Source organism: Echinops telfairi, unplaced genomic scaffold, assembly GCF_000313985.2.
Source record: "Echinops telfairi isolate 266 unplaced genomic scaffold, ASM31398v2 ScPeMD7_6;HRSCAF=24_0, whole genome shotgun sequence".
Classification (NCBI taxonomy): Eukaryota; Metazoa; Chordata; class Mammalia; order Afrosoricida; family Tenrecidae; genus Echinops; species Echinops telfairi.
Window position 1 is genome coordinate 9,913,193 of NW_022103902.1, and position 50,855 is coordinate 9,964,047.

At 43.5% G+C, this 50,855-nt stretch overlaps 2 protein-coding genes and 1 non-coding gene across 3 annotated transcripts in view; 2 read left to right on the plus strand and 1 right to left on the minus strand.

The window, feature by feature from the left end:
* Positions 1-18,932: 18,932 nt before the first annotated feature.
* On the plus strand, positions 18,933-19,037 carry LOC115868071. Its single transcript, XR_004045396.1, has one exon. It is a non-coding gene; the product is annotated as a U6 spliceosomal RNA (small nuclear RNA).
* A 7,061-nt stretch (positions 19,038-26,098) lies between these two features.
* Positions 26,099-35,213, plus strand: DPPA2 (developmental pluripotency associated 2). Its single transcript, XM_004706467.1, has 7 exons — positions 26,099-26,167; positions 29,004-29,151; positions 29,714-29,871; positions 29,952-30,005; positions 30,918-31,173; positions 34,079-34,274; positions 35,165-35,213. The coding sequence occupies exons 1-7, from the start codon at positions 26,099-26,101 to the stop codon at positions 35,211-35,213; spliced, it is 930 nt and encodes a 309-aa protein (XP_004706524.1).
* Positions 35,214-42,089: 6,876 nt separating this feature from the next.
* The window catches only part of DPPA4 (developmental pluripotency associated 4), a 13,960-nt gene continuing 5,194 nt past the window's right edge, over positions 42,090-50,855 (minus strand). Inside the window, exons 5-7 of the mRNA XM_045286218.1 lie at positions 50,378-50,693; positions 49,188-49,383; positions 42,090-42,405 (exon numbers count right to left, since the gene is read on the minus strand). Coding sequence (XP_045142153.1) covers positions 42,369-42,405; positions 49,188-49,383; positions 50,378-50,693 — 549 coding nt within the window. The 3' untranslated portion in view covers positions 42,090-42,368. The remainder of the gene's footprint in view (positions 42,406-49,187; positions 49,384-50,377; positions 50,694-50,855) is intronic.

Genomic DNA, 50,855 nt, shown 5'->3' on the forward strand with positions numbered 1-50,855 from the left:
CAGTGAGAGAGTAAGACAGTGAGAGAGTGAGGCAGTGAGTGAGAGAGTGAGAATGAGACAGTGAGAGAGTGAGAATGAGACAGTGAGAGAGTGAGGTAGTGAGTGAGAGAGTGAGAATGAGGCAGTGAGAGAGTGAGAATGAGGCAGTGAGAGAGTGAGAATGAGACAGTGAGAGAGTGAGGTAGTGAGTGAGAGAGTGAGAATGAGACAGTGAGAGAGTGAGAATGAGACAGTGAGAGAGTGAGGCAGTGAGAGAGTGAGAATGAGACAGTGAGAGAGTGAGAGGGTGAGAATGAGACAGTGAGAGAATGAGACAGTGAGAGAGTGAGAGAGTGAGAATGAGACAGTGAGAGGGTGAGAATGAGACAGTGAGAGAGTGAGGCAGTGAGTGAGTGAGTCAGTGAGTGAGTCCCCCCTTCAATTCTTTCATCTGAGAATGTTTGTCTCTTTAGGTTTTCTGATTCTGAAAAACAAAACAAAACAATCTTGCTGCCGTCCAGTCGATGCTGACTTATAACAACCCTACAGGACATGGTAGAAGTGCCCGTTAGTTTCCATGTATGTAGCTCTTCATGGGAGTAGAAAGTCTCATCTTTCTCCACAGTGAGTGACTGGTGGTTTTGAACTGCTGACCTTGCAGTTGGCCGCCCAACTTGTAACCACTACACCACCAACTACTATACCACTCGGGCTTCTCTTTCTAACTCCAGGTCTCTGCATATTTCATTATGCTACTTTACTTTGTCTTCTCAAACTGCCTATTCAATTTTCTACTCAGCCCTTTTACACCATCATTTCTGCTGGAACTTTTGGTTATCCATATTCTAGAGTAAGTTTCTTCTGACATCAATGTCAGTCTTTTCTTTCTTCCATGTTTTTTAGTGACTTTTTGCTGTTTTCAAGTATTATGTCCTTGATGCTATCCCAGGATTCATCTAGTCTTCAGTCACTAGTGGTGAATGTGTCAAATCTGTTCTTGACATTGTATCTAAATTCAGATGGATATACTCAAGCTCTTACTTTGACACTTGCTGACTCCCCCACCCCCACTCCCTTTAGCTTCAACTTGAATTTGACAATGAGCAAATGTTGCTCTGTTCCACGATCAGCCCCTGGCTTTATTCTGATTCATATTAGGTCTCTCTGCTGTCTCTTTCTTCAGATGGAGTTGATTTATTTTACAGATCATTTGGTGAGATCTGGTTTTGGTGGGGAGGGAGGGGTACTGGGGGCACCTGTGGGGAGGGGGGGGAAATATTTGCAATGAATAAGTCTTGCGAAATTCTTTGCATGCTCTCCAGCATCTTTCCTATCCCCAAGGCCACATTCTTCGACCATTCTCCTTTGTTTCTGATTTTCACATTCAATCCACAATTCATTTGGATTGCTAGTTAATCAAATTTATACTGCAGGGTTTGGTAATTTGATAATTCATGGCCCTGATAACAGAACTGTTAGTTTAGTGTAGTATTCTACAGTTTAGATGTGATTTGTTAAGTGACTATAACTATATAGACCAATAACTTCAAGAGATTCCTTTAATGAAAATGCAGAGTAAAGATAATCCAACCACAAGAACAGAAGAGCAATAAAGGATGAGAAAAAAAGGCAGAGGAGAGAATTATAGTCCTTGTGTAAGCTCTTTACCAGTCAAATGCATAATAAAAAATCATGGCAATAAATTCACATCTGGCCTAACGTCAACAAAAATCTCCAAATCGTCATGAAGTCTATTTGAAATATGGATTTCTATTGTGGAATATGGTTTACACTCTGAAATGTGGATGTGGACATAGACAGAGGGAGAGTTGTATAAAGAAAATGGCTCCAGCCATTGTAGAAGTAGGAAAGTCCAGTGCAAAACTCCACAGGCTTATGACAAATGAAATCAAGGTTGGCAGGTAAGAGAAGGTCACTCACTGATGACTCCTGGTATTGGCAGGCAGTTTGGCAGGCTAATGGCTTAAGTCAAAGAACCAGAAATTGATGAGCCAGTTGCAGGATACAGACCCAGGAAAAAACAAGGTCCGCCCCCCGCAAAGTCCATTTCTAGAAAGCAAACACTCCCCCAAGGGGAATCATCCCTTCAATTAGAGTAGGGCTGAGACATGAATAAAAGGTGACATTTCACCTGTATCAACTGATAGACTGCTCACAGCAGTTACCTTTATGGAGTTGATTACTTTGTGTTAGGTCACAGCATGGGGGATTACTAGCGCTTCACTGCCACGCCAATGAGAATCTTGGGGCAGCCATTTAACATTAAAACCTAATTCACATTCCCACTTCAAGTTCATGCCAGGAGCCCTGATGGCACAACTATTCAGCACTGGTTGCTAAATGAAATGTTTGCAGTTCAAACCAACCCAGCAGACCCATAAGAGAAAAAACTTGGCAATCTGCTGCTATATAGATTATAGTCTAGAACACTCTATAGGGCATTTCTGCTCCATCACATGATTGCTCTGAATTGATATCTACTCAACAGCACATAATAACAAACACATTAAGAACTTCGGTTTTCTTTTTCATTCAAAATATTGCTGAAATGATCTTACTACTTAACTATTCAAGCAACAACAGTAAACCAAAAAGCTCCAGCATCACTCATGATAAACTTACTTACTTTGAATGTACACTGCTATCTCTGAATTGTGATCTTTATGAGAAAGATCTTTCAAAGGTTTCTGCTGATGGGCGAAATTGAAGGATATATTAGGTATAAATGCCAGGAACAAAAAACCGTATAAATTGAGTGTGGTCATTAAAAATTATGTCACTCCTGGCTGGGAGTGGAGCCAAAACTGTCAATCAAGTGGTAGCTTGATGACATGTCTGTGGAGGTGTGGCCTTTGTATGAGAGTGAGGGATGCTGGGAACTTCCTCTCTGCTGCTTCACCTTCCTGCTTTCTAGAACTCTGCCTGCCTTGAGGGTTGGCCCTATGTGAGTCTCCTGACACTGAGAGTTGCTGGGGCCCACTTTGTTTCCACTGACTTTGTATCCATGGGTCACTGTACCTACTAGGTTTTTGGGGTGGAATATACCTCGGTTCTTGCTCCACAATGCTGAAAGTGTTCACGTCACAGAAGCATTTTGTATTCCAAGTGAGTTTTTATGAAGGAACGGAAAAGTTTCAGGTGTTACAGTCTCAAAAGAGCACACACTATTTCTAGAAAGCATGCCACCTTCACATCTGTGCCCCTTCACATCAAAGTGGTTCTCATTTTTGCACTTTGGATACCTCTTCCCGTTGACACCTCACGATCACACAGGCTGGTGCACTTCTTCCATGTGGGCTTTCTTCCTTCCCTGCTGGATGGCTCCTTGTTTAACTACAAGCCTTTTTAATTTTTTTTAATTTTTAACTAGAAGCTTTTAACACCCCAGATGCTATATATTTTAATAGCTAGGCACCATCAGCTTTCTTCACCACATTTGCTTATGCACCCATTTTGTCTTCGGTGATCTTGTCAGAGAGTTGCGTATCATACAGTGCCATATTATTAGAACAAACATTCTTGTACTGAGGTGAGATTTAAGTAGAGGCCCAAAGTCCATCAGCTTCCTTGTTGCATTTATACACACACACACACACACACACACACACACACACACACACACACACGAAGGGGTACCCAAAACAAACTGGGATTGCGCTGGGTATAGGGGAGATTTTGTAGTATGTCTTTTTTCTGCTAGACAAACATCAAGCAACTCGCTCTTAGTTTGTGCACCTAATGGCATCGCCTGGTTCAATTCTCTCCGGTTACAGTGACTTTTTTCATAAAAGCAGTTTCACTGGAACCTCATTATTTTGATGGCCAGGAGAACTGGGTGTGGCTGTTGAGGAGGCGGAGACTTAAGCTAGGTCTCATTGTTGAGCATTTTTAGTCCTGGCGATGATTAAAATAATTTTATTTTAAAAGGGACAATATCCAGTTGTTGAGTCACAAGTGATTGAAGATGTCACAAAATTGTCTCTAAAACCCAAAGTCATCATCCTGTCAAGAGATAAATTTTATTTTGGTACACTCAACAATTGAACTAAAGGATATGGCCTTAGGAAACGTTTATGTAGCTGATCTGGTATGAGAAACACAACAAAAAGCAATGTGTACAGCATTTCTCAGAGGATATAAGACCACTGATACTTTAAGAATGATTAATAATGTTAATGAGTATTGAGCACTCTTGGAAGTAGCGCTTAATTGACCACATAGTCCTAGGGGACTAAGAACAGTGTAAGAATAGAATTCTGGCTTTACTTGAGTCAATTTTTGAAGCCAAGAATATTAAACAAGGGTAGGAGTGTGTGTATGTGTGTAGACATTATTTGAATAGTGTTCTAGTTAAAAAGTCAACAACCAAGGGGCACAATGGGATTAAGGGGTGGGGAGGGGGGAATAATACTGACTGAATTGAGTTTGCACTATTGCTTCAAGTATCTTGTATTTGCTTATAGGCTTATTTTTGGTGCAGAAAAAGTCAAACTCAAACTCTACGCTACAGAGTGGATTCCAACTCACAGAGACCCTATAGTATAGGGCAGAGTAGAACTGCCCAGCTTGTTTGCAAGACTGTAACCCTTTATGAGTAGAGAATGTCTCCCTTGGGGGGGCTGGGGGTTTCAAACTGCTGACCTTGTGGTTAGGGGCCCAACGCATATGAACTACACCAAGGCTTCTACAGAGAAATTGTACTAGCCTAAATCTTCAGGTCGTACATAAAAAGAACAACAAGCTCAGTGCCATCGAGTCAATGGTGACCCACAGCAAAGTCCTGTGGGTTTATTTCCGAGACTAACTGTTTGCAGGAGTAGAAAGCCCAGTCTTTCTCCCTCGGAGCTGCTGACCATGCAGACTGCTGCCCCATGCATCACCATTACACCCTAGAACCACTTGCCAGTAGGGGATGCTCTTGACAAGGATTTTTTTTCCCAACGGACAAGCACAAGGGAATCTTGGTTCCACAGGGCTGCTAACCACAAGGTCAGCCTTTTGAAGCCACTGGCAGCGACAAGGGAGAAGGAGGTGACTTTCTCCTCCCTTAAAGATTTACAGTCTCTGAGGGAGGGGGCGGGGGATTTGAGCTGATACCAAGGGTTCAAGTAGAAAGAAAATGTTTTGAAAATGATGATGGCAACAAATGTACAAATGTGATTGACACAATGGATGGATGTATCGGTGGATGGATGTACAGATTGTGATAAGAGCTGTAAGAGCCCCCAATAAAATGATTTAAAAAAAAAAAGATTTACAGTCTGAGAAAGCTGTCGGGGGCAGTTCTTCTCTGTCCTATAGGGCCTATATGAGTTGGGATTGACTCGATGGCAGTGAAAGAGAAAATCACTTGGAGAAAATAATACTTTGCAGAATGATTGAAAGGAAAATAACCCCAGGTGAGTTTTCTAAAAAGAAAAAATTCTTCAGATGCATTATCAAAATTATCAGTGCAGGGGTAATCGGACCCACAAGCTCCTTTTGTAGATGCGCTAAGGAATAAGGATTACAGATATTAAGATCTTGGTTGAATCGTGAGAAACATGACAGTACAATCACCTAGAGGAACACTCTTATTGAAAAACAAATTATACTCTCTGAAAGTAAATTTAAATGACAACAAATTGCAGGAACTACAATAAGCATTAAGGAAACGGGAACCACAGCATTCAACTCTTCTGTGAGGAAGAGTGTCACTATTTGGTCTGTCAAAGGGAGGAGATGAGAGCAGGGAAAGGTGAGTGGAGTGGACAGCTGCAACTAATGCCCAGAAGTGAGTGAGAACTTTTCCAGTGCCAAGTGACAGCTCAGCTGGAGTAGGGATTTCCAGCTAAGGAACATCAGGTAATGAGCAGTCATGAACTTCTAATTAAGACATTGGTAGTCCTAGTGAAGGAGTGGGCTACACGCTGGACTGCCAAGTACAAGGCTAGTAGTTTGCCACCACCAGGGGGAAAGATAAGTTTTTCTACAGCTTTTTACAATTCAGAAAACCATAGGAACAGATGTGTTCTGTCCTACATGGTCCCTATGAGTCAGAATTGACTAGATGGCAGTGAGAGGAAGGTAAGGAGTTTTGATTTGGGGACATTAAATTTCTTTTTGTTTTGGTAAAAAAAAAATATGTATAATATATATTGTTTTATATATATATAAGACAATACATTTACCATTTTAACTAGTTTTAAATATACATTTCCATAACAGTAACTTCATTGACTGTGTTGTATAATCAACATTACTATCCACCTCCAAATATTTTTCCTTACTCCACACAGTCTTTCAACTAATTTTCCTTACTCCACAATCTCTTGTCAATTTGAGACTCAAGAGTGAAGGGGTGGAGTCAAGCCTGTCAATCAGGTTGCAGCTTGATGACCTCATTTGGAGGCGCTGAGGAGATAAATAGCTCACTGGAGGTGAGACACAGGCTCACGACCTGTGAGACTTGCTTTCTGATAAGACACATGGAGCTACGCTAGAGCCCTGGAGCTAAAGGAGCCATGTGGAGACCCTTGCCAGTGCTGAGATGCCGCTACTGCCACTGGATCCACAGAACTTCCCACCCACTGGCCTGTGATCTTCCTGCCTTCAGCGTCATTGCATGTGTTTCATGAGTCTGAAGAGGAACTTATAGATTGGTATCAGATATATGGGCTAATATCAGACTTATGGACTTGATGTGGACTGCACTGGGATGTTTTCTCAATATTCAATTGCTCTTATATATAAAGTTCTTTCTTATACACATATAAGTGTCTATGAATTTGTTTCTCATGTCGACCCAGACTAACACACCACACAAACTCAGAATCCCTTAAGCAATAACTCCTTATTTCTCCCTCCCCTTATGCCCTGGTAGTCACTAATAAACTTTGGTTTCTATGTGTGTTAGTCTGAGTACTTTGGAGAAACAAATCCACAGCAACTCATGTATAAGAGAGAGTTTTATGCAAAGAAAATGTGCATCACAAAAACATCCCAACCCAATGCTGCCCAAGCCCACAAGTCCAACATTAACCCATACCCAACACCAGTCCACAAAGTCTTTCACCTCACAAAACAGAGGCAATGATGCCGACTGCAGGAGGAAAGCTGAGTCAGTGAACGTGTAAGCATCTCAGCACTGGCAGGGGTCTCTACACGGCTGCTCCAGCACCCAGGGCTGCATCGGGATAGATCCATGCGGCTTCTCCTTGGGGATGTCTTGTAGGAAATCCATCTTGCAAGCTGAAGCAGGGAACTGCTAAGGCAGCTGCACCCGATGCAACCATCACAAAACAAGAGACCCGAGAACTAGAAAGGCGAGGCTTCACCACCCATTTATCCCTCCGCCTTTCAACCAGCACCACATGTGATTATCAGCCAGGCTGGCACAATTAACTAACTCACTATGTATTTAGCCATTCTTGATATTTCCTGTAAGTAGGATCATACAATAGTTGTTTGGTGTCTTACTTAAATTTCATTCTGTATAATGTGTTCATCCATGTCATAAGTATGTATCAGACATTCATTTACTTTTATACACATTAATATTATATTGTACACACATATTACATTGCTTCTCCATTTATCTGTTGATGGACACTTGAAGTTAAAGAGGTTTTCAAGCAGAAGAGTTACCGTATATACTCGAGTATAAGCCGGCCGAACTATCAGCCGGGGCACCTAATTTTACTACAAAAACTGCATTAAAAATGTGTTGAAAAACTTGGCTTATACATGAGTATATATGGTAAGTGAGGGGAAAAAACTTGAAATTACTTGACAGTCAGGACATATAGGTGGGAATTCCTGGGAAAGGTGGGACAAAATGCTCTTTCAGTCCATTGATGATTTTCCTAACTTTTTGCATTAAACTGGTGTGGTTTCTTCTTCCTTTTCTACAGTTTTTCCCATCTATGTCCTAGGGAAAATCACCACAAGATTATAATAGTGGGCAAAAACTGAGTTTTATTCGGCGTATACGTCAGAGAAATGGGAAATGGCCAGCCACACAATCAAGGCTGTGTCTGATTGGATCCAAAAAGCCATACAAGATTTGTTCCTTTTATGGAGCGGTTGTTGCTACTGTTGGTATGGCCCTTGAGTCATCTCTGACCGCTAGTGAACCTGTGCACAGCCGAAGGAGGCATCCTCCCAACGGTCCCTGAGCCTGAATCCTTAGATGCAGCCGTTGCGTCAATCCATCTCCCAGAGGACCTTCTTTTTCATGGCCCTCTGCTTTATCAGACATGATGTCCTTCTCCAGGAACCAGTCTCTCCCGACAATATGTCCAAAGTAGGTCAGACAAAGTCTTGCCTTCCTTGCTTCCAAGGAGCAATGTGCCTTTACTTCTTCCAATAGATCTGTTTGTCATTTTTAGCATTCCATGGTACTTTCAATATTCTTCCCCAGCACCACAATTCAAAGGTGCCAATATTCCATTATTTTATTGACATTGACTTATTCAATGTCCAGTTTTCCCAGGTGTATGATATAATGGAGAATATATGACTTGGGTCAGGGGCACCATAGACCTCAAAGTAACATCCTTACTCTTCAACACTCTAAAGAGGTCTTGTCTAATGCAATATGTCTTTTGATCGCTTGACTGCTGCTTCCATGAGCACTGATTGTGGATCCAAGTAAGACAAAATCCTTGACAACTTCAATTTTTTCTCCATTTGTCATGATGTTACCTATTTGTCTAGTTGTGAGGGTTTTGGGCTTCCTTACATTGAGTTGCACTCCATACTGAAAACTATAATTCTTGATTGTCATCAGCCAGCACTTTAATTTCTCCTCACTTTCAGCAATAAAGACTGTGTCATTGCAAACCAAAGGTTGTTAAGAATCTTCCAATCCTGATGCCACACTCTTCTTCATATATTCCCGATTCTCTGATGATTTGCTCAGCATACAAATTGAACAAGTATGATGAGAGGATTCATCCATGACACAAAGCTTTCTTGATTTTAAACCACACAGTATTCCCTTGTTCTGTTCACACAACTGCCTCTTGATCCATGTACAAGTTCAAGGTCTCAATGACCACAATGAAGTGTTCCAAAATTCTCATTCTTCTCAAGGGTATCCACAGTTTATTATGGTCCTTACAATCAAATAACTTTGCATAGTCAATGAAACAGAAGTAAACATCTTTCTGGGGAGGGGGGGAGCCAAAAAACATCTGTATGGTATTCTCTGTTTGAGCCAAGATTCATCTGACATCAGCAATTACATGCCTTATTCCATGTCTATAAGGGACCAGCCTTCCCATACCGAATGGGTCCAAGGGGTGATTGCATAATTGGAGGGTAAATTAAAGAGACATCAAATGAGAAACGCAAGGTCTCGCTTCTTCCTATGGAGACCTGAACCAGAGACAGTAATGTGTTCTCTCACAGATTTATAGCATCTCAGCATGCAAGCCATGGTAAACACATGTGTAACAGAAAGGGGTTGTATTAGAGGCATACACATAATAGGAGGGGGACAAGCTAGAGGTAAACACGCAACAGGAAGGGGAGGTACTAGAGGCAAACATGCGACAAGAAGGTACATATGTAACAAGATGGGCAAGTTCGAGAGTCAGAATGGCTGACTACATCAGAAGACTCAAAACAATCATATTGATGTAAACGAGGAGGGTTGGTGTGGTCACTGGTATGTTGGGTTCATTGTTCCGTTCCGGCCATCGCATCAATCTATCCCAACGAGAGTTTCTCCTGCCTTTGGTGTTCCTCCACGTGACCAAATAGGATGTCCTGTTGGATAGGCAAAGTCTCTGCCAGCATTCTGTGATCCATAGGTTATCGGTTTCTAATTGTCAGAAGTCGGTTAGCCCTTTCTTCCTAGCATGTTTTAATCTAAAAGCTTTGCTGAAACCTAATCACCATAAAAGACTTTTAATGAGCAAAAGAGTGAGGAAGAACAATGGTTCTGCCAGTGGTTAGGAAAGGTAGAAGATTAGGGTTGCAAAGAAATCAGGCACACATTAGACACCTATGTGGGGACAAGCCAAGCTGAACTTGCTCAGACGCAGGTCACCTAGGCCCAGGTGGAAATCAACCTGGCCACACCCACACGAAGGACCAGCAATATTGTATTACACCTGCACCTAAACACAGCCACTAAGATTGGCCAATACCTTCAACCACGCCCAGCCCAGCCCCCAGCCAAGTGGGGCTAGGAGGGGATAAACAGACTGAGGGCAGGCTGCACCTCTCTTGCAGGTCCGAGGCTAAGATCTCTTCCATGTGCGTGGCACGCACTCTCCTTTGTGCCCTCCAGGGGCTCTCACACACTTTCACTTCTTTCTTTTCGGGAACTCCTCTCTGGGTTCTGTGGACCCCACTTCTGGGCCATTTTCATCATGGTTTTTGATGCTCCTCTGAAGTGGCCAATTTTAGTCATGACTTTCCCATGACCCCTGCCATGCAGCCTTGCACACTTCCCAGGGATAGTGTGTGCTACCTGAGATCGTATTACCCAAAACTTCCCTTTCCCTCACAAAAGTTACTTGGATTTACAAAAGTGCTTCTGCCACATGAATTCTTTCACCGAGATAAACCATCCTAGAAACCTAACAGAACGTTGGTTCTCAACCTTCCTAAGGCTGCCACCCTTTCATACAGTTCCTCATGTTGTGGTGACCCTCCCCAACCATAAAATTATTTTCGTTGCTACTTCGTAATTGTAATTTTGCTACTGTTATGAATCGGATGACTCCTATGAAAGGGTCGTTCGACCCCCAAAGGGGTCGCAACCCACAGGTTGAGGACCGCTGAGTTAGAAGAAGGCTGATAAGTTTAAAAGGGTGAACTCAGGTGGCTTAAACGGTTATGCCCTCACTAGCTCAAAGGTTTGAACCCACCCAGAAGCATCTTGGGAAAAAAAGTCTCAGGGATCTGTTTCCAAAAGGTCTCAGCTTTGAAAACTCTGTGGACGGCTTCTCCTCTGCTCTCATTTGGAATGAACTGGATGGCAATCTAACAGCAACAAAATATCAAGGACTGAAAGAAAACCAACTTGTCTGGATGCTAGGGATCAAAGAAGAGTGTGGGATGTCGAAGAGTAAGCCAAGCCCAGACCCTGCAGAGAAGAGAAGGAAGTTCACAAAGCAAAGCACTGAATGGTTTTAAGTGGCATCTTGGCTAGGTACACTGATGGCACACTGGTTAAGCACTCACTCAGCTGAGCTGACACTTGAAAGGTTGACAATTTGAAAGCATCAGCTATTCCACCAGAGAAACACGATATCGTGTGCTTCCATAAAGATGTACAGCACGGGACATCACATAAACACTCAAAACCCAAACCCACTGCCATTGAGTTGATTACAGCTCACAGCAACCCTGCATAGGTTTTCTAAGGTTGTAAGTCTTTACGGGAGCAGAAAAATCTCATCGTTCTCCTCAGGAGCAGATGGTAAGTTTGGGTTTGAGTCATGGACCTTGTCGGTTTGCTGGCCACTGTTTACCCAACCGCCGCCAGGGTTCCTTGGGACCTAGAGAGAAGTTTGCCTTGTAGGGTCACTGTGAGTTGGAATCGCCCTGGCCACACTAGGGGCGCTAGATTTATTTTTGGGTTATGGGAGTGGATAAGGGGGAGACAATATCAGGATTGGCTTTTGAGAAGATCGCTCTGACTTCCCTTTAAAAATTCAGGCATCGGATTGAAACACAGAGGGAGCAAACGGAGGAGATTTGAGAATGTATTTATTTATGTTCCAAACAAAAATCTTAATTGAGTAAAATGAGTTCCGCTTTCCAAAGAAAGAAAAGGCATCCACCCACCACACCATGTATTTCTTTTTTTTTTATTTTTAAACATTTTATTAGGGGCTCATACAACTGTTATCGCAATCCATACACACATCAATTATGTAAAGCACATTTGTACATCATTCTCAAAACATTTTCTCTCCACTTAAACTCCCGACATTAGGTCCTCATTTTTCCCCTCCCTCCCCGCTCCCCCCTCCCTCATGAGCCCTTGATAGTTTATAAATTGGTATTTTGTCATATCTTGCCCTGTCCGACGTCTCCCTTCACCCACTTTTCGGTTGTCTGTCCCCCAGGGAGGAGGTCACACACAGTTCCTTGTAATCGGTTCCCTCTTTCCTACCCATTCTCCCTCTACCCTCCCTGTTTCGCCACTCACACCACTGGTCCTATAGGGCTCATCCGCCCTGGATTCCCTGTATTTTCAGTTCCTATCTGTACCAGTGTACCTCCTCTGGTCTAGCCAGACTTGCAAGGTCGAATTCAAGTCATAGTAGTGGGAGCGGGGAGGAAGCATTTAGGAATAGAGGAAAGTTGTATTTCTCATCGTTGTTACATCGCACCCTGACTGGCTCGTCTCCTCCCCGAGACCCCTCTGCAAGGGGATCTCCAGTGGCCACAGCATGTATTTCAAAGAGCCTTTCCAGTCACTTCATTAGCATTGCCTGAAGACAAACAAAAATCTCACAAAGATCTTCAGTGGTGGAGGCAAATGGAGAGGACAGTGTGCTGGTGGGACTACAAACCGACTGAATGAATATGGAAACAAAACGAAACACCTCAAACATGTTGGCATCAAGCTAATGCTGAGTCATGGGAACCCTGATGGTGCAGTGGTTCGACATCCGTGGTTGGCAGTCTGAGCCCAGTAGTCACTCTGTGAGAGAACTATGTGTCTGTCTGCTTTGGAAACCGTATGGGACAGTTCTGCTCTGCTCTATGGAGCCCGTGTGCGTCAGAACGAACAGAGGAAAAGGAAGGAGATTCACGACAAACTATCTCAAACGTCATGTGTATTCTCAGGACGACTATTTTAAACAATTATTTCTGACTTATTTCAGTATCTGAACTCCATCTCTCCTAGCTAATATGTTCATCAAAAAATATATCTTTATCAATTGCTGTGTGATTTGTCTAAATTTCATTAAACTAATTGCTACAGCCACCACTTGTCTGCCAGTATGTCTTACTGTGGTGGTGTGTGTGTTGCTGGGATACTGGAAGCTAGGTCACTGGTATTTCGATTGCCAGCAGGGTCGCCCAACGTGAACAGGTTTCAGAACAGCTTCCAGACTCAGAACAGACAGTGCAAGAGGACTCCACACTTCGGAGGAAGAAGCCACTAAAAACGTGATGCATGTCTTCAAGGCATTTTCAAATACTGAAAGCCTTTGCAAAGGAATCCGAATATGGTCAGGGCTACTGCTGGGGGATGAGCCCCTGAGGTCCGAGGGCACCTGAAATGTGACTGCAGAGGAGGTAACATGATGACATGAGTCAGACAACACCTGCGGGAGTGAAGCCTTCGGGGTCTTCCTTTGCTGGTGGGGCATGACTCCAGGGAAGGATAAGAACATGTGCAGCGTACCTGAAACGGAAAGAACTCAAGAATACCTTCAAGCCTCAAATTACAATTTTGAAAGGTTCTAGAGGCAAAATAATGAAGGATGCAGGAAGAATCAAGAGAAGATTATAAAGAATAGACAGTACCAAGAAGAACGAGTTGACATTCCACAATTTCGGGATATGGTATATGAGCAAGAACCAATGGTATTGAAAGAAGAAGTTGTCAAGGATTTTGTCTTATTTAGATTCACAATTAATGCTCATGGAAGCAGCAGTCAAAAGATCAAAAGAAACATTGCGTTAGGTAAATCTGCTGTACAGTATCATACCTCTTTAGAGTACTGAGAAGTAAGAATGCTCTTATTTTAGAATGCTTATTTCAAGGACTACGGTGTACCTGACCCAAACCATGATATTCCCCATTGCATTACATGCATGTGAAAGTTGGACATTGAATAAGACCATAGTAGAAGAGGTGCATTTGAATTGTCGTGCTGGAAAAGAATTTCGAAAGTACCATAGACTGCTTAAAGGACAAATTGATCTATCTTTGAAGAAGTAAGGTCAGAGTGCTTCTTAGAAGCAAGGATGGCAGCATTCCATCGGACATACTTGGATATTGTCAGGAGGGGCCAGGCCCTGGAGAAGGACAGCATGTTCGGTGACGTGAAGCGGAAGTGAAAACAAGGAACGCCCTCAATGTGGTGGACTGGCACATGGCTGCGTCAGTGGGCTCCGGCATAGGAACAACCGTGAGACGTGTGCAGGGCTGTGCAGTGCTTCGTTCTGTTGTGCATTGGTTCGCTATAGGTCGGTGCTGATTTGATGGCACCTAAACACAGCCATTGGTACAAATACTACATGCAAATTATAAAATACATATTCCACTATACGTCTATGGACCACTCTTTTCAAAGCGATTTTCTTCAATCCATGATGAAATTGTTGTTGTTGTTAGGTGCCATAGAATTGTTTCAGATTCAGACCAATAAATGAGAGTAGCAATACCAGGAGGGGAAGGGGAAGGTGGGGGGAGAAAGGAGAAACTGATCACCATGATCTACATAGAACCCCTTCCCTAGGGGATGGACAACAAAAAAGTGGGTAAAAAATAATAATAATTTAGAAATTATCAAGGGTGAGGGAGAGGGGGCGACGAGGAGCTGATACCAAGGCTCAAGTAGAAAGCAAATGTTTTGAAAATGGTGAACAAATGTACAAATGTGCTTGACACAATGGATGGATGGATGGATGAATTGTGATAAGAGTTGTACAAGCCCCCAATAAAATGATTTTTTTAAAAAGAAGAATTGTTTCTGATTCATATGATCCTGTGTACAGCAAAACAGAATACTGACCATCGGCCTCATTGTCCCTTTTTGAGTCCATTGTAGCAGCTACTGTGTCAATCTGTCTCGCTGTGGATTGTTTTTTTCACTGATCCTCTACCAGGTACGATGTCTTTATCCAGAGACTGGTCCCTCCTTAAGAACATGTCCAGAGTCATGAGATGAAATCTTGCCATCCTCACTTCAAAGGAGCTCCCCAGCTATAGTTCTTTCAAGGCACATGTGTTGGCTAGTCTTTCAACTCAACAACTCAACTCACTGCCATCAAGTCAATAGCAACCTATAATAGCTCTTTAGGACAGGGGAGAACTTCTGTGGGTTGCTGAAGATGTAAATCTTTATATAAGCAAAAATCCTCTTCTCTCTCTCACAGAGTCACTGGTGAATTTGAACAGCTGACCTTGCAGTTTGCAGCCCCACTCAAAATCCATTAAGCCTTCGGGGCTCCTTATAAGGAGAGCAAAAACAAAGGAATTTGGAATTGGGTAATGGAAGTCAGCTGATAAATTGATTAAATTTTGATCTATATAGCCTTTGCCGACTTTCACGAAATAAATATTCTCATGATGGCCAATTTTACGCTACCAACAATTTAACAGGCTTGTAAAATTCCTGATTATTTAATCAATTCTCCCTAGAGCTGGTTAAAAACTGCCCCCAGTGAACAATGGATTTTTGCATATCACATTAAGGATCTGTTACCATTCTGTAAACCATTTTTCCTTTCTTTCCTTTTTTTTTTTTAAAGGGGTCACTGATGCTTCATTATTTTTGCACACACACACAAAAATGCTAGGGATGTTGCCTGTTGACACCTTGGGATCACACTGGGACACTTGGTGGGAAGTTCATGAGAGGACAAGGAATTGGACCACTCACAAGGTCACAAAGCTGGGGTTTCCAGCAGGGCTCCAGGTGGCCAGACTTGGCTGCTGGGTGGACAGGCTCGGTAAAGGGAACTACCAGAGGCTCTTCAGGAGGCCTGGGGCAGTGGTCATCACATTGGAAACAGGTCTCTCATTGGATGACTGCAGGGGTGAAGGGGCACGCTGCATAGGTTACATGGGGAAGGGTTTCTGAACTTCTGGCCACCAAACTTGGCCTTTGCATTAGTCTGGATACTTTAGAGAAACAAATCCACAGCAACTCATGTATAAGAGAGAGTTTTATATAAAGGTTAAGTGTGCTCAAGAAAACATCCCAACCCAATGCTGTCCAAGCCCACAAGTCCAACATTAACCCATATGTCCAACACCAGTCCACAAAGTCCTCCTCCATCTCACAAAACAGACGCAATGATGCCGACTGCAGGAAGAAAGCTGAGTCAGTGAACGTGTAAACATCTCAGCACTGGCAAGGGTCTCCACACGGCTGCTCCAGCACCCAGGGCTGCATCGGGGTAGGTCTATGTGGCTTCTCCTCAGGGATGTCTTGCAGGAAGTGATCCTTGCAAGCTAAAGCAGGGAACTGGCTAAGGCAGCTGCACTCTGGTCCGACCATCAGGAAGCAAGAGATGGAGAACTAGAAAGGCGAGGCTCACTAAGCCATTTATCCCTTTGCCCTTCAATTAACCCCACATGGTTTATCAGCCAGGTTGGCACAATAAACTAACTAATTCAGCCTTGCTGCCCAGCTCCTCTTCAATTCTTAGGATCTGGTTGGACTTGGCCAGGCGCTCAGATTGGCACAGCGCACTGGTCTTGACCTGTCCAGTGCAGAATCCCACCAGCAATTAAAGTATCCCCATTCTCCCCAGAATGATGTGACACCATCAAGTCCACCCATTGGGCCAGGTCAGCTTGCACTCCTGCAGAGATTGGTCATGGAGTCAATCTGCTTCCCTTTTAGCGAGACACAGTTGCATGACTTCCCACGCACGGCCTTGGTGATTCGCTTTGGGTTGGTCACTGTGCCATCGTCCTCTGTCACCTGGATCCCTGGACTGGCAGTGAACTTCGTCCAAGTGTCCCAGTCATCCTGATGGCAGGGGTCTTCAATAGACACCACCGGACAGTCCTTGATGAAGGGTTTAGATAGGTCTGCCAGCTGGTCAAGTGAGATGTACCTGTAGGGGTCATCAGGAGACTTGAAGCCTAGGTGCTTCCAAGACAGAAGAACTCTGACGCCTCTATGTCCATGATATCACCACCCTGTCAGTATCATCGACTTTACCAACAGCATTTTTTTTTTATTAAAAGATCATTTTATTGGGGGCTCTTACAGGTCTTGTAACAATCCATACATCAATTGTATCAAGCAAATTTGTACATGTGTTGCCACTGTTATTTTCTAGACATTGATTTTCTATGGAGCCCACTCTTCTTCCCCTCTCTCACCCTCCCCCCCACCATTGTGACCCCTTGATAAATGATAAATTATTTTCATATGTTACACCAACCAATGTCTTCCTGGCCACCACAGTTTCCCTTGTTCATCCCCTTGCAGGAAGGGTGTGTGTGTGGTTATGTGCAGATCATTGAGATTGGTTCCCCCTACCTTCCCTCCTCTCCCCACCTTTCCCCTGCCCTTCTGGTGTTGCTACTCCCATTCCTGTTCCTGGATTCTCTGTGTTGGGAGCTCATATCTCTTATCTGTACCTGTGCACATGCTCCAGTCTAGCCCGCAGTGAAAGGCAGGACTGGTGTCATGTTAGTGGGGGGTGAGGAACCCTCAAGGCTTCCTCATTATTCTATAGAGGAATAGTGTGTGTTTCATCGGTGCTTTACTGTACCCTAGTTGACTCATCCCTTCCTTGTGACCCTTCTATGAGGGGATGTCCCACTGTCTACAGATGGGTTTTGGGTCTCTGCTCCAACCCGCCTCACTCTCAACAATATGGTTTCTGAAACAGCTCCAGGGTTTCTTTGTTCTCCAGGATGTTGGGGGCAAATCCACCTTTATCCTCCACATTGGTGGCTTTCTTGCTATACTTGATGTTCCTGACGTTGTGGTACAACTCGGTCCAATGCACATGGCTTCTTTCAAGTTCACTGCTCCGACTGGCAGGATCATGGACTCCTGCATGGCCTGCTTGATGCCGGCCTGAGACCCGCCATTGATCATACTGAAAGCAAGAACTGGCAGGATGACTTGGGAACAGCCAAGTCAACACTCTGACAGTGCAGGAGGTCGCCCTGCTGAGCAACTCCACCCTAGCACACAGTGCGGGATACTCCCAGCACGTCATTTACACCAAATTTTTATTTATTCTGTTCCAACCATCTCGATCATCAACATGTCGATCGTCTCCCGTTTCACAACGTGAAACTTTGTGACGTTTCTTACTAACCAGGGCAGGCGCAATTGTTTTATTGATGTGTGCAACAGTGTCCGAGACACCTGCCCCCACCTCCACCCCCATCCTGGGTCTTATCCTTGCCCGGGTGCTCCAGGGCCTCGTAGACACCAGTTGAAGCACCACTGGGCATGGCAGCTCTGCAGAGACCTCTGGCCGTTTAAAGATCAACCTCAACAGTGGATTCCCACGGGAGTCGAAGATCTCTCTCTCTCTCTCTCTCTCTATTTCTCTCTCTCTGGCGTGAATCTTGAGAATAGACGTGGGAGATTTCTGGCCGGTGGTTCTGCTCGCCCACAAAGGAAGTATAGGGACCTGCAGACACCAAGGCCAGCTATGTGCGGCCGCTGCAACTACCCGGGGAGCTCCCCTCCCCACCGCCAAACCAGTTTCTTGATGTTTCCTTAGACACAAGTTCCTTTGAGAATTTAATGAAAAGTAAAACAAACTCATTTTCAGAAAACTGAAATTCAGCATTTACAAAAAAAATAAAGCAGCAGTTCTTCTTTCGAAGGACAAGAGGGTCTATGGTATATACAGCTCTTAAACTCCCTAGATATGAAATTCAGCTCGAGATGGCATGTAATAAATATTTTGCAGCATCACGAAGAGAGGAGGCAATAATGACCAATTAGAGATTTCCATAAAGCAGGCTAGAGTTACTTTAAACCAGAAATTAGGCAGTAGGACAATAGGAGAGGTGCAGTTGGTAGGAATGTGCGCATGATGGGTGCCCCACGACTTGGAGCCAGTGCAGTTAAAGGAGAGGGGGCGATTTAAGGCGGCCCTAAGGTTTCTGCTTTGAGATGGCTGGGAGCGTGAGAAGAAGTGCAGAAAGAGACCACGGAGTGTTTTTTGGTTTGTTTTCTGAAATGTTTGAAATGCATAAAAACAGCATATGCTGTGCTCACTTCGGCAGCACACAGACTAAAATTGAAACCATGAGTCCCAATAAAATGATTTAATTAAAAAAAAAAATTGGAACCATGCAGAGAAGATTAGCAGAGACCCTGGGCAAGGGCGACACGCAAATTCGGGAAGCGTTCCATTTTTTTTTTTCTTTCTTGAAGTTGCGGTATATGTTTCTATCATTTGGGGGGTATGAAAACCAGGACTGATCAACCTATAGAGACAGCAAGTGGATTAAGGATTTTGGGGGGTGGGGGGACATAGAGGGGGTGGCAGTATATGCTAAAAGACGGACGTGTAAATCTGACAAAACGATTGAGCTAGACATAATGGTCTAGCTCATCGATTTGTATGAGGTCTGCGGAATTAGCAAAACGTATCGGAAGAGTATGGGGGCATGTTCCGGGTAGGAAAGAATCCTTGGGACCATCACTTTTTCAGGAGTTCACTAGGAAAGAGAGACGGAAAACCATGAGAGCAGAATGTCAAGAAACTGCGTAGGAAGAAGGTAAGTTCAGACACTTGAACTGTAAATGCATAAAGAACACAATATTTAAATAAAATCGCAAGTATCAAATGGCACTTATGGAATGGGGGGCGGTATTAGAATTTAGGGGAGGGAGAGGCAGATTACTCAAAACAGAGCACGTAGCTGATCCCTCTCGCTAGGGTTGATGCCACCCCGCGGGGTAGCGCATGGCATCAAGCGCTCTTGGACACGGCGAGCTGTCGTCCACGTCGCCCGTGGCACACGGTTGAGCGCCTTCCAACGCAGCGCTGCGGTTCCCCTGGTTTCTCCTTCTCGAGCTCCACCACTATCCAATTGGCCAAGGCGAAGACCCTCCTCTCTTCGCCAGTGGAAGGCACCGTGCATCCCGATTGGTGGAGGATGGGGGAGGTATGCCGACTGAGTGATGGATGACAGACAGCTCTCCGAGTGACACTCGACTTGCGGGATCTCAGCTTCGCTGGTCTGCCTGTCACCCCCACAGGCCCCCCACCGGCTCATTTTAGGCTCACTCCCTCTGACAGTGTGAGGGTTATGGTTCCAATTCTCATCTCCCCAGCCCCGTAGTGTCACCACTACACTCTGGTCGTGGGACAATTGCTAAGGAGTCGGAGGGTTTTAACAATCCGATGTTGGCCACCTTAAAGTGACAAAATGAAACCATCTTCCTAATCTCACATGTTTCACACATATTGAATTTGTTTCATAGGAACAGGATTTTAAAATGGTTTAAAGGTCGTATGGTTCGCATCTCATACAATTCAATCGTTTAAACATGTTTTTAAGAGCTGTGCAATCATCACCACCATTTAAAAACAAAACAAAAACATTTTCTTCTTTCTTGTACTCATTATTAGGTTCCCCTTCCCCCCTCAACCTCATGATGAAAAATTTCCAATGCAAAGCAGAGGACAAGAGAAGACCAAGACTTGGTTTAAATAATCAAGGAAATTTCCTAATGGGCAAGCTATGCATAAATGTGCAATTAGTTACAAATCAGCTTCCTGTCTAGTGATCAAAAGTTGTATTCCCTCAGCCCCCATCACCCCACATTCTCTGTGAGACACACACCTAAGGAGTACAACCCTCATCACATTCTGAATTTGAGGTGCTCCCCAATAGTGTATATTGCTCCATGGTACAGAAGACACTTCTGCAAATGAAGTGTGTGTGTGTGTGTGTGTGTGTGTGTGTGTGTGTGTGTGTGTGTAGTGGCGTACTGGGTTACTCATTGGGCTGCTAACTGCAAAGTTAATTGTTTGAAACCACTACCCACTCCACCACCGCCCCCCACTGCCCACGCCCTGTAAGATTAGGCTTTCTATTCAGCCAAGAGTTACAGTATCAGAAACTCAGTAGGGCAGTTCTACCTTGTTTCACAGGGTTACTGTGAACCAGAATCGCCTTGCTGGCAGTGAATTTTGAGTTTAGTCTAGGTGAAATGTGAATGATCTCTAACTATTGCTCTGAAGTACAAATTAATTCAATAGATCTTTGATGTGGACATGTCTTGAACAGAAGGATGTGACAGGAAGCTCTTTTAAGAATTCCATTTTTCTCTAAGGGGACTGAATCTCTTCTAAATTACGCAGTGATATTGAACTGTGGATTTTAAACGGTTTGTCCAAACCTTGAGTTCTATGGCTACCTTGTGGGTTTGATTTCAGCCAGAGTTGCTTTACTTTTACTTATTATGTATTGATACTTCCTAAACATTTATTTTATTATTTTTAATCATTTTATTGGGGGCTCATACAATTCTTATCACAATCCATGCAAACATCCATTGTGTCAAGCACATTTGTACACTTGTTGCCATCATCATTCTCAAAACATTTGCTTTCTACTGGAGCCCTTAATATCAGCTCATTTCCCCACTCTCTTCCTACTCCCCCCTCCCTCATGAACCCTTGATAACTAAACATTTGTTTTTGTACAGCATGATGTTCTATTTAAAAGTAAGAGTGTGGGGAGGAGATTTATTGAAAAGGATGTATCTCAATAAAAAACACAGGGCATTTGTAAATATTTTATTTCCCTGGGTGTTACAAGTGGTTAAGAGCTCAGCTGCTAACCACACCCGAGGTGGCTTAGAAGAAAGGTCTGGCTCTCTGCTTCTAATAAAATCAGACACTGAAACAGTAGGTGTCCACGTTTTACTGTGGTGCACATGGATTGTAAATCAGAGTCAACGACATGGCAACTGGCTTTTAAATAAAGCAGATCTTTGAATGAGATCATGTATTTTTGTTTCAGGATTATTGCTTATTATTGGGCTAGATGTTAGAACACCAGACTAAATTCAATCTTCTCTCATTTTATGCCTCCACTGTATAGCTCAGCTTCTTTTTAATAGTCCAGAATGCTGTTAATGGCTAATTTTTAGCTGTAGGCCTATACTAAACTACAAACTTAACTGCTGTAATGTTGTATTGTTGTTCGTGGAACCTAGTTACGTCTGTGTTGGGCTCCAAGAAAATAAACTTGAGAACTCCACCATCCAGGAGTAGAGAAAGTTTCATCAACAGACAACATCTATGCCGGGAACTCTAGCACAGAGAGACATGGGGGCACTTTCTACTCCTGTAAAGATTTGCAGTCCCTGACACTCACTGGAGCAGTTCTAGCCTGTCCTACAGGGTCACTGTGAGTCAAAAGAGTCCATGGAAGTTTGGGAGTGAGTGGGGCCAGTAACGGACACCCACTTAAAAAGGGAACTGGGGGAGGTGAAGGATCAAGGCAGAGGTCAAGGCAACATGAGTGACATTGGCAGTGTCCTTGAAGGTGACCACCATGCTGAGGACAGTCCAAGGCACTGCTTAGCCCTGATCTGTGCCCTGGACTTATCTTGTAATCTTGTAAACCCATCTATCTAACACTGTATGTGTCCCAATTGTGGTCTTGTTCCTGCTTCTGTGGTCCCACCTTGAACCATGATGTATTGATCATCTCCGTCGAGGACACTGCCAGGCAAGCCCCTAAGAGAGACAGCCCCTCCCTGGGGTGGAGGTAATCTACTCTTCAAATGCACTCAACCTGAGGCCAAGATTATCTACATCCTTGGTTAATGATCAGAAGGAATTCAATGGAGGCTTGATCTCTGTGCAGACTCTGCGAAATGGATTTGGGGCTGTCACTGTTATGCATCGCCTTCTACAAACCAGGTGGGTAGCATTTAAGCTCTAACACAAAACAACAAACCTCTTGTCTCCTGGAGTCGACTCTGACTCACAGCCACCCTGTAGGATAGAGGAGAGCTGCTCTATTAGCTTTGCACGGCTGCAGTCTTTCTTCTACAGTGTCTTCATTTGTGAACATTGAAATACTACGTCACTTCAAGTGGAGGTGAGCGAGAGTGGCTAGGATCAAACGCGTGGAAAAAACTCGGTGTCCGCAAGGTGGTAATGCAAAATGGTATGATCTCTGAGAAAAAACGTTTGGCTCTTCCTCAAAAAGTTAAACATGGAACAACCATACAACAAGAAACAGCCACTGCCATCAAATCCCTTTAAATTCAAAGTGATTGTACATAGGACTTCTGAAGTTTTGTTTTTCTAACATTTTATCAGGGGCTCATACAACTGTTATCCCAATCCATACACACATCAATTGTGTAAAGCGCATTTGTACGAAGTTTTTTTTTTTCTTCTGTGGCTGATGATAAAGGGAAAATCAATACTAGAAGTCTAGCGTAATTTATGATTTAGAATGTTAAAAATCCCTTACAGCAAAAATTCCACTTAAGCGTAATCAGCAGGATGTTTCAATTTGGGGAGGTGGCTAAGAACAGTAGCCAGACAGGAAACATCACCCCAATTTGGATAAACAAGGGTGCATGAAGCTTCAGGCGATGGTGATCTAAGATCTAATGGCCCCTGGAGAAATGTAGTTATAGAAAATGCCCTAATGCTCATTGTAGAAACTGCCTTCTTAAAGTATCCATTGCATCTTGCGACATTGTAAAAAACCTGCTATTCTCCTTCAGTCATTGTAAAAAACAAACAAACAAACAGTTTCTTGTAGATTAACTTTCGGGCTCAGGACTGAACTCTGAAACAGCTCAAAGGAGACACCTGGCTGTTTTTCTTCTACAAGCACTTGCAAGAATAAACTTAGATTTTCTTGAACCAACCTGGTCTCTCTCTGTTTTTGGCTACGCTGATAGGCTCTCCAGGACCCGTTCAGTCTGACAACAGTTAGCCTCATCATTTTCCCAGTGGCTAGTGAGTTTGATCTATTGACCTTGCTGCTAGCAGGTCCAATGTTGACCCAACAGCATGACCAGGGCCGCACCCTCGCAGTCTTTGCTCTATACCCAGAGGAAGGGAAAGCAGCACTACATACAGAAACTCATACGGCAATGTTCGCTACTGTACTATTAACTAAAGCCCGAAGTTCCAAATGAAATGGTATTCACTTCTAAATAATCCAGGAGGTGGGCGATGGGAGAAGGTTTAGGTGAAATGAGATTGAAAAAAAAGAAATTAAAAACAAAACAAAACATGAGATTGACTGTGTGTGAGAGTGATTGAAGCTGCATGAACAATACACGAAGGCTCATGAGATCATTGTTTAATTTTGTTTGGACTTCTCGATTTTCAGAAAGAAAGAGGGAAAACCTGAAAATAAGCAAGATGATCTCATTAGATTAAAACTTGGAAGGAAAAATAATATGACAATGAACTAGCCCCCACTTGTAGCGTATCCCAACCTAAGGCACTGTAACCATCTCAGGCCACCAGAGATCTCCCCTCCAAAGTGCCCAGAAAGAGCCCTACTCGAGGTCACACAAGTGTGTGTGTGGCGTTTCCATCCCAGAAGAGAACAGCCACAACTTCAACAACAGTCTGTCAAACTCCAAAGCCCTTTGGTCAAACCCTGATTAGGCCTGTGCTTCTAGAACACACGGCTGCAAACTGCACCTTGCAAGCCATGAGCAGCTCTCTCTAAGGACGGCCAAGTGGCTCCAAAGGAAAGTTGAAAACCTTTAAAGGCTATTATTCAGATACATGGTGATTTCATTTGTTGGTAAAAATGTATTTATAGCTCTCGAATAATTTTTAAATTGCTGTGAGGGATGGGGTTGACGCTGACTTTTTCTTCTCAAAAGTTAGCTGATCCCTGGTCTAGACAATTCATAAGAATTATCCAAAGGGAACACAGCTTTCACATTTACATTTCTCAGGTAATCCCCAGGTCATACAAAGCTTCCTTGTGAATATTATTTCCCTCCATTAATGAGGCGAGTAATCATTGTTTGCACATTGTGGAGACCCCACATGCTGCAGAGTAGCCCTGCTCTGGAGTATTTTCTTGGCTGTAATCGATGGAAGCCAGTCGCCAATCATTTCTCCAAATGCACCTCACTGCCGTCTATCTCATTAATGCCGACTCATAACGACCCTCCAGGGTAGAACTGGGCCTATGAGTTGCTAAGATCATAGCTTTTCCCGGGAGTAGAAAGTTCCTTCATTCCCCATCACAGCTGCTGGTGGGTTCTAACTGCTGACCTTGTGGATCACAGCGCTCTAGATGGATTCAATCTACCACATTTTTAGGTTAGCAGGCAAGGACATAAACTGTTGGCTCCAACTGGGACCTGGCCCCCAACATTCATAAATGGTTATGATTCCTTCTCAAGCATTCCTCATGCGCTTTCGAGTCAAATCTGATTGATAGCAACCTTATAAGATAGGGTGGGACTGCCCTGGAGGGTTTCAGAGACTGTAAATCTTTACCGGGAGTAGAGAGCCTTATCTTTCTCCCAGAGTGGCTGGTAGTTTTGAACTGCTGACCTTGCAGTTTGCCCTACAAGTATCCCAATATGCCAGTGGGGCTACTTCAGGGCTCTTTTCCGAATGTGAAAAACCAAACTCACTGTTACAGAGCCAAATCTGACTCAGCGATCCTATAGGTCCAGGTAACTTATAGGTCAAGGTAGAACTGTTCTTCTGGGTTCGAGCCCCTTTATGGGAGTAGAAAGCCTCCCAGTTCCTTTACAGATCTACTATTTATGTTTGGAACTAACTGCAGGAGAGATAACCATACTTGATCCTTACAGAAATCAGTTACACAAATTTCTCCCTAAAATTCTCTGAATCTTTTATTCCTCCTACTCCTTTCAAAACTGCATTACTTAACCAATGACCAATATTGATATACAGTAGACTCTTCGAACCTATTCCATTCATTCCCTTGAAACTTGGCAGCTAACCTTTGTCACCTTGAGTTTAGCCCCAGTCGTAAAAGGAGAACAAAGTCCTGGTTTGTTATGTCGGGAATGACACAAATTGCCCAATCCCTCAATTATCAACTAATAGGAAAGACAAAAGGATGGCATTGATAAAAATCACCACGGTCAGATAAAGAAGGAGTGGAGGGAGGTTCAAGAAACCCCGGTGGGCCGCTACGAACTTAAAGGTCCAACCCACTACCCGCTCGGCCGGAAAAACCTGGGCAGTCGGCTTCCGTAAGGACTGCCGCTTTGAAAGCCCTTTGGGGCAGTTCGACGCTGTCCTGTAGGGTCGCCACGAGTTGGAATCCTTCCCGAGCAGGGGACTTTGTTTCTTTTGGGAGCTAGGAGGGAGGAAACCAGAGCTTATCTGGGTAGCAGGAAGTCAAAGGACACATTTGCTTATAAAAGGAGAAAACAACAAGGAGCCCGTCAGGTGAAGCGGGGGAGACCCAGACGCCCCCAGCATGGCCGACACGGCCCTGTCCTGCGCGTCCGTGGAAGTGGAGACCTCTGCTTACGTCGACATGGAGAAGGTGAGCGCAAGCCAGGATTCGCCCTCCCCGGGGTCCTCTCTTCGATCTCGTTCTGGCTCTCACTGTGTTTCCACCGGGTCAGGACTCCCATTTTCCTCTCCACTCCTCGTTGAATGAGACTTCCAGCTTCTTCCAGGGGACCTCCTCGGCTCTCTACGGGCATGGCTGCTTCTCCTTCACATGGCTGTGGCTCGGGGTACATTTATGTTAGCGAGGGTAAGGGGAAAGATCTAGCCCTAAGATGGCATAGCAAAGACAGGGGCGAGAGCTCAAAGCGACTAGGCTACGAAGAGCTAAGATACAAGAGATGGGACTGACTTGGTTGATATCGTCAGGGGTAAGAAGTAACCTTTTGCCAGTGGGTTTGGTGCCCCCCGGGTGAGCTTGGCCACCGCGTGTGGGTCGTTGTGGTCTGGACGGGGAAACTTCATGGGAGAAGGCAGCTCCAGGGTGGAATTGGCCAATATTAAGTGTATGCTACAGACCAGTTAAAGTGCCTGGAGCCTGATTTGTCTCTAGAGTGATTTTTACCCAATGTCATAGGGTTTTTGTTACTTTTCTTAGTTTTTTGTTTTAAGGCTTATAAGAGTGAAATGTCTGTGAGTGCTCTGAAAAGTGCTATACAAATGCAAAACCACTGTACCCAGGTTGAGAGTTTGAGAGCTGTGGGGAGCTGGTGAAGAGATTTAAATGGGCCGGGGGAGGGGCGCGTCGGCATGAGATCAATTTAGCTATTCTTCCAGGAGAGTATTACAATAGGGCTGGAATGCTGGTTGGGAGTTTATTCACCGTTGAGTTTGAGAGCGAAAGTTAAGTTCGGAAATTTGAAGTATCACGTGCTTACCCTCTAGGGTGGGTCGTTTTAATTTCTGGGACCCAATTTCCTTATAAGTGAAGTGGGAAAGCATGCACACCTCCACAAGTATATTGGAGGATTAAACAAGAAAGCACGCAGAGAGCAAGTAAAACTCCTGTCAAGTAGATTGAGTCTTGGCGATTCTGCGTGTTACACGCTGGAACTGGGGCCCAGCCATTTCTTGACAAGTCTTCAGGCCTTGGTTATGTGGTGAGGCTGAGTTTGAATCACCAACATTTAAGATGGTGGGGGGTGGGCGGAGGAGGGGGGAACCCCCCCTTGGACTCAATGCTGACTCAGCAGCCCCCTATGGATTTCGAAGGCTAGGTTTACAGGAGTAGAAAGCCCAGCCTTTCTCCCACGGAGCTGCTGCTATAGACAGGGACCTCTTCTATCTTGCAAAAAGGTATTGTTCCTGCATTTCCACTTCATTACACCATTGAAACAATACTGTGTGCCCAGCTTGTGCTGGGTGTTGTGTTTCTGTGGGTGCGATAAAACGCCCAGACTCGCTGCCCTCGAGTTGATTCTGACTAATAGGGACCCTCTAGGTCAGGATAGAACTTTCCCTCCAGCTTTCCGAGACGGGAACTCTTTACGGGAGTAGAAAGCCTCATCATTCTCCCCAGGAGTGCCTGTGGTTTCGAACTGCTGACCTTTCGGTTAGGAGTCCAATGTGTAATTACTATTCCCCCAGCTCTCCTGGGTGCTGCCCAGGGTAAAACAGATGCACTCCCTTCTCTCAGGTCACGGGGCAGAAATGGCCAGTGTGGCTGGAGCTCTGGAAAGGTGTTGAGTCATAAGCCGGAGAGGAAGACCAGGGCCAGACGGTGGCTGAATCTGTAAACTACACAAGGGAATTTTGTCTTTAACCTGAGAGCTTGACAAGCCTTTAAAGGATTTAAAGCATTGGCGTGATCAGCGGGTAGTGCAGAAAGAACAATCAGAAAGGATTCGGGAATAACAAAATAATGCATTTTCCAGTGAATGTTCTGGTGGTGTAATGGTTGTTGGGCTGTTTACCAGCTAGGTCGGCAGTCCAAACTACCATCAGCTTCACGGGAGAAAGACAGGCAGGCTTTCTACTCGTAGAGTTACAGCCTGGGAAATCCACAGGGGCAGTTCTGCGCTGGCCCATAGAATCATTGAGCCGGCATCAATTTGATGTCGTTGAGTTGGGTGAATATTACATCCTCCCTGGATGATGGCATCTTCTATGCTGTGATAGAAGATGGGAAAGAAGACAGGGTCTAACAAAATTAAGAGAGAAGTCAACTTCCTTCATATTTCAGCTGATGGGGAGGAAGGCAGGAGGGGGGGGAAATTTCAAAGGTAAGCAACAGGGTTGTCCTCCATTGTCTTTTTTAAAAGGAGAGGGAGGTGCAGTGGTTAGAATGAATGCTTGGCTTGCAATTCAAACTCTTAACTGCTCCACAGGAGGAAGATGAGGCAGTCTACCTCCATAAAGATTTACAACCTCAAAGGCCCTGTGCCCTCTTGAATCCTAAGGAACTCTGGTAGTTTAGTGGTTTATGGATAAGGTTATTGGTTCAAACCTACCAGCTGCCTAGAGGGAGAAAGGTGAGGCTGTCTACTTCCATGAAGATTTTAAAGTCTAAGAAACCCAAAGGAATAGTTCTACTCTTAAGTTATAGGGGCACTCTGAGTTGGAATCAACATGGTGGCAATGAGTGAAATAGTGAACGGGATCCTTAGAATCCGAATTGGCTCAATGGCAGTGGGTTCCTAAGTCCACCTATAGTTTCCCGTTCACCAGTTGGATGAGCCCTGTGGTTAATGTTCTCGACTGGGAATGGAAAGTTTAGCAGTTCAAGCCCATCCGTTATTCTATGAGTAGGAATTGACTCGACATCTTTGAGTTGGGTTTGGGGTTTGGTGTTCAATAGTTGTGACTTGTAAGTAAGCAGTTAAGTGGTGTGGCATCACGTGACAACCAGTGTCTGACCCATCTCTTTCCAGAACTACTTTGAAAGCGAATTGGACGAGGAGAGTTTTGTCATCACACTGGTTCCAGTTAAAGAGGAACCCAACGGGGAGCAACCAAGTGAACAGAGTGTTCTGGTACCACCAGAAGTCAAACCGAAGAAGCCTAGGAAAAGAAATAAAGGTAACCCTGGACAAAGTGCAACTCTCACCCTCTGCATCGATAGAGCCTTCATTGATCACCTGCCATAAGAGGCATTCTAACTCCTGTACTTTTCTCATTTGCCAAACACAATGGTGACTTGCTTTCTAAGACACAAAACAGGCCCATAGAGAACATTGAATAGGGCTCTTGGAATAAACAAGTCAATATCATGCTCTAACCAATTGAAAACTGAGAGCCAACAACAAGCTGGTGGTACATGTAGTGGAAACAATTTGGAATCGACAATCTCAGGATAATACGCTTGTCTCAGGTCTGCCATTTTAACAATTGTCTTCAATCCTTGATTTCTGTTCTCTGGGTCCTGGTGCTGCAGTGAGTTAAGTATTGGCCTGTTAACGACAAGGTCAGTGGTTCAAGGCACTCCTCCACAGGAGAAAGATAAGGCTGTCTGCTCTAGTCCCTAAAGATTCGTAGTCTCAGAAACCCTTTTGAAGAGTTCTCCTCTGTCTGTAAGGGTCGCTATGAGTGAAGAACCTTACAAATAACTAAAGTACGGCTATTGGTTTCATTGTTTTCGCAGTTCATCTTCCTCAAACAAGCGAACAAGCCAAAGTGCGCCGAAGAAATAACACAAACATAGACCTTCCTCTGCCGGATGTCTTGCCTCCGGTTACTGAGGTACATAGGGACACTTTGCGGAAATGGTGCCAGCAAGCCAAGTTGAGCACCGATGGGCAGGTGAGTACTCTGGTGAGAATCCGCCGCTCCGACATGTATGGGAAACTGTTTAACTGTAATGTTCCGCTTTATTTCCTCAGAAAGTGGAAGTTTATCTACGGCTCCAGAAGTTCGTTTACCCTCACCAAAAACAGGCGAGTGCAAAGTACTTCTCTTCTTGCACCTTCTCCAGGTCTGGGGCATACTTACTTGGCCAACTGTGGCAGTTTTGTCTTGTGAGATGGGACCTTGTCTCTTTGTGGTGTTTGTCCTGTGCAGTTGTGGAGTGTTTAGCAGTAGCCCTGACATCAACCCACACAATGCCATTCGTACCTCACCCAGCTCCCATTTGGACAGCCATGTATTTCTCTGAACATCGTTGAAGGTTGCCTGGGGAACAGAATCCCCTGATTTATGATCACTGTGGGTCCTTGGGGCCTGGGGATTAGAGGGCCCAGGGAGGCCACAGACAAGCGTCACTGCCACCATCTCTTCCAGCTCAACCATGGCCCAATAGGACACTAGAGGTGCTCCTTTCAGTTTCTGAGCTTTTTAACTTTCTACCGGAGCAACTAGCCTCCAGCAGGTCTACTTGGCCCGATAGGGTTTCCCGGAGTTGGACGACTGAAAATGAAATCGCGGGTGTTTTTTTTCCCCCTTCAACAGTTTTATTAGCATAGAATCCATATAGCATAAAATTAATAGTTTGATCACATCAAGAGTTGTATAATCACCGTAAGCAGTTTGAGAATATTTCCTTCAATCTTACGCCTCAGTTTTAGCTCCCAATTTCCCACTTTCTCATGCATTGTGCATGTTAGCGAGCCTATTCACATCCCTGGCCCGTGGTCAGAGGGAATTCCTCTGAGGCTGAATCCACATGTATTTCCCCTTTACTCTTTTTCCTTAAAACGGACATAACTTTAAAGTGGGCCTAAAGGGAGATCAAATGATAGCATTACATCTTGACCAAAGTGTGCACAACTGACTTCACACTGCCCTCCACACAGGCTGCTTCTAGCAGTAGCTCGTAGTCGGTGAATACTCACCAGGAATGTCATTCTCAGGACGTTCCCGACTCACCACGGGCAGCCAAGATACAGTCAATATCGAGGAAACGCAAGATCAAGCAACCAACACTTGAGGACAAACAGATAGGCCTTCCAGAGACACAAGTCGCCAACGTTGTTGAAGTGGACTCTCCTGCTCCGGAGGCCACGCTGGCATCCTGGGCAAGGATTTCCTCAAAAGCGCTTCAACCCAAGGCTGTGAACTCACGTCACCTTCACTCTGCAATTGAGGCTTTTTTGGCCCCGGGCTTTGGTAAGACCATCCTCCAAGAGGAACAAGGTTAACGGTTAATAGTTCTATAAAGACATGGCGAAGAGAGAGGGTTATTTAATGTTTATGGATCTAGATTGGAGATTGGACCTCATATGCGCGATAGCTATATAACAAGCGTTTAACTGGTTAGATCTGTTAGCCAGGTGACTGAGTTACTGACTGTACTTATCAGTTAGCATTTTTTCCAAGGGAGAAAGAATCCAATTGGAGTATCAACCACACCCTGAGGTCATCCCATTTCACCTTTTCTTGACATTCCATTGTGGTTGTGTCGAGTCAGACTCTAGCATTTAGACTTTTAGGACAAAGTTTAACTGCCCCGTAGGGTTTCCAAGGCTGCTATATCTTTTGTGGACTGGGCGGTGGGTCCAAACCACAGACTTCCTGGCTAGCAGCCAAGAAGAGCTTAACAACTACACCACCAGGACAACACTGTAGGATAGGAGGTGTTAGAATAGAAGACCTTTGGTTGCGATGCTTCTGCTTCCAATGGCATTGGCAAGTTACTTAGCTCCTGGACCTTGGCGTCATGATATAAACCGTGCTGTTACGTATAGAGAGAAGGATGAAATAGGATTTGCCATATTGTGAGCAGACAATCATGAAAGGACTTCCCTGCCCTCTAGGAAATCTTCAGAGTACTTTTAGTCCGATCTCTTTCTCCATCACTTTTGCTCAAGATTCATGCTATTTCTGTTTTCGTCTCCAGCACATCCTAGCAGCCCAGCACAAAATCCATCTGCCTCTCCTCTCACCTCCAGAAGTCTTGTAAATCCCTTTGACCCAGGGCTGGACTGTGTTGTACAGCTTCTTGTCCATCACGCAAGGCACCCAGCCACAAATAAGACCAGGGACTGAAAGAAATCCACCTACCTTGTGTTAGGAAGGTGTCTTTGTTAACACAGTAATTTGTGCAAAGGCGTTATCCAGCCCAGGGTACTGGATCTTCAGATGATATCATTCTATTCATTAAAAGGCCACATGATTTGGTCACAGTCCACCCTTATGCATCCTTTATATTCTTTTCATTCAATAACCAGTAAGTATCTGATGCCTAGGAAACACCTAGTTGCTGGATGTATTGTGCATGTTGTAAGGAACACAAGTAATCTCTGTCATTGCTCAAAGTCTATTTATGTTGGGAGCTAGAACAATACATAAAAGGAAACCTCAGAGAGTTACTGGGAAAATGCCATTAACTTTCAATTCCAGAAACTCGGCATTCCCTGGAACACAGCTGCAAAAAGTTTGCAGGGGCCATATCTTGATATTGGCTCCCCTATTTCCATAAGACAGGTCAGACACGCCTCCACCCTTCACCCTTAACCTAGTCTCATAACAAGCCGCTCTTCGCTCTGTAGTCTCCTTTCTTGCCGGCTGTGCCCCACCACTCATGGCGATAGCCACACAGAGCTCCCAGATAATACTCAAGGAGGCCAGGAAGGGGCATTAGAATGTTGCCACAGCCAGGATTTGTAAATAGTGAAGATAGGGTCATCAGTCTACAGTCAAACCTCCTTAGCCAGGAGCCAACTTCCTCTCAGTCAGGTGATTGCTTGTCTTCTGCCTCCATGGGCCAGGAAGTCAGCCTACTGCTCTCCCTCAGAATTTTCTTTTAAAAAAAATCATTTTACTGGGGCTCATACAATGCTTATCTCCACCCATCCATCCATCCATTGTGTCGAGCACATTTGCACTTTTGTTGCCATCATCATTCTCAAAACATTTGCTCTCCACTTGAGCCCTTGGTATCAGCCCCTCATCTACCTCCGAGTCTTAACAGTCTCAGGGCACTTCCTTTGTCCTCACGGTTTCCTTGCCTCGGCCTCTGGTCTTCTCCATCTTTGCCTCTTTAGACAGACACTTGAAGTGTGCTGCACTTCTGAGCGTCCTGGGACTTTGTCCTCTGCTCCGACTTTATCCTTGTGCTGAGGAGCTGGAAACGAATACCGACCTCTCAGTGTTATATGCACTCTATTTGCATGGTCCCACCTGATCGTTTGTTGGGACGTAAGAGACACGGGGAGAAGAGCCATGCTTCACGCCACCCGTTTGTTACTTGCGGGTTTTTATAAACCCATACTGTTCTATTCTCTTAATTCTACACCAGCCAGCTATCTTGCTAATATCCCAGTTCCCTAAATAGATAATGTCCTTTTTTTTTTAGATGATGTCTTACATTTTAAAAAAATCTCTATTTTGAGATCCTATCTGGAAAGCATGCATAAGCCATATATGCTTTTTAAAACTAATGTTTTTTAAACTAATAATGGCCACACCAAAAAAACAAACAAACCCCCAAACTGGGAATATATGTGAATAAGTATGCTTGCATTCACGCCTTGATTTCTGTGAAAGGTCATTTTATATAACGCATTACGCTTTATTTTCTTTTATTTGTAAATAATCAAGGTCAAAGGTAAATATCAATAGTTTCTCTAAAGAACAAACACTTTAATAAGTGTAGGAACAATCAGGCCACAAAGCAAGCATTCTGAAAGGTTAACTGCTTTTTTCTCTCATGCTATGGAATTCTTTTCCCCTGTATTTTTAAAAGCAAATTGTAGTTCTTGTGTTTTTGTTTTGTTTCGAATCATTTTATTGTGGGCTCATACAACTCTTATCACAATCCATCCATACATCGATTGTATAAAGCATATTTGTACATTTGTTACCCTCATCATTCTCAAAACATTTGCTTCATGCTATGGAGTTTGTGAGGTTGGGTTGTACCAGCTTTTGGCCTACATTGTCATGCTTCTCATTCAGTTTGTTTGTCACCTGAATATTGGGAGCAAACTAACAGTGACTTTCTCTGAGGAGGCTGGGTTAGGGCCACTATTCCTGGATCTTGCTGATTATACTTTACTTCTGTCTCCTCCAGGCAGCAGATGGTGTGTGGTCCACGGCAAAACCCTCCCTGCAGAGACAGAGGGCTGGGTCCGCCTGCAGTTCCACGCCGGTCAAACCTGGGTGCCGAGCACGCCCAGGAGGATGATCTCGCTCTTCCTCTTACCGGCGTATGTTTTCCCACCCCTGGACGTAGAAGACAATATGTTGTGTCCTGAGTGTGTTAAGAGGTAACTCTGAAATGTCTTTCTAAGCACACGGCCCATAGAAAAGTAAATGTCTAGATGGGGGCGGGTATCTACTTCTCAGGACTATTCCTCTCTGTCCCCATAGCACTTTCTGTAATTCATTTTTTTTTTTTAACATTTTATTAGGGGCTCATACAACTGTTATCCCAATCCATACACACATCAATTGTGTAAAGCGCATTTGTACATCGTTTCTCAAAACATTTTCTCTCCATTTAAACCCCCGACATTAGGTCCTCATTTTTCCCCTCTCTCCCCGCTCCCCCCTCCCGCATGAGCCCTTGATAGTTTATAAATGGGTATTTTGTCATATCTTGCCCTGTCCGACGTCTCCCTTCATCCACTTTTCGGTTGTCTGTCCCCCAGGGAGGAGGTCACACACAGTTCCATGTAATCGGTTCCCTCTTTCCTACCCATTCTCCCTTTACCCTCCCTGTTTTGCCACTCACACCACTGGTCCTATAGGGCTCATCCGTCCTGGATTCCCTGTATTTTCAGTTCCTATCTGTACCAGTGTACCTCCTCTGGTCTAGCCAGACTTGCAAGATAGAATTCGAGTCATGGTAGTGGGAGCGGGGAGGAAACATTTAGGAACTAGAGGAAGATTGTATTTCTCATCATTGTTACATCGCACCCTGACTGGCTCATCTCCTCCCCGAGACCCCTCTGCAAGGGGATCTCTCTATAATTAATTTCAATGACCACACAAACCTTAAGACAACTCCCATGACCATGGAGTGTTCTAGAGAGGTAAACAGGTGAGTAAACAAGGGAGCTACAGTTGTTGACTGAGGACAATTTCTTCTCTGCCATACCCAGATGTCTCCCTTGTGCCAGGAATTTTCAAAAGTCTTTTCTAACTTGTTTTCTAGGAATGAGGTACTAATGAAAAAATTGACCGCGTTGTCGAAGACGAAGTAGGTGGATATGAACCCCAAATCACATTCCCTTTGGATGGGCAACATGTTAGTAAGTGACCAAGGATGGAGTGCTCATGCCTTAGCTGGATCTCAGTGACTGCTGTACTTTGATTGACCTGTCCATAGTGCTGTCTGAGACTCTGACTACAAGCAGGAATGGCTGCCCTGAGGCCTGAGGTCTGGCAAGAAGTGACTCTTTTGTTGCTGTTCCGTGGGTTGGGATCAAGAAGAGACTTTCCCATTAACCCCAATTGAGATTAAAGTATTTTCTATTTACCTATACAGACCACAGTTCTCTTTTTTTTTTCGGACTATAGTTTTCTACTCCTTTAAAATAGGTTCACAGTATTAAAAAAATTATGCACTGGAAGAGTGAAACCTCATTGTTACCTTCAAAAGTATTAAGCGTACTATAAAATCCCTCTTAAGAATTATTGAGTAAAAGAGAGTATACGTTTTTAATTGTTCAAATGCTCTGCATAGAGATGATTTTAACTGACAAAGATGCACAATGCGCAAGACTGCCCGCAATAAGACTTGAGATTTTACCCAACTACTTGGTAGAACATAGTGTTATGCTGTGGGGTGTGGTTTTGTTTTTAGGCTTGAGATCAAATTAGTGATGTCAAAAATGTGAAAACATCTAAATGCCACTATATAGGTAGAATCCTGTCAACTAAAGTTTTAGCATGTTCATAAATACTTTATCCTTTAATTTTGTAACAGAAAGCCATACAATGTTACAATGCTTAAAACTGACTACTTCTGATTCCCAAAGTCAAAAACTGGGTGTATGGGTAATATGAACATTCTTGACAGATGAAGTGGCCTGCTGACTGCAGACATCAGTGTGGACATTGTACTAGTCCACGTATGAGCTAGGAGTCAAGAATCACCTCAATGACCATGTAGTACCTAAGAACCTGAGCATTGGTGGTGTACTGTTACATGTCCAGCAGCAGTTCAAAACTGCCAGCCACTCAAGAGGAAAAAACATGGCTTTCTACTCCTGTAAAGAGTAACCGTCTACCCACAGGGGCAGTTCTATCCTGTCCTACAGGGTTGCTACGAATTGACAACTCTGGGGTACTGAGTTTTGGGGAAGGACTCCAGATGTTCATAGAAGCAGGCTTGGTTCTCCCCGCCTCCCCTATATTATCTTTTGGCCTTGAACTTTACTCAGAAAATATTAAGACACAGGAGAGTTGATGAGTTTCTTGAATACCAGCCAAACAAAAACGAATTGTGGTGCCATCGAGCTGATTTTGATTCATAGCAGTCTGAGTTTCTGAAACTAAATTAGCAGTGGGCCATTTCATCTTTCTCCCTCAGAGCAGCCGATAGACTTGGACCCTACCTTTCTGTTGGCAGGTGAGCCCTTAACCAAGGTGTCACAAAGCCCCATCTCCAAGCGCATCATACCGACTTTCCAAAAGCGCTGGTGGCAGTGGTTAGGCCGGGCGGATTCTTCAAGGCCCACAGTTCCAAATCTCCAGCCTCTGGGGGAGAAAGACGGGGCTTTCTGCTCAAAACAGTTATGGTCTTAGAAACTCCTGGGCAGTTCTACCCTGTCCCATATGGTCACTAGTTGCCATTGACTCGATGGCAGAGAGATGAGTCACATTATATTGAAACAAAATACCATTTCTGTCTAGTCTTATTCCATCTCGTCATGGTCCTATAAATGATAGGGTTTGGGGGGGCTGTAAAATCATAGAAAAAGGAGTCCTGTCGCATGGTGGGTTACCATTGGGCTGCTAGCTGAAAGGCCAGCATTTCTGAGCCACAACTTCCAAAACCCACGGGGCGGGGTGGGGTGGGGGAACCACAGTTCTCTTCAGTCCTATACGGCAGCTCTGAGTCGGAATCTGACAGGCCTTGCTTCCTCGAGGGCATTGCGGAGTGGTTCCAATTCCAACCTTTGTAAAAGTGGTCATGCAAGCAGTTCGCACCACCCAGGAACCTTGCAATATTAGAGTACTAGAGCTTAAGTTTTGCACTCCCAGTTTGCAGAAGACGATGGGTGACAGTGAAAGCCCAAATTCATTTGCAAAGTCCCCACGTGGATCAAGCCTTGGTGCATCCCCTTTGACCACTGATGAGGAATCATTTGTTCTCCCTTTTCACCCAGTTTAAATTTGTTCTTATTTTATTATTTTCTTTCTTTCGGATTGAAGTTTTCCAATTATGTGCCATTATTGTTGTTTTCCAACAATTTTATTGGCGTATAATTCACATATCATACAATTGAACAGTTCAGTTGCTCAATCACAAGACAATGTTCTGAAACATTGTGGTCATGATCACATAACTCTTATGATTGAAAGATTAAGTTGTGTGATATGTGAAGTATATGCCAATTAAACAATTAAAAAAACAAAAACAAAAAAACACATTAAAAATTTTAAAAACCACCATTGAGAACAATATATTTAATCTTCCAAGCTGAAATGCCTTCATTTATAAAATGAAGGTAATAAGAGTACAATGTCATGGGACTGATCTGGCTCAAAACTTAGTCTCAAGGCTTCTCAATTGTAAACACTTAGCGAATTGTAGTGATTGTTATGAAAAAGAAAAAATTCAAAAATTGTGATGAGTACACGTTTTAATAGCTTTCAGTCATTGAACTGTATGGAATGTGAATTACATGTCAAAAAAACAAAATTTAAAATAAATTTAAAATGTGAGGACAGTAAGGGGGATTAAATCCAAACTTTATATTCATATGCTCTTTTAATTTTTTAAATATTCAGATGTTCTTAGATTTTACCTAAAGTCCTTTTGTTGTTACTGGATCCTGTCTAAGCTGCTTCGCTGCATTTGGTAGGCACGCCTGCTTAGCCTTCTCTCGGATGTAAGTGTCCCAGGCTCTCCCTGCTTTTGATGACCTTGGCAGTTGGGAAGTCAGGTCAGGTATTTTGTAATCATCTATTAAAATTTGCTGTTTTCTTCATGATGACACTGGGGTTATGGTTCTTTGCAGGAAGATGACCGAGTACAGTTCTCATCACATCAAGGGTACATACTATCAACACGACTTTTACTCTTGGTACTGACCTTGGTGGTTTGAGTGTGTTTGTCTTCGCCTCCCAGTTACTCTTAACCTCTTTCTTTCTTTACTGTGTGATTTTGGGGGGGAAATAATGTGTATAGGAAACACTTAAGGAGTTAAAAATTAGGCTTCACCTCTGAGGGAAAAGAATATAGATGTTTTATTTTAAATTCTTCATAGATGGTTATGCTAGTTTTTATTTTAGTCAGAGTTTAATTTCTTGATTATGATTGAAGTTGGAGGATTTTTATAATGTTCAGGGCTATTTGTATTTCCTTTCTCTATAGTAATCATTTTTCTAAGGTTGTTGTAGCAAACCACCACACTCAGGTAGTTCAAAACAACAGAAATGCATCTGAATGAGTCTCTGGGCTGCTAATCTAAAGGTCAGCAGTTCAAAACCACCAGCTGCTTTATGGGAGAAAGGTGAGGCTAGCTGTATAGGTTTACCTAGTGTCAGAAACCCATAAAGGCAATTCTACTCTGTCTAATGGAGTCACTATGAGTCAGAACTGATCGATGGAATTGAGTTTTTTGAGGGGCCTGTATATGTATATGGTGCGACAATGAGTAAAGACTAAGCTGCTAACAGCCAAGTTGCCGTTTCACCCCCAAAACAGCTCCAGTTTGAAAAGACTTGATGATCTGATCCCATGAAATAAAAACATTTTGGAGGGAGGGGAAAAAAATGAGCTGATACCAGGGGCTTAGGTGGAGAGCAAATATTTTGAGAATGATGAGGGCAATGAATGTACAAATGTGCTTTACACAACTGATGTTTGTATGGAGTGTGATAAGAGTTGTATGAGCCCCTAATAAAATGATTAAAAAAAGAAAAAAAAAATTTTAAAAACAAGCCCATTGCCATGGACAACCAAGGAGACCATATGGGGCAGTTCTACCCTGTCATACATTTACCACGAGTGGGAATCACTTCAATGGCACAGGCACACACACACAGACAGGCATACTCTCAAATGTGGATGCGGTTTAATTTGGTTACTCTCCCAGTTGCACTCTATGTATTTAAGTCTGACTTGCATTTTTTGCTCCCATAATTGAAATTTTCTTCAAACCCCAAGACAGTTCCTCAGTTGCAATAACACATTTTAAATAATCTATTTTTCCCCACTCTGAATTGGTATGCTACTTTATCATATCCAAAGTACATCTTATATACTAGGATCTATGTGGATATCTGAACTCTCAACTCAGAACTGTTTTTTATGAATATTCCTGAGACATTCTCTTAATATCCATTTATGATATTTTAATATATTATTGAATTATCACCCCTCACAACTTTTAAATATTTTCAGAGGGCTCTTACAAGTTGGAATTTAATCCACGGTAGTAGGGTTGGCTTTAGGTGTATTTTTACTTAAGAACTTTGGGACAACAAAAAGAAAGAAAACTTTGGAACATCAAATTTGTATATATGTAAATTTAGAGATTTGACATTTTCGGTCTCAGAAGCTGGAACATTTTCATTTGATTTTCAGGATGATTCTGTCAATTTCTCATGTTTAAAACTAAGCTAATTTCTCTATATTTTATAGATATCTGTATCTTTATAGAAGTATATAGTAAAAATAGACAGATCACCCAAAGGAGAATACAGGCTATTAATTCAGAGCTCACTATAGCAAGATTCAGTCACCATCACTTGGCAGAGACTCAAAAACAGACAAGAGGTGTAGGAATGCTATGAGTAATAAAAAGGGGCAGATCCCATTGTGCCCTGAGCAGAAGCTATGGGTGTGGGGAAGCTGGAGGCTAGCTGTCTGGAATTTTGATTTCTACTCATGCCAAATGCACTACCACTGAGTGTATTTTAACTGTACTGACCTCAAAGGACAGAGCAGAACTCCTTAATATGGTTTCTGAGACGAACTCTTTATTTTCCTCCAGTGTTTCCTTTACACCAATTTCTTTTACATGTTGAAAATATTTAGTATTTGTGTTTGGTATTTGTAGTGGAGACCTGGTGGTGCAGTGGTTAAGCCTTGGGCTGAGATCCACATGGTTGGTAGTTTGAAACCACAAGCTGCTCTGCCACAGAGACTGGGCTTTCTACTGATGTGAACAATCTAGGAGTCCTATGGGGGTCACTGAGGCAGCACTGGCTGGATGGGAGTGTGTTTTCACTCTACCGGAGCTGGCAACCCTATTGTTTCTCCCCTTATCTTTCTCTGGTGGTTTGAACCACAGACCTTGAAGTTAGCAATCTAATACTTAACCCACAGAACACACTGGGGCTCCTGGTGTTTGATAAAGGTAGAATTTAAAATGAATGAGGAAGAAAACTCAGTAATTTGAGATCACGAGGTTACACGCTAAAGAACCCTGGTGGAAGCGGATTAGGCATTGGGCTGCCAACCCGAGTCAGTAGTTCAAAGTTCAGTGGGGAAAAAAGAGGCTCTGCTCTTGTAAAGCTATAGTTTTGGTTATTAATGAGCCAGAATTGATGAGATGACAGTGGATTTTCTGGTTTTGTGTTACCAGTTAAAGATATAAGTGGATCCATATCCCCTACACCAAACACAAAAACCAGATTGTTTCAGCATGTAAAAGAAAAAAAGTCACAGAATAGTGGTGTAATAATGGGGAACATTGGGGGGAAACACACACACACACACACCTTTGTATTCAGGTCTTTCTAAGAAACTAAAACTCAGGAACCACCAGTGAAGAGAAAATGGGAGAGAACGCACAGTTCCAGGAGCTAGCTTTCTGAGGTCCAAATTCAGGTTCCCAGTTTCCTATACAAAATGGGCTAATACTAATTCTGACACCACTGATGAGCTTAAATAAATTAATTAGTTAAGTCTCCCTCTTAAATAGTATCTGACAGATAGTAAGCATTAAGTATTTTAATGATTGAAATTTGCAGCTAAAAAAATTTTTTTTAATGACATATTTGCTCTTACCACAAATGAGAAATAATCTAATAGAAAACAAGCTTGGTGACATGTTCTCCTTATCAGTTTAAATAGCTAAATGGTGGCCGGTACCCTTGCTGGGCGGCCACATAGTTTTTCCGTTGCCTGTTGGTGCGCCATTTGTGGGAGAAAAGCTAAACCTGTGGGAATAACCTTTCCTCCGAAAGCTTTTCTCTGCAGACTTAACATCAAGGATTCTCATCCTAATTAGTCTATAACATGATGTGCACAAGTGCTCCAACTTCATCACTCCTTCCATTACAATACATGATTATGATGATTATTGGCAAGTAAAACAATGTGGGAAACTATCATTTACAACACAGGACAAGTGTGGACTCATGGGCCAACTAAATCTATCAGTGCTTAATAGATTAAAAATGAAGAATTTCAAGAAAGAAAGACATTTTTTGTTGTTGTTTTAATCCTTACAAGAATATCTGCTAAAAAAAAAAAGAATATCTGCTAATTCACATATTTGGTCCCCAAGAAACAAAGGACGAAGAACACAAGAGCAACTATAACTTCAGTACATTGTGCTTAAACGTTTTCAAGAGCAGAAAGCCGCGTAATGGCTACCAGGGATAACAATGGTGACACCAGAGCCAAATTACAGATATTTTGGGAAAATGTTTTCTATATTAAGAATATTAGGTATTTTTGTCTTATTCAACTTGAAGTCATTAAACTTACAGTTAGAAAGGAACGGCTCCTAAAATCAGTGTTCAGGCAAGGAAAATTCAGCACAGAAGCAAACAGTGATTTTGTCTTCAGTAACTCGGGCACAACCAACGCTCTTCGGAAGCACTTTCACTGAAGCTCAGCTTAAGCCATTGATACTTCAGAAGGGCAAGGAAATGTTGGAATTGGTGGCCTTTGAACTATTTATGTTTTTATTAGCTGGGACATAGGGTAATTTGTAAAGTTGTAACAATTTTAAACATCAATGTCTTCTGTATCTCAACTCAGGAAGCAGCAAGCAAAACTGGGGTTGGCTTCACTGTCCAGATTGCAAAGGGTGACACCTACCCCCGGCAGTCTGTGCCCACCGTGAGCAGGAACACGGGTGGGGCGTGGGGGAGTGGCGTGGATGGAAGTCCAAAGGGATATGATGTCAATTGTTAATTGCAATCTTGGAAGCATCCTTTTCCCAGGTCATCTACTCACTTTGGAGACTTTCCTTCAACACCCGGTTCCTATAAAGCAAATGAGAGGGTCGGTTTATTTATTTTTTAAAGTTAGAACCAAGGAAAAAAACATCAAACAACAAAAATAAATACATTTTAAAAAGAGCTCTTCGCCTGGAGAGATCACGCTGTAGCCTTCCAACTCACCCGTCAAACAATGACTATATGCCAAGAACATGGTCCTCAGCAATGGAGATGGCGGGAAGCTTGCAGCGCAGAATGGAGCAGCATCATGCTTCCATAAACATGCTCCTGCTCTGGAGCCGGGAATGGGCAGGAGGTTCCAGAGCAGACCTTTTCCAGGTGCTATGAAAAACGCTTTTCAAAGCGATGTCAGTTCTATGGAGCTGACAAAGATGCTCTGGACAACTGCACTGAAAGCAGGCAGCCCAATGGTGTCAACAAAGCAGTGCACATATACATTGCCTCTAGTGGGAGATGGCCTGGTACCACAGGCTAAGGATTGTCCCTCTCCATAAGCTAACTCACTGCCCTGGAGTCAATGCATTCATAAGGACCCACCACCCCCATGGCTTTCTGAGATTGTGACTGTTTATGGGAGTAAAAAGCCCCGTCTTTCTCAGAGTGGCGTGGTGGTTTTGAACTACCAACCTTTCAGATACCATCAGGGTTCCTCTGACAGTGGTTTTCAACCTGCGGGTTGCGACCCCTTTGGGGGTTGAATGACTCTTTCACAGGGGTCACCTGATTCATAACAGTAGCAAAATTACAGTTATGAAGTAGCAACGAAAATAATTTTAAGGTTTCGGGGGGCCACCACAACATGAGGAACTATATTAAAGGGCCGCAGCATGAGGAAGGTTGAGAACCGCTGCTCCATGAACTAAAGAAGGTGAAATCTAGGCTGAGGTCCTACCTACCTGAGGCCTCTATTCTGTTCAAGTTTCCCTAAACCTCGGGTGTTCTCTCACTCAAGTGGGCCCCTAACTACTCCACACCAGTACAGAGTTTTGATTCCAGGGCAGCTGAAGCATGGCCGATGGGAGTGAGAGCCTGGACATCTGGACTCTACCTATCCTACTGTTCCACCTAATCTTCCCGTTGAGCTTTGACAAAACACCCACTGACTGCAGCCTCTCACTTCCTTCGCCATACTAACCCAAGCCTGCATCCACTGCCACTGAGTCAATTCCAACCCACCGTGCACCCACAGTTCAGAGTAGAGGTGTTCTTTAGCTTCTCAGACACAGAGAAGGACCGCGTAAGGAGGAGCGGCCAACCTCATCTTGCCATCAGAGCAGCTGGTGGGTTTGAATGATTGACCTTGAGGTTAGAAATCCAACGTGCACCCCACTATGGCGCTGGGGTGCCTTATTAAATCAACATCAGATTTTCTGCATCCTTCAGTAATTTGAATCCATCACCTAAGCAAGTATACAAGGACTTCCAAATGTTGTGAGAAAAGGGAATGAAAAGATCATCAAGTATTTCCATAGATTTTTAGAAGCCTTCTTTGCTTTATTCATTCGTATTTTCTTGAGCTTTATTTGGTACTGAAATCAAATTTCCAGTCCAAATTCTCCCCCAATGACTTTACATTTCAGGTTTAATTCCTTAATTGTTCATTCTCTGTCTCCTTTGCCAGCTTGCCCAATATAGTGTTGTTCCAGACCTCAGGCCAAATCCTACAGTTCCGAGGGAATATTATTCATATAAACGTGTAAATGATCATCAAAGCTTTGTTTTTATTCTAGTACTCACAGAAGGTGCTAAACATTTTATGCCATTACCAAAAACAAATACCGTCTCCCCCAAGACATTTCTAGTTAATCTTGTGTCCACCACATACTTTAAGGTACAAAAGAGACTCTAAGTCCCAAATAATTTAAGGAGAACTGGAAAGTCTTGAACAGGACAAAGACACATCACCTGGATAAGGGAAAACATTAGCATGAGGTCACAATGGCATCCAAATATTTGCCGCGATATAGGGATTTATAAAGGGCCTGGGAGGGCGAAGGAGACTGTCACACAATCATCATTGGTGGTAGAGCAACACATCAGTTTCAGGGGATTATAGAAGCAGGAACTGGAGCATGATTGGAGCCTGACTGATAGGGCAAGACTCCAGCTATCTGACCCCCCAGGCCTGTGATAGCCTTCAAGGACACGCCCAGGCAAGCCCCTAAGGAACATTGCCTCTCCCTGGGCTGGTTTGGAGAGGGAGTGGAAGTAATTCACTTTCTACAGCTCTCTGCCCCAAGGCAAGACAATCTCTAGTCTATGGTCAAAAGGAATTCAGTGGAGACAGTGTGGAGTCAGCAAATGGATTTGGGGATTTTGCTTTCATCCAGTCTTTTCTGCAAACCAGGTGCTCCGAATTTAAGCTTCCACACACACCTTTCCTCTGCGCTTCCACCTCAATACATTTCCTTCTTTAATAGCCTTCAATGGGCTTCTTCACACAGGTGGCCTGGCTTCTGACTCCTAGCAAAAAACTTTGCATATGCGCATATGTGCATGTCTCTCTCCCCCTCCCTGCCCCCCTTTCGCTTTTTAAAGAGGCTTTGGGGTCCTGAATTCTCCATAACCAAAAAGCACCTATACAATTTCTTAATGTTAAAACTATATTTGAGAGCACCCAACTATTTTTAATATATTTGAACCACCAAATTGTAGGGCACGCGAGTTACATGTCAATACACATTTCCCAGTCAAACCTGCTTCTCCTCAACATATTCTAGTTGTGGAAAGTGTGGCCTGAAACCTTAGCAAGCATTAGCAAAGTCACTGAGGTGAAGGGGAGGCGAAACGGAGCTGCGACCTGGGCTGCTCATTGGGTCCCGAAGCTGCTGTTCTTTTAAAGCTAATACCTTCCCCCTCAACCCCAACCCATGGCCAGTTTTACCAAATGGCTTGTCCTTTTTTTAAAAAACAGTAATCAATTAAGCTAGTATAGTTTAGAACAGCAAGTTTTATCAGAGCCCTCCTACCCTCCAGGGCTGTTCAGTCAACCCATTTACTATGTGGATTTCAATTGGACTTCGAATTTAAGATAAGAGTTTTTTGTACCCTTCCTTCAATTCTGTCCATAATTGCAATTAAAAGGCATTATTTTAAAAAGGTGTTATTTGATGAATACAATGATTCTTTGTCGATCACATATGTCTAACCCATTAAAAACTTTTCAGAAGAATTACTATTAACCTCAAAACCCAAACCAAACTCCCTGCCACTGATTCCATTAGGACTCATGGCAATTCCATAGGACAGGGTAAAATAGCCCCTGTGATGTCCAAGAGCGAAACTGCTGATTCGAGTATAAAGAAAGTCTCATCGTGCTTCCATAGAGCAGCTGGTGGATTTGAACCACTGACCCAGCAGTTAGCAGTCCAACTGGAGACCTACTCTGCCACCAGGGATCCTCCATTAACCAATGCTTAATAGTCCAAACTTCCAATATTCAAAGTTTACTCCATTTGACATAACTAATGATTCCAAATAAATCCCATAATCCTCAACTCATGTAAAAAGTACCTGTGTTTTGCATCAGTAATTCTATTTCAAAATAAACCCAATGCTTGGAATAATAACCAAAAAGTTATTGAGTACTTACGAGGTAGAAGCGAGATAGTGCTGAGAACTTTTAAATAAATTAACCACTGCATTTTCTCAATAGTTTCAGATGGGTTATGTTATGCCCGTTTTACAAATGAGAACCATGGCTTCATTTTCCACCAAAAAAAATCATATTCTGAACTACTTCTGAGTTCTACTTTCTCCCAAGTGTGTTCTCCACCTGGGGCTGTTACCTGGATTGAAATGAATGATTTAGTCAGCGCTCCCTTGATTTAAGGAGCCCCGGATTGGATTGCTAATCTCAAGAGCAGTGGCTCAAACCCACCAGGTTCTAGGGCCAGAACGATGAGGTTCTGTTCCTGGAAAGATGAGACGTGGAACCTACTCGGTGGTACTGGGTTTGGTTTGGTGGCAATAGTGGATGATTATCTGTTGGACTGTTAACCAGAGCCGGGTTTAAACCCACCAGCTGCTCTGAAGAAGTGAGTTTCTACACCTTTAAAGATTTAGAGCCTTGAGGACCCAAAGGGGCAACAGCCCTTTGGCTGGCTATAAATTGAAAATGAGCAGATGGCAGCAGGTTTGGTTTTGTATGCTTAATTAAAAATATGTAATTAGCATATCCTACAGTTCAATCATATCAGTTAAGTGTATAGACTACTAACCATAAGGTTGGCAGTTCGAGCTCACTAGCTGCTCCCTGGGAGAAAAAGGTTTTCTGCTCCTATAAAGATTTATGGACTTGGAAACCCTGTATGCTGTCACCATAGGACAGCTTCTGTTTTTGAAATCATTTTATTGGGGGCTTATACAACTCATCACAATCCATCCATCCATCGGTTCATTGTGTCAAGAACATTTGTACATTTATTGTCATCATCATTTTCAAGACATGTGTTTTCTATTTGAGCCCTTGGTACCAGCTCCTTAATTTTTCTCCGCACCCCACCTCCCTAATCCTTGATAATTTACAAATTATTATTATTTTTTCATGTCTTAACACTGTTCGACGTCTCCCTTCACCACTTTTCTGTTGTCTGTCCCTTAGGGAGGAGGTTACATGTAGATCATTGTGATCAGTTCCCCCTTTGCACCCCACCTTGCCCTTACCCTCCTAGTATGGCTACTCAATATTGGTCCTGAGAGGTTTATCTGCCCTGGATTCCCTGTGTTTCCAGCTCTTATCTACCAGATGTGTAAGGTAGAATTGGAGTCATGGTAGTGAGGGGGAGGAAGCATTAAAGAGCTAGAGGAAAGTTGTATGTTTCATCGTTGCTATACTGCAACCTGACTGGCTCGTCTCCTCCCAACGACCTTTCTGTAAGGGGATGTCCAGCTGTCTACAGATGGGTTTTGGGTCTCCACTTCGCACGCACTCCCCCACATTCACAATGATATGACTTTTTGTTCTTTGATGCCTGATACGTGATCCCTTCGACACCTCATGATTGCACAGGTTGGTGTGCTTCTTCCATGTAGGCTTTGTTGCTTCTCAGCTAGATGGCCGCTCCTCTATCTTCAAACTTTTAAGAGCCCATTCGCTATATCTTTTGACAATCGGGCACCATCAGATTTTTTCACCACATTTGCTTATGCACCCACCTTTGTCTTCAGCAATCGTGTCGGGAAGGTGAGCATCATGGAATGCCAGGTTAATAGAACAAAGTGTTCTTGCATTGAGGAAGTACTTGAGTAGAGGCCCAATGTCCATCTGCTGCCTTAATACTATACCCATAAATATATGTACATAGATCTATTTCCCCATTGCCATATATAAGTATATTTACATATGTACATGCCTGTATTTAGTCCTCTACAAATGCCCTTTGCCTCCTAGTTCTTCCCTCTACTGTATTTCCTTTTACTTTCCTTTAGTCCCACTATCATGTTCAGCCTTCATGAGTGTTTCAGTAATTCCTCTTGGTTACATTATCCTTGATCAAGCCCTGTTAGGCCTCCCACATCCTCCTCACCATCCATGTTGGGTCACTTGCTGTTCCCTTGTTCCTGGGGACCATCAGTCAGTTTTGTTTGGTTGTTTTCTTGACCACTACCTAACTCAAAAAACCACTGCTAAGTACGTCTTTGTAATTTCTCAAGGGTTATTTCATATTCTAGTTTAACACCAGTAACCACAAGGGACCAGAGCTGTTTACATGCCAGTCACCCCCCACCCCCACCCCACCCCCGTAGAACTGGAGGTTACTCCAGAATCTTTTTACATAGTCACCAGTTCTGTGCAGCGCATGTACTTGGTCTACAGTAAATACACAATGTTTTCTTCCACCAGAATTCCATGTCTCTAGGTGGAAGCATTAAGCCCCGAGAGATGAAAGTCCTTTATCCCTGAGAATAAATGTGCATGGGTAATAATGGTCTTCTTGAACCTTCCTGACAATCTGTGATTAAAATACATAGCTAATCTAGCTCAGAAGCAACCAAGCCCACATGGAAGAAGCACACCAGCCTGCGAGGTCACGAAGTGTTGAAGGGATCAGGTATAAGGCATCATCAGAACAAAAAAATCTTACCATAGTGAATGAGGTTGGGTGTGCGGAGTGGAGACCCAAAGTGGAGGCCCATTTGTAGGCCACTGGAGATCCCCTTGCAGAGGGGTCTCAGGGAGGAGATGATCCAGACAGGGTGTGATGTAGCAACCATGAAAAATACAACTTTCCTGAATTGTACCTTGCAAGTCTGGCTAGACCAGCGGATGTACACTGGTACAGATAGGAACTGGAAACACAGGGAATCCAGGGAGGATGATCCCTTCCGGACCAGAGGTGTGAGTGGCAATACTGGGAGGGTAGAGGGAGAGTGGGTAGGAAAGAGGGAACCGATTACAAGGATCTACATGTGACCTCCTCCCTGGGGGACGGACAACAGTAAAGTAGGTGAAGGGAGATGTCGGACAGGGCAAGATATGACAAAATAATAATTTATAAATTATCAAGGGCTCATGAGGGAGGGGGGAGTGGGGAGGGAGGGGAAAAAATGAGGACCTGATGCCAGGGGCTTAAGTGGAGAGCAAATGTTTTGAGAATGATGAGGGCAATGAATGTACAAATGTGCTTTACACAATTGATATATGTACGAATTGTGATAAGAGTCGTATGAGCCCCTAATAAAAAAAAAATACATGGCCATTCCAGATGAATATGCATCCATCTTGCCCCCTAACTTAAAATAGATATATATGTATTTAAACCAACTGCCCACTTTTCACGCATAGAAAAGTACCAGGGACCTACCTCTGGACACATTTGGGACACAGCAGGTTGTCTTCCATATGTGGAGGTGGAAAACTGCTGGCAGGTATCAAGAAGAGAGCACTCACTCTTCCTGGTTCCTCAGGGACCCAGGCTTGTCCAGCATGAAACTGCAACCGAACCCAGCCACTTCTGTTTGCAGGGAGACTTCGCCCATGTACCACACACCACCTGACAGCTGGGAAAGAAAGACAGGCAAGTATGAGCACACGAGGACCGATGCTAATGTTGCAGCTGGCCTCATGCCAGGCATCTTTAATTCTGACTCCCCACCTGCAATACATGAACACTGGGATCCTAACTTAACCTCTATTCCCTTCCTTATCTAAGTATGAAAAAAAAAAAACCCTGTCAAAACTTAAAAAGAAAAAAAAACCTGACTGGAGTTGGAGCTACAAGTGGCAAACAGTAGAAAGACAACTGAGAAGATGGTCAGGAGACAGGTTCAGGTGTCTACTCTTCAATAGGTGCTACACTGTTCCAAGCTGTTTCTTTTCTTCCTTAATTTTATTTCCTATAATTCTCATAATAACAACATATGTGATGAGGTATTATTAAATTATTTACAGTGAGGGAATGGAGAACCACATTGAGCAACCTATTAGTGCTGGAAGATCTGGGGCCCACACCCCATCAATTACTTTTAAGTTCAATTCCTTACAGAAGGGGGAAATGCATTGTGGCTGTACAGATTCCTGACCCCTTCTGATGGCATCACTAACTTAGAGTAGTAGTGCTTAAAGGCGTGGACTCTGGGTGACCAGCACATACAATATTTCTTGAAATGCAAATTCTCGAGCCTTGTCCCAGATCTATTCTTTTGTGATTCATATGGGTTTGAACTGTGCTGTAGGCAAAGAATATTGACTATCACTTATTTTTGGTCCTATCAACACATAGGACCAATTGGATAGTGTGTTTCAAGAAGTAGAGGGACATGAAAGAGGAAGAACATTTCAGTGAGATACACAGAAACAGCTGCTAGAGTGAACGTAACCATTTGCTAACTTAACCCATCATGAAGGTGGTGCAGGACCCACTAATGTCTTGTGCTGTTATTCAAAAGGTCACCATGCATCAAAGCTGATCCCTTTACAACAATGTTTGTAAGCGACTGAGTTCAAGCCCATTTACTCGTCTGGACCAGAACCAATTCTTAATAATGGACTCACCATAAGTCTCTTGTGGTGATTCTTCCACCTCCACCTTCCCAGCTTTGCCTGCAATTCTTGACCAGGAGGCCAGCACAGCCTCACTAGTGGAGCTTGTCACCTGTATTACCGTATTGTCAACCGCATTGATGTCCTGCTGGAGAACGGATTCAAAGGCAGGGGCCCCTTCTGCAGAGGAAGGAGCTGCTTCAGGAGGCTTAGTCCCTTCAGGACACATATTCATTTTCTGCAAACCATCTAGATTTGATTTGACCACATTTGATTTTTTTAGCCGTGTCTGGATCTTGGCTTCCTTTGCTGTGGCAGGAAAATTCTGCTAAAAGAATATTAGTACAGATGTAATTATTAAACTGATTAAAATATTATCTATTAGTTTATATATAAAACCACAAACCCCACCAAACTCAATGCAGGGAGTCTATTGTGACTCATAGCAATCCTATGGGGCAGAAACCCCTGGGGGTTTCTGAGACTAACT

Coding starts and splice junctions, on each gene's coding strand:
- DPPA2 (XM_004706467.1), top strand. CDS start 26,099: ATGGCCGACACGGCCCTGTCCTGCGCGTCCGTGGAAGTGGAGACCTCT. Junction 29,872..29,951: donor AGTTGAGCACCGATGGGCAG/GTGAGTACTCTG, acceptor TTATTTCCTCAG/AAAGTGGAAGTTTATCTACG. Junction 31,174..34,078: donor TTTTTTGGCCCCGGGCTTTG/GTAAGACCATCC, acceptor TGTCTCCTCCAG/GCAGCAGATGGTGTGTGGTC.